This window comes from Chanos chanos, chromosome 13, assembly GCF_902362185.1.
Source record: "Chanos chanos chromosome 13, fChaCha1.1, whole genome shotgun sequence".
NCBI lineage: Eukaryota > Metazoa > Chordata > Actinopteri > Gonorynchiformes > Chanidae > Chanos > Chanos chanos.
Window position 1 is genome coordinate 17,354,087 of NC_044507.1, and position 70,112 is coordinate 17,424,198.

Below are 70,112 nucleotides of genomic sequence, written 5' to 3' on the forward strand. Positions count from 1 at the left end.
GAGAGAGAGAGAGAGAAAATCTGGGTTATTGTTGGTGTTTGGGAAAAAACTCAAAAATCAGAATTGCTTGTGCAGAGACACTATTCACCTTGACGAACACGCAATATACCTATACAGTGATGACGCACTGATCTAAACAGATACCCAAACACACATTTATTCTGAAAAGCCACCACAGTTCGTGCTGGCGAGGACATCATTACACGTATCAACTAAGTTTAAATCTTTCAGTTGATCTTAATTACAGCCTGGACGCTTGGACATACTGGGACGCCCAAAAGTGCAGCCGCTCAGGCAAGTAATAGTCATGCAGTCGTCATCGCAGGGAGACAGTAGGAGGTAACTGGGCTAAGAATGTCCCATTTCTAAGAATGCCCCCCCCCCCCCCTAAACACTGTAAAATTTATAACTGTGGCATTGCTGTTGTTAACTGCCCATATGTTCAGAATGCAATGTTCGCACATCTCTCAACTGCCTGAACGATAAATAAACTGTCAGAACATAAAGCCTAACGATATAAAGTGTATTCTGTTACTCAGCAAACTATTTAGTTATCTGCCGATTAAACGACGAAGGAACAATGCCAAGTATAGTGATTACTTTTGATAAGAACTTCAGGAGGGTAGAGTAACTGGGTAGAGTAAGGCATTGTAATCTAGCACAATGCCCCAAATGTGGGGGAAAAAAACTTCAGAAGCAGAGGGAGGTTTTTGTTAGCTAACTTAGCTAACTGATCTTCAACCACACGCACTTAACTTGACCTAGGACGGTGCGTTCATATGAAGAATCCACAAGTCGCAATTTGACCGTAAATCTTACATAAACACTTCTGGAAACTTTGCTAAAGTAAGAACATTCCGAGGGTACAGTAATTACAAATATGTTGGCCGTTTAACCATAAGGAGGTACATTTACAAAATATAGGCCAGCGTAAAGCGCTCAAACAACTCAGTGAACAATTCTGCATTATGAAAAAAATATATATGCGTGCTTAAAAATGCAGCCCGCTTCAGCCGGCTGTATTTGCATCACTGATGATATCTGTACCCTTCACTACCAGCTCTGAGAGCTGCTGGTTAGCGATGTAGCAAGTGAACATTTAGCTTTTGCTACGCTCTGCTATATGGCAGTGATGATGGAGACAGTAACGAAGAGTCAGCTAAGTGGTTGGATAACTACGAAAGTTGTGTTAACCCCCCTCCTTTTGAAGTGACACCGAACTAGCTTACAAATTTAAGTAGCCAACGTCAAATATCCTTAGGGTTCATATTTAAAACCAACCATGTTTTAGAAGAATCGACATCTTTCAGAAAATTTTCAGGAATAACAAACATCCCAATGGAATGCGATTGTCCCCAAGTTAACATATCAGATGACTTTGAGGATCAACTTTATTCAGCTCAGCATTTTCTCCTTAGAATCACAGATACTGACAAACGTAACTCTCCAAAAGCAGGATGACAAATATCGGATGTAACTTCAGCCGTTTTTTCTTCTAACTGCACAACTCAGAGAGCAAACTCACCCAAAGATCTGTCCCCCAGTCCATGTTCAACCGCGGACTCCTTATCAACGTATTCCCGACTATATAATTTGCTTCTTGGTTATTCCAAAAGTAAACAAACTGTCGGATCACGCATAAAAGACAAGTGATTAAGTTGAGCTAGTCCTTAACTCTTTATTTACAATAAAATGGAAAGCACTCCGCCAAACCTGATTTCTAACTAACTTGTTAACATAATTTTCGTTGCAAAGAGGGATCAACTAGCTCTGATATCCGCGTCACTCCCAAATCCTAATTCTTAAAGGAGCCGTATCGAATTTCCACATCTTACTTTGGAATGTCGGATAGCTGGAAAGCTACAAAACCCACTTATTGAAGTGAACTGACACTGTATCAAAACATTTTACCAAAAGGGCAAACACACGTTTCATCTGATTGTTTTTATAAATTGCTTAAAAACGTACTTTCTTATTTGCAGATGAGTGTGCAAAAAATTACTTTGCCAGAGACAAAGTGCACTCTCACAGTTTCCAACCACCATTAATGTGTCACCATAAATTGCATATTAATAGCGTCCTGTTATGTAACCCTTATTATCCTTGTGATTGAAAAAAAAAAAAAATTAAAGGAAAAAAGCAAAAAAAAGAAAAGTGACTGAAATGCATTCTGCAGCCTTGGGTGAATCCTCAGTCTATGTGTCATCGTTTTCACACAAGTATTGCTCAGGGTCTACACTTTTGTTAGAAAGTGTTTTACTGTCAGATCATAGGAGATAGGACACAAAAGTCATATTTGCTGAGATAAAATTCATTGTGATTCAGTTATTAAGAATTCATAGACTGTGTTGATGGAGTCCTCCAGCTCAACTCGTTGCACCTAAAGAAATGGCATTTTATTTATTTTTCACATCCTCTTACAGAGCAGTGGTGAGAGAGTGGAATAGTATTGCTTTGTTCATAGAAAGTAACTGGAATATGAGGCAATACCCGCTATAATAGAAAAATGCTGAAATAAATGATAACAAAAATGCTAATTTCAAAAGTCATTGTCATTTTTTTCTGGTTACATGAGGAGCAACAGGAATTTGTGGAATAGACTCTAAGGTAATTACAAGTCAACATAAAAACATACAAAAATAACAATCATAAACCAACATTCATAAAGAGGTAAGTCAAAAAGACAAACTGTATAACTACGCTTGGAATAAAATAGAGAATTTAACACACAGGTCCCAAAAATTCATACTTTGGATCTGACCAGTTACTCATCCTGAACACATCCATTTTACCATGCAGGAGTTTTGGTAGGCGATCAAAGTTACAAAGGATTACATCACTTGATCAGATGTTAAACATTCTTTTTTTATTTCGTCCATTTATGATTCGATCTGATCCCTTGACAGCTGACTGAAATGTCCCACATGAAAATTCTCATGTGAAATATTAATGTAATCTTTCATCCACATGTTCTGTTTTAGACAATGGGGCCTGAAAAATGATATTTTGCATTTTTATGTGAAGTAATTCAGAATAATGCGTGTAAACCTTGCATTTTTTTAATGTTTAATGTTACACTACCTCAGATTGTTTTTGTTTTGAAGATGTTTGTTTACATAACAACATATGTTATCCAGATAAGATGTTAAAGTATAAACTGAGTGAAATAAAGCTTGAAAATGTAAAAGAGTGCTTATCAAATACAATAATTTTTTAATCTAGGTCTCCTCAAAATAACATTTTCACGTCCATATCTGTGTCTTACATCTCCAGTGAGGTCGTTCTCATCACACTTCCAAGTTTATTCGTGGCAGTACAGTTGTAAACATCAGCACTGGTAGACGTGGCTCTTAAAAGTGTCGGAATTCTCTGCTGCCCCCCAGTGGTAGCTCTTAAATTCCCTTTCGGGGGAACTTAGCTCCACCTCAAAGAAAGAGGAGGCTACCCCTACAACATTTCAACTAAGGGGCATATCACTCCTCTCTTCCTCTCTTGTTTCCACCTTCTTCTCCACTGGCAGAGAAGTAATCTTTTGGTTTAATCTTAATCTAAAATAATAGAGGAGAGTTGAACTTGGGCAAATTTCTGCAAGCATAGATTAATTTACAAAAAAACCCAAAAAAAACTTGTGTGCGATTTTCACTGATGGCAGCATTCTGATATTGCATACTTTATTGAGTCTTTTTAAAGATTCTGGCTGAAAGGTTTTCATCTTCGTGCCTAAATGGAACCAACTAAAGTAAAGGTACACACACACACATATATATATACACACAGTATATATCAAGTTTCAAGTTTCAAGTTTAAGTTTATTTGATGCCTAATATCACTGTTTACAGTCTCAAAGGGCTTTACCCACAGGTTTACAACGACCATAGCAGGATGGCACCCCCTGACTTTATCCTCATGGTAAGAAAAAACTCCCCAAAAAACCCAGATGAAAGGGAAAAATAGGAGAAATCTTGAGAAGTACCAAAGAGAGAGGAGACCCCTTCATGGTCAGACAGGTGTGCAATAGGTGCTGAACCAGTGGGCGAATTGCAAACAACACAGAAATAATGAAAATGAAAACATGCTAGTAGACAGTATATACACAGTATATATACATGGAGCGTCCATGCTTAGAACATGTATTTCTATGTAAACAGAAATACATGTTCTGAGCATGGATGAACAAACAAAGAGCAGCTATAGATATACTTTACATATTCTCAGCAGGGAAAACAGACTCACTACAGACAATGACTGAAAGAGTTTCATTGTGCTGTTCATCATCAGTCCCAGTGAATCAGCTCTGAAATGTTCCAGGTGATCTTGTAAATATCTTCCATCTTGTCTGTAGCTCCAACGAGGGCCTCCCAGCCCATGCCGTCATGTTCAGTGGCCGTGCTGCAGTTTGCTGACACAGAATCTCACTACCACTAAGGGTGATTGAAGCTCCTGGAGCCAGACAGCTATCACAACAGAAACTTACATTCAGCAAGCTGATACCATGTGTTTCCCTTTACTGGATCTGTGTTGTCTTCGGAATTGACAGATACGCCATCTGTGGTCTCTGTCAGAACAGAAACCGATCAAATAAATGTTCTCACCAAGGATGTTTTTAAAAAGTAACTGAACTCTGGACAGTTTCCTGTCTTTTGGGATGATGTAATACCAACTGGCAAGCACAGCTGAAAACCAAAGAATTAAACATTTCCCTTCACATCTGAACGAACAAAGGCTATCTTACATAGCACTGAAAACTATGTGTCAATGACACATGGGTAGCTAGAACACAGAGCTATATACCATTACCGATAATGCCTGAAGAAATTCCATTTTGGCAGGGATGTTTGGGCTTTGGTTGATTATCTGGTTATGGTTAAGTTGTGCTGCAGGTTTGTAGAAATGCACACGTTAGCAGAGATGCGTTGGAAGGAGAAAGCTGTGATGTTGACTAAACTCTCCTCCCACTCTGTGGACTCTCTCACATTTTCTGTTTGAGAATCATCGTAGCTTCACCTCAACACATGAGAGGTATTCCCCACAGCATGGTAAGTTAGACACACATTACTCCCCTCTGTTACCTCCACTTTCTCCTCCCTTCACAGTGGCCCTGGAGTATGTGTGAAAATGGTCCTCTTTTAACGAATTCTCATTTGGCCTGACTCTCACCATCATTTCTGAGCAGGACTATTGATTACCACTAAAGCTACAGTTGTTGAAATGCATAGAAATTGAGTCTCCAATGCTTCAGAAAAAAATAATGCCCTTATTTCTTACTAGCTTTCATTTGTTTTGGATTATGTATAGTTAATCTGATGTTTTTGTTTCATTTCAGGTTTAATTTAGTTTAGTTTTGTTTTATGTGAGTTTATGGAACTGTATTTTAGTTTATGTCCCTGAACATGCATTTTGACTTGCCATCCTGGCTTGACAGGGGCAATATGATTGTTGTTGTTTATCTACTTGTCTACCACTATTATAAATGTGATGGCTCAAATGTTCATGCGTCAAACTCTGCCAACTTGTAGTTCCAGCTCTCACCAGCAGCTGAGAGGGTGGCAGTGTTGCCCTATATGCACGATAGCAGCATTCCACATTCAGAATGGCTTTGGTTATTCCACTTTTGCCCCAGAGTGCCTTTGAGAACTAGCAGACTTCTGCTGTCCTTCTGTCCTTCTTGCAGGGCCGTCATAATATACATTGGGGGGGGGTGGACGACATCGGGGACACCGGGGAATGTGCTCACAATGCCCCCCCCCCCCCCCCCCCCCCCCCCCAGTAGTACCTTTCATTTATTGCATATTTGTATAGTATGCTGTATATCTGTACTTGCTTATGATAAATAGCATAATTAGTGTTTGTTTGATTAAAGTGCAAGCAGTCTTATTTCATTCAGCTTTCATTCACAGTGAGTCTCATCGTGAGCAAGAGGAAGGGTGGCAGTTGTCAGTTTTGTGGGCAGCCTCAGATAAGAAGAGAAGTAAGTTGAGAGCAGTGAGAAAGTGAGTTTCAGTCAGATGATAGAAGAATACAGTAGAACAAGAGATGTTTCTTGATGTAACAATCATTGCTATTCAGATCAAAAATGGTTTGTAATCCATTCCTAAACATTATGGCAAGAAACAGCACTTGCTTACTGGTAATATTTCTTTTATGTTTCATGTGGTACGTTTAGAGTAAAGAGAGAGAGTGAGAACACGAGGATGGTGACAGGGCAGGGAGAGTAGGTGACATGGAGGTGAGGGAGAAAAGGAGCAGATACTGATGGTTAAGACCGAATAACGACATCACAACAGTCTAATCCTAATAGACAGACTCCTGTTGGCTTCCAACATTCAACATTCTTTCTAGTCACTAGTTTACTGATAATGTTTCTTTCGTGCTCAGTCTGGTGCATTCAGAGTAAAGAGAGAGAGAGAGAGATGGAGAGAGAGAGCATGATGATGCCAACAGGACAGGGAGCGTAGGTGACATGGAGGTGAGTGTGAGAAAAAGAGCAAATATTGATGGTTAAAGAGATACTGCAAACAAAAATGGACTTTTTTCCCGTTAAAAATCAATGTTATGAGTTTAAATAGGACTATTTTAGCCTAAAAGTCTCATTTGTTATGTCAACACACAGGCTAGGGGGGTAGGGTGGGATTGGGTGTGGCCACAGCAAGGTCTCATAGCTTTGTCTGGGGTACTGTGCAGTTGTTTTGTTTTGTTTTGTTTTGAATTTTGAATTTCTCCTGTAATCTTGTGTGTGTATGGTAATCTTATACAGAAACTCTCTTCACCACTCTCGAGGGAGCCTTATCAGAAGCTTATTATTGCATCACATTGGAAGTGACACTCAACTGCTCATCACTCTTTGTGCACAATGTGATTTCATGCAGTAGCCTGCAGGAAACTGTTTTTGCGTGTTCACACGTGTGTGAGGGTATGTGTCTGTTTGCATAAATATTTGCATGCACGTTCAGCAAACTAAGCACGTAAAAAGAAAAAAAAGTTTTCTATATATGCATGACATGTGGTTTCCGTTGCAAAAGGGGAAGTATTTCGTGCTCGCATGACCGATCAAAATTGTTTGAATCGGGAATCAACAGCTTGGGCCGCTGAATGGCTCATTTTTTTTTCCAAATGTAAAATTGAAAACTAAACCATTAAACGGAAAGTGGCAGGTTTAGCAGCCAGTGGCACTTGTGACAATACGCGCTTGTACGTTTCTCCATTCTGACCCCGGCTGTCCGATCGCGGTGATTACTGTGATTCAAACAGCACTTGAATTTGAAACTACTCCGACACCTTCCCTAGAGAAAGGTCATTGTGTTTAACATCGCAGATCATGATACTGTCCCATCAAAAGCTACAGGCTAGAAATCATGTTTATTCAACTGGAAGCAGTAGTGCTTTGAGCTGTCTCTGGTTGTATTGTACTTCCCATGGTGTCGTGTAAAATTATGAGGCCCGTGTGTCGGGCCAAGGTTAGTGGTATTGTGCTTCACTTGTCATTCAACTTTGCACTTCTCTAGTATATTCGAATATATAAATATTTCCCAGGCGTGTAAACGTGCGATAAGTAGTACCAGACATGAGTTAGGAGAGTGATGCTATAGTTGGGATCTGATCTTGCTGTAATGTTTATCTAGTTTTATGAGCTAACGAATTATTAATCTTACATACATAACTTTGATAATTACCAAAGAGATGTGAGCTCTTGAGGAGGTAATGTCCACTGAGACACCTAACATATTTTTCCATTCTTTGAAACAACACACAAATGAAAGCATTTAAAAAAAACAAACAAACTTACTTTAGAGAGAATCTGTCACATAGCTTGTACTGTATTTATGTATTTACATTTTTTCTCTGTCAAGTGATGTACAATAGTTACCAGTAATCAATAGTTGCAGTGTTAGACAGCTTATGCTAACTTTTGTTCTACGACTGTGTGGTCTATATGAAAGCTTTTTCGTTCTGTGGCTTTCTAATTAGGGTGTGTGTGGACTTCTCCAGTTAAATAAATGAAAGTGAAAGAAAAAAGAAAGAAAGAAGAAAGTGAAAAGAGGAGAGACACAAAAAAGATAGATATTCCTTTCAGGACAGGTGGTGTAGGGGTTTAGAGATGCTGCTGAGATATAATTAAACATGAATTTTCCTAATCCTATGTACAAGAGATACCATAATGTCAGATCTTAGTTTTTGAGATACAAAACAACAGCAGCAGATAGAATTACGGTGAGTGTTTTAATCACACCTACAAGGGGACAAGAATGAATAAGATTTGTGATTGTAAAACACAGAAATTTTACAGTCACAAATCGACATTCAGGAAATGGTATATATGAGGTATATATACAATATAGTTAATAGTTTGTACACACAGATCTGATCCTGGATTGGAGCAGAAAATAGCTAACTGCACTCATTCAGATTCAAGTTCTACCAGGATTTTTAGGTATAAATCATAAAAAAACCTAAGTAAGAATAAATTACAGGTTGGCTATTTGTTTCACCATTTCTTCATCACTTAGACATAACATTTGATAATTTATTTTATATCAGCTATTCAAACACAAAATATGGAACTTGAAGTCAAATTTGGGCAGCAAGGTGGCACAGTGAGTAGCACTCTGGTCCCTGGTTTGATTGGCAGCCAGGGTCCTTTCTGTGTGGAGTTTGCATGTTCTCCCCGTGTCTACGTGGGTTTCCTCCAGGAGCTCAAGTTTCCTCCCACAGTCCAAAGCCATGCAGGTTAAGCGAATTGGAGACACTGAATTGTCCCGAGTATGAATGTGTGCGTGAATGTGTTTGTCTGTGTGTCTGCCCGGTGATGGACTGGCAACCTGTCCAGGGTGTTTCCCGACCTTTCGCCCACTGCATGCTGGGATGGGCTCCAGCACTCCCTGCGACCCAAATTAGGATAAGCGGCTTTGAAATTCAAAATGAGTGAGTTAAGTCAAATTCCATACACATGTTTTCTGAAGAGTGATGTGTGAAATGTGTAATTGTCTCTTTTTATGCAACAAATAAAAATTTCCTCTCAGATTTTCTCCCCTCTTGTATCTTGATATGTTCAAGTAATGGAACACTGAAAATCTTACATACAATATTCCTGTTTACATGTGTGTTTTTCCATTATTAACTGGTGCCATTGTTTAACAGTGGCCTCAGTTGGATTCCAGGCACACTAGAGACTTCATAACTTTTACATTTTTTTTGTTTGTAAAGAACAATAATAATAATTATTATTATCATTATTATTATTGTCACAGTAATTAACACAATGTAGAAAATCTTAATTGGTCCAGCTGCAAAAAAAAGGACAAAAAGATGAGATTAGATTTTGGTCATAAACAGTGAAATTCCATATTTCACATCCATATGCTACATTCATGCTATTTGTGAACAGCATGTTCACTTAGAGATGCAGATGCAGCTGTTAATCAAATATCATCTTATGTCATCTGAAAGTCACCACATGGTATTTACCTTTCCTACCAGTGCCAGTGACTCTAATGTGTAAAATTCAGAAATGTACAGTTCACAATGGATTTAAACTTTAAAAATAAACAAAAGCACATAGTAAAAGTGATTCATTTGTGTTGAATCACTTAACTATACTAAGTAGTGATGCACGGATCACAGTTATATCCAAATTATATCCAGATACATATATCCAAATTTTAAAATGGAAGGGCAGAAAAAAATTCTGTGTGGGAGTGATTTAGTGAAATATTTAGCCATGGCGAGTCAAGAGCTGGGTATTCATATGCAAAAGCTGCAAAACGCATATTGCTTTGATCTACAAATACAGACTGACATAACATCTGCAAATAAGGTACGTAGCCTACTACTCACAATACGCTGTATTTATCAACCTAAGACATTGGTACAGGGAAATACTACATACAGTAGTAAATGGGAATACTGCAAACAAGTACACTAGTTTGAAGGGATTAAAGATGTTAGCCTGTGTTCAGGCTATTGTGGAAATACCTCTTGCCATTTTCATTCTACCAAAAAAAGAACTTAAAATAAATGGCTATTTAAACCTGGCTATTTAAAACCAGCCTGCTTCAGTGTTATATGTTACCATATCATCGCGCTTACACATATCTCACTGAGAAATAATGGTAATGTGTGATTGGGTGCGGGACTCGAAATCTTGGTCTCAGGCTTGAGTTTTCAATGTTTCAGACACACACACACACACACACACATAGAGGAAATGTTACCGATTTGTATGCATTATTTCAAAATATAACACAGAAGCGTTGTAAGCGTCTTTATATGCATTTGTATGTTCCATAAAAAAAATTAATTATGTACTGAGGACGACTCACGGAGAATGATGATTTTTAGCACATGCTCCTTGGTTCCACATTTATTTGTTGCATTGACAGTGTAGAAGCCACCATCTTCTCTGGAGAAATGATTCGGGCGATCGACTCTCTTTCCATCTTTGGACCAGGAGATCTCAGGAGTTGGAGAACCCACTGCTGTGCAAGGAATATTCACCTCCTCCTGCTCCCTCACCTCATATTCTGAAGGGCAGTCAATCTCAGGAGCATCTTTACAATGAAGAAACACATGATTTTCATGAGAATGGGAATTATTCTAATGAGAAATACACAGGGATAGATTCATTACAACATTACATGGCAGAAACATACTCTCCACAGTGATGAATGTGTCACAACTCCTTTCACCCAATTCATTTCTGACAATTAACTGATACCGTCCGGAGTCATTTGTGTTGAGGGGCACAGATGCCCTGGAGTGTGTGTGAAAATGGTCCTGTTTTAACAAATTCTCATCCCGCTTGACTTTCACCATCAGTACTGAGCAAGACTATCGAGTTCTACTACAGCTAAAATTGTTGACATACATGGACCCTGAGTTTTCAATGTTTCAAACACACACACACACACACACACACACAGAGGAAATGTTACCGATTTGTGCACATTATTTCAAAATGTAATGCAGGTCGGCATACACATTCTGTAACACCCCCCCCCCCCCCGCTTCATTTATATCCAATGGGAAGTGCACAAATGGAAGCATTCCTACAAGCATTTGTATGTTCCATAAAAAATTAATCATGTACTGAGGACGACTCACAGAGAACGCTGATTTTTAGCACATGCTCCTTGGTTCCATGTTTATTTGTGGCACTGATAGTGAAGAAGCCACCGTCTTCTCTGGAGAGATGTTTCGGGTGATCGACTCTCTTTCCATCTTTGGACCAGGAGATCTCAGGAGGTGGAGAACCCACTGCTGTGCAAGAAATATTCACCTCCTCCTGCTCCCTCACCTCATATTTTGAAGGGCAGTCAATCTCAGAAGCATCTTTACAATGAAGAAACACATGATTTTCATGAGAATGGGAATTATTCTGATGATAAATACACAGGGATAGATTCATTACAACATTACATGGCAGAAACATACACTCCACAGTGATGAATGTGTCACAACTCCTTTCACCCAATGCATTTTTGGCAATTAACTGATACCATCCAGAGTCATTTTTGTTGAGGGGCACAGATGCTTCAACCTCTTCTCCTCTATGGAGCCAGGTAAGGTTTGGATGTGGGTTCCCCAAAACATCGATATGCGATTTATCCACAGTGGCCAAGGTGGAATTCCACATCCGAGAGAAGTTCAAACATGTTTCTATTATCGGCTTGTCTGAAAAGAGACATTGACACCCATATAAAACGTAACAATTAGAACATTGTGAGTTAGAGAGGAAAATATTTGGCACTTCTGGCTGTAGAGACCTTCATTGTTTAATTACATATACCAGCATAGTGTACTTACAATGCACAGTCATGTGAAGAGTCTCTGACATCTCTACAGGAGGAGGTTGAGGTCCCTCTGCTCCCAGGTCCAGCTCTGCCTCACACCTGTACTGAGCTCCATCATCAGCTCTACTGGGAGTGATCAGGAGTGGAACAGAAACACTCACTGGAGTCCTGGAGTCATCAGTAAATGCTTGACTGTCCACTAGAGTCTGTCCTTTGTACCACCTCACAGTGAGATACTGAACAGGAGCAATGTTCTTAATGTCACACTGGAGCTCATACTGTGTCTTCTCCATCACTGGGCCTGTGTGATTTACATAACTGATGGACACACTGTCTGGAGTCTCTGTGTTAATACAAATACATGTTCTGAGCATGGATGAACAAACATATAAGTTATGGATACTTTACGTATTCTCAATGGGGAAAACAGACTCACTATAGACAATGACTGGGAGAGTTATGGAGTGCTGTCCATCATCAATGTTGATGAAGCATATTGCCTCCATGTCCCAGTCAGTCAGCGCTGGAACTGTCCAGGTGATCACATTAACATCGTCCCTCATGTCTACAGCTCCCACAGGGGCCTCCCAGCCCATGCCGATATGTTCAATGGAGGTACTGCAGTTCACTGTCACAGGATCCCCAAATCTCACCACAACTTTAAGTGGGTCAAGCTCCAGGGGATGAAGAACTACCACAACAGAAACATCCCACACTTAATTACAATTTCACTTGCTGTGCATAATGCATTTCAAGGGTTTAATTCATAAAAAAATGTTCTTCTACTTATAAACATTGGTCACCATAACAACATAATCTTCGAAGTTTTAGAACATGGTTTTGCTTTCATATGAGACTATGCTCTATCTCTATGGTCCTCTCAATATTGAAAAAGTTGACTGAAATATGAAGCACATCAGCAAAATTGATGACACATTTTCATTCGACCTGAGTCTTGACTTATGCTGTAATTTATATGGTACAGGTTTTAATTTTTATTCAGATCTACCAATGTGGATTACTCACTAGAGACACTGATGTTAAGAGTCTCTGACTCTGCTTTAGGAGGAGGTTGAGGTCCTTCTGCTCCCAGGCCCAGCTCTGCCTCACACCTGTACTGAGCTCCATCATCAGCTCTACTGGGAGTGATCAAGAGTGGAACAGAAACATTCACTGGAATCCTGGAGTCATCAGTAAATGTTTGATTGTCCACTAGAGTCTGTCCTTTGTACCACCTCACAGTGAGATACTGAACAGGAGCGATGTTCTTAATGTCACATTGGAGCTCATACTGTGTCTTCTCCATCACTGGGCCTGTGTGATTTACATAACTGATGGACACACTGTCTGGAGTCTCTGTGTAAATAGAAAGACATGTTCTGAGCATGGATAAAGAAACAAACAACAGCTGTAGATATACTTAACATATTCTCAACAGGGAAAATAGACTCACTATAGACAATGACTGAAAGAGCTTCGTTGTGCTGTCCATCTTCAGTGTTGATGAAGCATTTTGGCTCTATGTCCCAGTCAGTCAGCTCTGGAACTGTCCAGGTGATCACATTAACATCGTCCCTCATGTCTACAGCTCCCACAGTGGACTCCCAGCCCATGCCGATATGTTCAATGGAGGTGCTGCAGTTCACTGTCACAGGATCCCCATATCTTACCACAGCCTTGGGTGGGTGAAGCTCCAGGACATCTATCACAACAGAAATAACTCACATTTAGCTGCACTTTGACTTTTAGCCATACTGTGTTTTAAAGGATCAGTTCATAAAAATGAAATTCTCTCAATAAATTGTGGCCACCGTAAGAACAATTTTCTTGTTTTAGTCTGAGATGTTATTTTTCTTTCATAATAAATGACATTCTCTTCATGTTCTTCTCAATACTGAGAGAGCTGAATGAAATCTGAAACACATCAGCATGATTAATGACATATCATTTTCATTCCAACGGAGTCTTAGATGACTTGGGTAGAAATATCAGCTGCTGCTAACGTTGACTTAAATCCCAGAGAACACAGCAGCACCTTTCACAATGCGTTTGGGTAACCCAGGACCTACTGGCTACCTGACATAGCACTGCAAGATGTGGGGGTCAGACAGAAGCAGTCTGAGTTTAAAAACAAACAAACAAAAAAAACTATCGTTGTCTATGATGGTGAATGTGACTGGCCCTCTGACTCTGATGCTTTGAGAGTTGTTGAATTCTCTGGTGAGGTCACAATGACCACTCATTTGATCTGCGGGGGAAGGAGAAAGCTGTGATGTTGGCTAAGCTCTGCTGTCACTCTGTGGACTCTCTCACAGTCTTTGTTTGAGAATCATCGTAGCTGCACCTCAACACAGGAGGAGTATTCCTCACAGCATGGTAAATTAGACACACATTACTCCCCTCTGTTACCTCTGCTTTCTCCTCCCTTCACAGAGGCCCTGGGGCATGTGTGAAAACGGTCATCTTTTAACAAATTCTCATTCAGCCTGACTTTCTCCATCATTTCTGAGTAGGACTATTGAGTTCTACTAAAGCTTAAATTGTTGAAATGCACGGGGCTTGAGTTTTCAATGTTTCAGACACACACACACACACACACAGAGGAAATGTTACCGATTTGCATGCATTATTTCAAAATATAACACAGAAGCGTTGTAAGCGTTTTTATAAGCATTTGTATGTTCCATAAAAAAAATTAATTATGTACTGAGGACGACTCACGGAGAACGGTGATTTTTAGCACATGCTCCTTAGTTCCATGTTTATTTGAGGCACTGATAGTGAAGGAGCCACCGTCTTCTCTGGAGAGATGATTCGGACGATCGACTCTCTTTCCATCTTTGGACCAGGAGATCTCAGGAGGTGGAGAACCCACTGCTGTGCAAGAAATGTTCACCTCCTCCTGCTCCCTCACCTCATATTCTGAAGGGCAGTCAATCTCAGGAGCATCTTTACAATGAAGAAACACATGATTTTCATGAGAATGGGAATTATTCTAATGAGAAATACACAGGGATAGATTCATTACAACATTACATGGCAGAAACATACTCTCCACAGTGATGAATGTGTCACAACTCCTTTCACCCAATTCATTTCTGACAATTAACTGATACCGTCCGGAGTCATTTGTGTTGAGGGGCACAGATGCCCTGGAGTGTGTGTGAAAATGGTCCTGTTTTAACAAATTCTCATCCAGCTTGACTTTCACCATCAGTACTGAGCAAGACTATCGAGTTCTACTACAGCTAAAATTGTTGACATACATGGACCCTGAGTTTTCAATGTTTCAAACACACACACACACACACACACACACACACAGAGGAAATGTTACTGATTTGTACACATTATTTCAAAATGTAATGTAGGTCTGCATTCACATTCTGTACCCCCCCCCTCTTCATTTATATCCAATGGGAAGTGCACAAATGTAAGTGTTTTTATAAGCATTTGTATATTCCATAAAAAAATTAATTATGTACTGAGGACGACTCACAGAGAACGTTGATTTTTAGCACATGCTCCTTGGTTCCATGTTTATTTGAGGCACTGATAGTGAAGGAGCCACCGTCTTCTCTGGAGAGATGTTTCGGGCGATCGACTCTCTTTCCATCTTTGGACCAGGAGATCTCAGGAGTTGGAGAACCCACTGCTGTGCAAGAAATATTCACCTCCTCCTGCTCCCTCACCTCATATTCTGAAGGGCAGTCAATCTCAGGAGCATCTTTACAATGAAGAAACACATGATTTTCATGAGAATGGGAATTATTCTGATGAGAAATACACAGGGATAGATTCATTACAACACTACACAGCAGAAACATACACTCCACAGTGATGAATGTGTCACAACTCCTTTCACCCAATTCATTTCTGGCAATTAACTTGTACCATCCAGAGTCATTTGTGTTGAGGGGCACAGATGCTCTGGAGTGTGTGTGAAAATGGTCCTGTTTTAACACATTTTCATCCAGCTTGACTTTCATCATCAGTGCTGAGCAAGACTATTGAGTTCTACCACAGCTAAAATTGCTGAAATACATGGACCCTGAGTTTTCAATGTTTCAAACACACACACACACACACACACACACACACACTTACACACACACAGAGAGGAAATGTTACCGATTTGTATGCATTATTTCAAAATATAACACAGATTACAGATACATTCTGTAATAACCTCCTTCTTAACCCCCCTTCATTTATATCCAATGGGAAGTGCACAAATGTAAGTGTTTTTATGAGCATTTGTATATTCCATAAAAAAAATTAATCATGTACTGAGGACAACTCACAGAGAACGATGATTTTTAGCACATGCTCCTTGGTTCCACATTTATTTGTGGCATTGATAGTGAAGAAGCCACCATCTTCTCTGGAGAGATGTTTCGGACGATCGACTCTCTTTCCATCTTTGGACCAGGAGATCTCAGGAGTTGGAGAACCCACTGCTGTGCAAGAAATATTCACCTCCTCCTGCTCCCTCACCTCATATTCTGAAGGGCAGTCAATCTCAGGAGCATCTTTACAATGAAGAAACACATGATTTTCATGAGAATGGGAATTATTCTGATGAGAAATACACAAGGATAGATTTATTACAACACTACATGGCAGAAACATACTCTCCACAGTGATGAATGTGTCACAACTCCTTTCACCCAATTCATTTCTGGCAATTAACTGGTACCATCCAGAGTCATTTTTGTTGAGGGGCACAGATGCCCTGGAGTGTGTGTGAAAATGGTCCTGTTTTAACAAATTTTCATCCCGCTTGACTGTCACCATCAGTGCTGAGCAAGACTATCGAGTTCTACTACAGCTAAAATTGTTGACATACATGGACCCTGAGTTTTCAATGTTTCAAACACACACACACACACACACACACACAAACAGAGGAAATGTTACCGATTTGTGCACATTATTTCAAAATGTAATGTAGGTCTGCATACACATTCTGTAGCCCCCCCCCCCCAACCTTCATTTATATCCAAAGGGAAGTGCACAAATGTAAGTGTTTTTATGAGCATTTGTATATTCCATAAAAAAATTAATTATGCACTGAGGACGACTCACAGAGAACGTTGATTTTTAGCACATGCTCCTTGGTTCCATGTTTATTTGTGGCATTGATAGTGAAGGAGCCACCGTCTTCTCTGGAGAGATGATTCGGGCGATCGACTCTCTTTCCATCTTTGGACCAGGAGATCTCAGGAGTTGGAGAACCCACTGCTGTGCAAGAAATATTCACCTCCTCCTGCTCCCTCACCTCATATTCTGAAGGGCAGTCAATCTCAGGAGCATCTTTACAATGAAGAAACACATGATTTTCATGAGAATGGGAATTATGCTGATGAGAAATACACAGGGATAGATTCATTACAACACTACACAGCAGAAACATACACTCCACAGTGATGAATGTGTCACATCTCCTTTCACCCAGTTTATTTCTGGCAATTAACTTGTACCATCCAGAGTCATTTTTGTTGAAGGGCACAGATGCTTCAACCTCTTCTCCTCTATGGAACCAGGTAAGGTCTGGATATGGGTTCCCCAAAACATTGATATGCAATTTATCCAAGGTGGAATTCCACATCCGAGAGAAGTTCAAACATGTTTCTATTATCGGCTTGTCTAAAAAGAGACATTGACACCCATATGAAACGTAACAATTAGAACACTGTGAGTTAGAAAGGAAAATATTTGGCACTTCTGGCTGTAGAGACCTTCATTGTTTAATTACATATACCAGCGTAGTGTACTTACAATGCACAGTCATGTTAAGAGTCTCTGACATCTCTACAGGAGGAGGTTGAGGTCCCTCTGCTCCCAGGTCCAGCTCTGCCTCACACCTGTACTGAGCTCCATCATCAGCTCTACTGGGAGTGATCAGGAGTGGAGCAGAAACACTCGCTGGAGTCCTGGAGTCATTAGTAAATGTTTGACTGTCCACTAGAGTCTGTCCTTTGTACCACCTCACAGTGAGATACTGAACAGGAGCGATGTTCTTAATGTCACACTGGAGCTGATACTGTGTCTCCTCCATCACTGGGCCTGTGTGATTCACATAACTGATGGACACACTGTCTGGAGTCTCTGTGTAAATAGAAAGACATGTTCTGAGCATGGATGAGCAAACAAACAATAGCTATAGATATACTTAACATATTCTCAACACGGAAAACAGACTCACTATAGACAATGACGGAAAGAGTTTTGTTGTCCTGTCCATCATCAGTGTTGATGAAGCATATTGGCTCTGTGACCCAGTCAGTCAGCGCTGGAACTGTCCAGGTGATCACATTAACATCATCCCTCATGTCTACAGCTCCCACAGTGGCCTCCCAGCCCATGCCGATATGTTCAATGGAGGTGCTGCAGTTCACTGTCACAGGATCCCCATATCTTACCACAACCTTGGGTGGACTTAGTTCCAGGCAACTACAGAACACTATCAAATCATAATTAAATAGTTAAATGAGAAACATTCAGCTTTGATAAATATAACATTGTTCAGTCAAAACTAGCTTAAACAGGAATTTCTGATGTCCAGGAACCTTTTAAATCTGCGTTAAGTTCAAGGAGGTTATTCACATTTGTACCTACAACAGTATGTCAGAGAAATGTTTCAGTAAATTACAAGGTAACATCTTTTTTCTCTTTTTTTATATTTACTCGTCACCCACAGAACAATACTACTTGCTACTAGTATGGTGTTATGTTAGTGTTAATGTTAAGCATAAGCTAGCTCTGTTTTATAGTCTGCATTCCTCAACAGTCATAAATCTTAGTTTATTCAGACGGCTCTTCCAAATATAATCCGCTGGCATCAACATGAAGTGCTGAATGTAGTGTAACTAGCCTATAAAATGTGGGATGCAACAAGCGGTGGGGTTAGATGCTGGTCTAAAAACAGTGATGATTTGAGGTTTTTGTGATAAATGGATAATAATAAGTCATGCACCTAAACACTGAAAAGGAGAAAATAATAATAAAACTACGTAGCCTACGCCTCCCAGCGTATGCCGTAATGTTCAGTGGACATGCCGCACTTCACTGACACAGGATCCCCAAATCTCACCACAACTTTAAGTGGGTGAGGCTCCAGGGGATGAAGAACTACCACAACAGAAACATCCCACACTTAATTACAGTTTCACTCGCTGTGCATAAAGCATTTCAAGGGCCTAATTCATTATTTCAGAAGTTTCAGAACCTGGTCTGAGCAGCCCTTTAAATTTTCAGAAGGTCTAATAATTAATTAATTAATTAATATCCTCATAATATCTGATTATTATTAGCTGATTGTTATTTGCTTTGCTCATACGTTTCCAGTAGCTATGGTGTTGATGTTGCTTTGTGTTCAACTGGGAGGACTCTGTCCTGTTTTTACCTCTAGTCTTTAGTCATAAACATGTAAACAGTCTTTACTGCCCTTCTTGTAAATTTCATCAAGATGTAATCGCCAAAGTGAGTATGCTAATCTTGAGATTGCGGATGGGTGGAGTATACAGTATCATGCTAAAAGATGCTAAAACAGCAACCAGCTAGTTCACATGTGGCCATCTCGTAATAAACCACACATGCACGACACAGCTTTGTGACATGACTAGGGTGGGTCAAGCCTGAAACTAACATTCACCACACCCTGGCAAACACAATGGTATTTCATGTCATACTGTGGATTTTATCTATGCATGATCACACTTATGTTTATGTTCACAAATTTATGCAAATCTGCTTTATTATTGTGATTTGTATGTTTTTTTCACATATAAAATACACGAGTTAAAAATAAACAGTAATTGTTCCTGGGATAAATGTATTTCTGATCACAGTTCTCACTAGCCAGAAAGAAGGAAGTGTTTTCTAGTTGCATGAGAAATCAGAGAATCGTACGCCTTAAGTGAAGTCAAGCATCAGTGGCTAAAACCTCAATGTGTCGCAGACACCTAACAGCAGAGACAATGAATGCTAGACGGTTTAGCTCGTGGAACCAAATGACGATGGATTACTATACCATGAAAGCCGCTTTGAGGCAGATGTGGGAGAAGCATTCATCACTTAAGGAGGCCTCACTTCACTACTTTGAAAACCTGCATGAAGTCAGTTGCGCCTCTCTCTCTCTCTCTCTCTCTCTCTTTTAATAACAGGAAAGAAGGAAGCATTCTAGCTAAAACATTCAAACCCACAATTTAGGAAACTGAAACCAAAAAAACCCCCCAAAAAAACGAATACCTCACCATGTGAGAGCACCATCAGCAGTACAAGAAGAGGTAACATGGTCCAACCTAAGCAAGAGAAAAATGAAAAAGGTCCCCAAAACTTTAAAAAAACTGTGCTCCTCAGTGTCTGGGTGGCAGCTGGGTGGTCCTGTTCTGTCCGTGCTGATTTCTGGATTCAAAAATACATTCGGGCTGAGGACATGAGACAGCAGTTGCTACTGTTCTGAAGAAAAGATGACACAGGAAGTTTCCTGCCGCAACGTCTTCAGTAAAGAGAACCAATTTACAGGAAGTCAGTGTGTGAGCTAGCATCTTATTATATTGTAACCATACCTCCATCCATCCACCAGATAGGTAGCCTGGCAAACAGACAAGCAGATGTAAGAATGGACAGATAGCTGGATGGACAGAAACAAGGAGAGATGGATGGATGGATGGATGGATGGATTGATAGGTGTGCAGTTTTGAGTTTTGTATAATGGTTTATATGTTGAATTTACCTCAGTGAAGTGTGTCAGTTCAACAATTCGTCTATGACGTATGCAAATAATCCAATGTGTTTAAACAAATCACGTAATGTGTTTAAAACACACACACACACACACACACACACACACACACATATTCATTGTATTTGACTGCTTGAATATTAGAGCATCTGTAAAATATAGTGATGTTAGTGCTAATAATGATGGTATTTCACAATCTTTATTTATAGTCTACCATAGGCTTATTATCAGTAGCCTTTTTTTTTTTTTCAAAATAAGTAAATCAGTACAAAAGGACCCAGCACCTCCTAAAGTGTGTACTCTGCCTCTCAGAACCAGAAAATCATAATTAAAATGTCTCAGAAAGCATTATATATACATGAAATTCTCATTTAGCCTGTGAATTTTCAGATACTAATCTTACTAACTGTAGCAACCAATGGCTTTTCAGCAGAAAGCAGAAACCAGGGAGGTGGAGCTATCAAACGTGCTTATGAATTAAGCATCATCGTTGAATGTACATGTTCATTGTCCAAATGCATGTGCAGTCCATGAGGAAATACAATGGCCTTGTAACATGTAAATAGTCTGTTTGCACTGACAGGTAGCAGTTTTACCCATATCAGCCTAAATGGGTTTGATCATCATTGTAACTTTCTTCAGGGAGTAGGAACCTCCATGAAACTCAGCCCAGTAGACTCCGTCTTGGTAGCGGCTACGGTAGTGTCCCCCTCTGTACCACACACCGTTCAGGTTAGAGTGGGCACACATATGGTACCACCAGCCGCCTTTCTGGTAGTGTGCACAGTTACCTGAGCACAGGAAAAGGAAACAGTTCTGTGTCATCATTCAGAATATACACAGTGTGGAGAGAGACAGAGAGAGAGAGAAATAATACAGACAGACATAGAGAGAGAGAGAGAGAGAGAGAGAGAGAGAGGGAGAGAGAAAGATACCTGAATAAGCATCCTTGTCACGGTCTAGAGTAGTAAAAGCTTTATTGTTGTGCCAGGAAAGAGAGTCTCCAGCGTTACCGTGGTAATTACCCAACCGCAAACGGTACCAGTCGCTTTCGGGCTCCAGGTGAAAGCTGTCGTACTCAGCAAACACCTGCCGTCCTTGCCAGTCCTCCATGGACACTCTCAGCTTGTACTGGGCCTGTGCAGTGAGCCAGTAAAGATGCTCCAAACCCAGCCAGTACTCACCATCCAGGTTCCCAAAGCCTTGCTATGAACAGGCCACACAGATGCTCTTTCAGAATGGCTTTTGCATCACAAACAAAACTCAACACGCACTTATTTTTTTACATCATAGAGTAAAGAGAGAGGAGAAGAAATCTATCAACTTGTTTTGACAACTGCAGCTAACAAGATAAGTTAACAAGATAAAATGACTTCCCCTCTACATGACACAATGCTGTGATGTACCAATGAAACATTTCACTGAACAAAGCATTTGTTGACACATACACACTCAGTGCAGGCCCCAGTGAAGCAGACAGATTGTATCAGATTTTTTGACACAAGTCAGATTGCCACAGATTAATGAAGTTATATTCTTTACTTCTGGACTGTGTAAGATTATTTTATTCAAAAAGCATGTGTAAGGATATTAGCTTTAACCACTCTGTTTTTAAACTGAGCTCAAAAGGTGGAATGGAGATGACCTTGTACTGATCCCAGGTTCTGAAGAAGTTGACAGAACCGTCCTGTCTTCTCTGAATGACGGTCCAACCGCCCTGTGCCTGGCTCTGTTCACACCAGGCCTGGAGCAAGCGGTTGGCATTCTGCGGGCGCAGCAGATAGATGCCACTAGTGCTCTCGCCAGAATCTAGTACGTGCTGGCAGTCCCTCCACGGTCCTGTAGGGGGAGACATTTCACCAGATTTTCCATGACCTTCAGTTTTATGCGACCTTCAGTGCGATGCGGAATGCTGGTCTTTTTATGCCTCTATATTGAGATAAGATCAGTCCCCTGAGTAAGATGTTGTTGACTGATTAGAACCGGCTGAGTGTGTATATGGTTTAGGTGATAAAACTGTGGTTTAAGGCATTGCTCCCCAGTGCTCCATCTCACTGGGCTGAACAGCAACCGTCTGAGAGCAGGGTTACATTCTCACTCCTCATACTGGTTCACCAGAGCTCCATAATGAGTAGATGGAGGAGGAGGAGGAGAGGGAGGAGTATGGGGAGGCAGAGAGGAGGAGAAGGTCACACAGTCAGAAAGGAGCTGGAATGTCTGAGATCCAGCAAGGTCAAATCCTCCAAACACACAATCTGTTTTTCAGCTTCTGCTTATCTGTTTACTCCAGAGGAATTCACACAGGCATTCTCCCACAAGGCTTTAACGAAACATGCTGAGTGTCACATCACATCTCTCTCTCGCTCTCTCTCTCTCTCACACACACACACACACACACACAGACACACACAGACACACACACACATACACACAATCATCAGAAATCAGAATAAATGGTAACAACTCACATGGGTTAGTCCAGAACATGATTTGAGGACTTTGATGGGACACACCTGTATCATGGCTATAAGTTCTCTGCTCTCACTGACTGCTCACTCCTTCTGATTCCTGTCTCCTCTCTTGTCTCCACAGCGGTGAAAAACACTGTACTGTTTGTTTGTTGTTTTTAATGTGCTGTTCTAATTTGTGATTAGATTACTTTATTCTTAGTGTTCCTGTGTTAGGCCTGTCATGACCTGATATTTTTGTGTTTGGAAAACTTTGATTGATAGAGCAGAAAGGTTAGTATGGAGCAGACTTCATTTTATGGTTATCACTTCTTCTTTGGCAAACGGGTTTAGGTAGAACAGCAATCAAGACAATACAGAATTAAAAAGAATCCCTTATTTTTCATTCCACAAGGTAAGCTTCTTTTCTGTCTTGCTTTTTTTAAAAAAAAAAAAAAATTTCTTTTAATTCTTAATTTTTCACTTCATATTCTTTCCTGATTTGCACAGTAAATATTTTTGTGCAGCTCTCCTTTGGTTTAGCTGTTATTGTTTTTGTTGTTTTTTTTTTTGGTTTCCTGTGTTGTTTCCTCGGTGGTTCACCAAGTTTTTATCAAAATTTAATGCAAACAAATGTGATAACTCACTAAAGGGTGAGTAAGTGTGTTTGGACACTTGAATGAGATGTCGTTCGTCACCAACTCCTTCTCAGTCGTCTGTTTATTTGTTTGTATGTGTGTGTGTGTGTGTGTGTGTGTGTGTGTGTGTGTTGTGGGCATTTTAAAGCTGATGGGAGGACGAGGCAATGATTAGACGCTGTCTAGGCATTATCAAGGACAGAAAGAGCCTCTCCGCTGCACATCACTGACTCTCTTAGCTTTTGCTGCTTATCTGAAAGTCTAAATAACACGCTGAAATTGGAGAGAGAGTTTCACTTCCCTTAAATGTGAGGTCTTGTAACACTGACTCATGCATACTCCACTATAATAATACTTTTCATTCACACTTTTTCACGCTGCACTTTCCGGTCGCTGTCGTAAAGCACGGAGAAGCTAAATGTACCTGGGGTCTTTGTGACAGGATAGCTGATGAATGGTGTGTCTGTAGCGGAGTTGTGGGAGGCTGTGAAGGGCTCCGGGATCTCCTCTGTGGCTTTCTCCTGAGGCAGAGGAGCACTCTGGTCCCTTTGCACATCATTGACCACGCTCTTCGGTTCTGCGCTCTCGTTATGGGATCCATTAGCCTGGAAAGAGGACAGCAGCATGGTCTCCAGTCAGGTCATTAGAGGCACTGCATTGTAAAAGTAAGAAATCCCATTTGGAAGCATTAAAATGTCCTGTACCCTAGCAGTAACCAAGCCAGTGAGCTGACACTGTTTCTCCAGCTGGGTAATTAGCTGACTTTGGTTATTCATCAGAGATGTAAGCACCTCATACTTCTTCTCTAGCTCCCTGTAACTGCTTGACACCTGCAACACCTGGAGGCAAAGCAGAGGGACTGATTAATGTGTGGTCAAGTGATAGCTCTGATGAAGACAATCATTAATCTTCATACGACAGAATACCATCGATTTGTTCTGTTTTCTCATACACTGTAAACGTTGCCTATACTTTTCAGTTTTGGTTACTCTATGAAACTTAAACTGACATACACTGTGTGTGGCAGATTCATCACCTGTTGGGTTGCGTTTAGTAGGAGACCATCAAGTCTCCGTTGTTCCAGTGCCTGATCTTTCTTCTGAATGATTTCGTTTAGTAGCTGAGCGTAGAGCTGAGTGATACGTGCGTTCATACTGCTACTTTCCCGTCGCAGCACGCGCACCTCACTAACCAGCGACCCCTCATGCTCCAGTTTTCCCCGCAGCCTCTCCAATAGCTCCTGCTGACGGCTCAACTCTGCCCGCAACCCTGCTATCTCTGAGTGATTGGCACGTGCCGTCTCAGTGCTCACACACAGCGCGCCCTTCAGCTTCTGCTGTGGCACAATGAACGTGTACGAGCAACGACCGCTCTTTGGTTCTGACGAGCGAGACGCGCGTTTCTGAGCGGCGTCGCTCTGAGAGCCTTCTGCGCGATACCCTTCTCGGCGGCCTTTGACACCCGTCATGAGCAAAGCGAGGATCATCAACAGTGCAAAGACCTTAGTCTTTTGGGTTATCATCGCGGATGACAAACGAGCCACTGTGGAAAGAATGTTTTCAAAATTACATGAATGCAAAATATGAACTGTCAAGTAAATTTTCTTTCCTAGCAAACAAAGCAAACCATTCACAGTTTAGAAAAGAATGAGCTAAAACACAACCGATTTTGTAAAATACAGTGCAATAGAATAAAATAAAATAATATAGGCCTAAAATAAAAATAATGATAAATCAGAAGAGGTGGCTTTACAGCTCGTGAGACTTGCCAGATGTTCCAACTTGAGGTTAAACTAGTCGGGTTTTCTTGATTTTTACTGAGGTTAATTAGCAGGTCAACATAAGCAAAACCATGGTCAACAAACGACAGGCAAAGTCAACGCACTCCCTACTCGACAGTAAACAGAAACAGTCAGAGTCAACATACACTTAAAATAAATGACGGGCATGGACCTCGTCCTAAACTTAACTGAAAAATAAAGCGGTAACGGCTACTTCATTCGATACCGAATCCAGCATTTAACCATCCAAATTAACTTTAATGACTATTTCCGCACGGAATCAAGCACTTAACCAACCAAATTAACTAACGGCTATTCAACACCAAATCCAACACTTTAACAAATAACCTGATGTTCTAAGGTTCCAGTATTCACGGATAACTACGGATAACTATCATCTGTTTTCAAGGCTCACTGTACTCTTACCACAAGACTTTTCTTGGTCCCAATGGCACGGTTCTCTTTAATAATGTAAAGCATCCGTAAAAATGACTATATAGGAGCAAAAATCATCAAATATAGCAGCAAAGAAAAAAAATCCAGAGAAATATTGCATAGATTTGCAAACATTTCAGCTTTAAAGCGTTTTTTAGTAAAATCAATATAAAGTCAAGAAATATTTTACCTTTGAAATCAGAGATGAATGAGCCGTATGACTGAATCTCCAGGTTCCTCTTTCACGCCTGTCTGCGCAGCACAACTTCGAACACCACCAAAGCTCTGGTTCTCTCTCGCCAGGTCTTGGGCCCTTTCTGTTCCAATCAGATGCCAGTAAACACTGTTTTCCAAATAAGAATAGATAAATAGTCTGCTAACTTTAAACATCCAAGTTCAGTGAAGAGGGTAGAATTCATCAGAAGAACAAAGAATCTGACACAGCATTCAGCCAAAACTCTAAAAACACTTGAACATCTGAAAACATGGAGCACTAGATGGTTAAAGACCCATACACAAACATCCAGCTTTCCAAAATCAGCCCCTGTCATTGCATCTCTAAACAAAGAGTCTAGTAATTACAAACCATTTTAATGACACCACCTCCCTCTCAAACCGGCCTCCAAACTGGGTGTCCCCCACTCATCAGCACACTCTTTCTCCACCCTCAGTCTCAGTCTTGTCATTCTACTGCAAGCCTGAACATCCCCACCCCACCACCACTCCGACCCCCACTACAGACACAGACGGACAGACAGACAGACAGACACACACACACACACACACACACACACACACATTATGGTCCATAGTGGGACATTTGACAAACAGTTTTTGTGCAAGGAATTTTTTTTTTCTATGTATAGAAAAAAAAGCATTTCTGGGCTTAACGGAAAGTTTCAGAAGTAAATATTTACTTTCCTAGAGAGGGATGTTCATGGGCTAAGAAAGATGCAACTAATAAAACCAAGGCAAAATTGAGAAAATATAAAACCCTCTACAACAGCTGAGTGACATGAACCAGTAATATACGTAAAACAAAAGTGTGTGTGTGTGTGTGTGTGTGTGTGTGTGTGAGCGCAGTAGGGGGCGTTAGTGTAGTAGTTCTCAGAGAGGAACTTTGTCTTACTGCCCAGGTTTACACGGACGTTTTTTAATGTAACCAAACCAATCCACGTGCTCTATAAAGAGAAGGCGCTTGTAACTCCCTTGTAGAACCATGAGGGTTGAGGCACATGGTTCCACTGCGGGGTCTTTTTTTCTTTCTACCCTTATACTGCAGCAAAAATCGTTAATAACCGCTGACATTCATATTTCCGAGCTGAGGTGAATTTCTGTGTCAGAAACATGGGGAAAGAAAAGGTAAAGATGTGGATTTCCTTTATGGAGTTATGTAACATTTCTGCTCCTAAGCGCTCATGTGAATAGTTCAATCCAGCTAAGAATCGTAAACTCTTTATCTTAAAGTTAGTTACACAAATGCGTTCCACAGTTAACTGAGTGACCCTACAGGTAATTTATTTATACTGACGAGTCCTCCAGTGAAGGTGAAGTGCCGGATAACAGATTTTGGTGTAAAATGTATACTAACGATCAGCTAACAAAGTCCGATAGCTAACGATTAGCTAACAAATATGCTAGTCGGTTTGACACCGGTCTCAGTAACTTTGATTAAAATGTATTAATTGTAGAAATATTGAGTGCTTGCCAACAAGAATGCAAATGATGATTTTATGAGAATATCTGATTTCTGATTTAACATGCAGTCCGATGTGTTCTTGTGAGCAATAGGTTATACTCTTAAGTGCTGAAGCTTTGTTGTTACCATATTTACAGTTAAAGATATGTAGATTTACTGTGTAAGGAAGAACTGTTTCCTTAACTTTATACAACTTCGTTTACAAATACCTGACTAGTTATGTTCTGTGACTGAACCTAAGGGTTTGTACAATTCCTGTACCCTCAGACGAAAAACCAAAAGAAGGCCCGTCAAAATGCCATTCATTTGGCACAAGAGACATACACGACAGTACCACACACATTCGTGTTTCAACGTGGTCAAGTCGGAAAGAACGTCGGTCAGCTTCTACTGGATATGCGTCGTGTTATGGAGCCCTATACAGCTGAGTCCTTAAAAGTAAGTCTCGCATTATTTGTATCTTCAGCCCTTATTACTGTTGACTTAGGATTTTTATGAGACTTTAATTGTCCGGGTTTTCGCAGGTACGGAAGAAAAACGTTTTAAAGGACTTTGTGACGGTTGCCGGGCCACTGGGAGTCACGCACTTTCTCATATTTACCAAAACAACCAACAGTATAAATTTGGTAGGTTCAGAAAACGTAATATTTTCGGAGTGTTTCTGACCTTGTCATAAATTCAGATTTAAGCAAATGATGATTCTTGAGAATATCTGAATGTTTCAAGATTACAAAATCCAATTACTGATGCATCAGATTCAGATGTCAGGACTTAGTTGCAAAATCATCTGTGCATTTGACCTGAAATTAGTCTTCTCCTCCCAGAGGCTAGCCCGATTGCCCAGGGGGCCAACGCTCCACTTCAACGTGACAAAAGTAAGTCTTGTTTAAGTACTTTTTCATTGGTTAGTTTTACCCAATGGGAAGACTTCCAGATTTAGATACAGATGAAGACATTTTAGTATTTTGATGTCACAGTGATGTAATCAAAGTAAACGCACTGATGTATCTACTGGTTTAGTTGAATTTCCCCCTCAATTAACTGTCTCTAATCAGATGTCTCTTTTTTTTCAGTACTCACTCATCAAAGATGTTGTTTCATCTTTGAAAAGACACAGAATGCACTCGCAGCAGTTCACACACCACCCTCTCCTCGTGCTGAATAATTTCGGCATGGAAGGCATGCAGATCAAACTCATGGCCACCATGTTCCAGAACATGTTTCCCTCCATCAACGTACACAAGGTAAACAGCCAGAACCAGTCCGGAATTGCCCGTATTTTCCTAACGTGTGTGTGAAGTGGATGGTTTGAGACACTTGTGTAATGATGAGAGTATAGTCTGCTGAGATTCATCTGTGATCTAAAAAAAAAAAAGTACTGGACACTGATCTCTCGACCCTCAAACGGCCACATGACCAGAGTTTCATTAACATTGGTCTTTGCAAAAGTTTGCTTGGTCTCCAGGGATTTTTCTTCTTTCAGGTAAACCTCAATGCCATAAAAAGATGCGTGCTTTTCAACTACGATCCAGTGTCACAAGAAGTGGAGTTCCGTCATTAGTAAGTACCACTTTCCGTTACAGAGCATTATTGCAGAAATACGACACATACATGACTAGCAGAACACAGGATGCACGTGAGGATAGTTTGGAACATGACTGTTCAGTGATTGGTTCAAAGTAAACGCACTGATGCATCCTCATCTTGGAGCTGGAAAGGTCTAGTTTTCCGCGTTCCCTTTCTCACGCGTGCCCGTTCGCTCTGCAGTAGTCTGAAGGTAGTGCCGGTCGGGATGAGTCGGGGGGTGAAGAAGCTCATGCAGGAAAAGTTCCCCAACATGAGCAGACTGGAAGACATCAGCGAGCTTCTCATGAAGTGAGTCAGGCACTTGCTTTTTGTTGTTTCTTGTTGTTTACATTTGTTGTAAACAGGTTGATGGTTTTTGGAATTGATGCAGATGATGAAAGCTAATATCTCTTTTGATTTAACTCATGATTTTTCAAAGTAAACGCACTGATGCCTCCTGAGTCAAGCCAGGGAATGCAACAAGCTTTCCAGCCAATTAATCTCACTGTCTGTCTCTCTCTCTCTCTCTCTCTCTCTCTCTCTCTCTCTCTCTCTCTCTCTCTCTCTCTCTCTCTCTCCCTCTCTCTCTCTCTCTCTCTCTCTCTCCCTCTCTCTCTCTCTCTCTCTCTCTCTCTCTCTCTCTCTCTCTCTCTCTCTCTCTCTCTCTCTCTCTCTCTCTCTCTCTCTCACAGGGGCGGTAACCTGTCAGAGAGTGAGGCAGACCTGGATGGAGAACACAACATCACCGAACTGCCTCAGGTGTACTCGGGGCGTGGCAACATGACATCACAGCAGAGTGCTGTCCGTCTCACTGAGGTAAGCCACGAAGGCCCCCGATAGCTTCTATTCTCTTATATTGTCAACATGGAATTTTCCACTTCTCTCAGTATGGCAAAACAAAAAAGCCCAAGACATTCTGTATTTTCACTCTCATCTTAGATTGGCCCCAGGATGACTCTGCAGCTGGTTAAGATTGTGGAGGGGATGGGAGAAGGAAATGTGCTATATCATTCTCTCAGTAAGTAGGCCATGCCCCGTCGTGGGAGGAAAACGTGCTGCTACTTGAACGGAGAAAGATCATAATTTATGTGAATAAAAGGCATTCAGTATATCCAGAACAGTTCTCATAATTGATCTTCCTCTACAGCAGGCATGGGTTGCAACATAAGATATGATGCAGCCTGTAGACTTTCTGGACAGGTTGTTCAATGGACGATTGCTGATTGTGTTAACCACTTCTGTCTCACAGTCTCAAAGACGGAGGAGGAACTACAGGAGATCCTTAAAAGGAAGGAGGCGAGGTTAAAGGAGAAAGAGGAGAGGAGGAAGAAGCAGGAACAAAACATTGCCCTAAAGAAGGAAAAGCGGGAAGAAAACAAGTGAGCCCTCTTAAAAAAACAACAACAAAAACAAAACACATGCTATATTCCATGATAGTTTATCCTTTGAGGGCTGTGGTAAACTCAAATGGGAGTTATAGATCCCTCTTGTAAATTCCATTTTGAGAACACATTAAGTCAACCTGTAAGCATGCATAGGCCCTTCTAGAAAGGTCCAGATGTTGCTTTTGGATGAAATTTGTCTGAAACGCTTTTTATTGTCGCAGGAAAAAGAGTCTGGAGGGCATCAAAAAGAAACGGCAGCAGGAAGGTGCCGGAAGCGACGACAGCGAAGTGGAGGATCCTGGGATGCAGGAGGACCAGGCCGCGGCCGAGGAATCTGAAGATGAGGCAGAATACTACAGACAGGCTGTCGGGGAAGAGCCAGATGAAGGTATTGTGTAACGGTTTCATGACAAAATGGATGATGTGTCGGTAATACATCACAGTAGGATGTGCTCATCTTTTAGTTTTTTTCTTTTTTTTTTTTTTTTCCCCCTCTCCATCAGATATGTTCCCCACAGCAAAGAGGAAGCGCGGTCCAACCAAATCTCCCACACCTTTTAAGAAGAGAAAGATGTCTGGGGGAAAAGAGCCTGATAAGAACAGTGGCTTTAAAGAAAGAATAAAAAATCAGGGTTCAAAATCACCAGGTAAAAAAGGATCAGTAGCGAGAAGCGTTGGTGGTAAGAAGTTTGGAGGGAGGAAAACGGGAGGCGGAAGGTTTGGGGAGGAGAAGATCGGAGATGGGAGGAAGAGGTTCGGGAAAGGCGACGGCGGAAAGAAGTTTGGAGGGAGGAAAAGCAACGATGGCAAAAAATTTGGAAATAAAATGGGACATGGCTCCAAATTTAGACAGGGAGCGAAACCTCACTCAACGTCTAAGAAAGGACAGAAAGGGGGAGGGAACAAAAACTTCAGACAGAAGAAGGGGCGGAGCTGATGCTTGGTTGACGGCGACAATCAGGATCTTTAGAGAATGATGGTGGCGGTGGCAGTGTGCTGTTGGTGGCACTGTTGCTTTATAAGTTTATTAAATGAAGACCATGGACTTCTCTACAGGGAGCAGGGGGACTTGATGGAATCTCATTGTTTTCATGTGCTTTGTAAAAAAAAGAAATTCATAGTGTTTATAACACACTTTTTTTTTTTTCACCAATAAAAAAACTGATTTCAAATGAGAGCTGTTGGATTTTTGAATTGTATTTAAATTCAGTTTCGTACTCATTAACCACAGTGGTAAATTGCAGAAATGTGTTGTGAGGCGAGTGCAAATTCGAGGTTTGTTCTAATGTTTGTTCTAAGTGTGAACACGCATCGGTTCTCAAACAGTTTGCCGACTGATGGCGTGAGCAAGTAGACTATCTGGCCCGCTGAAGCTCAGTTCAGATTTTGCGACCTACTTCCGAAATTTCATTAAATTACTTGATGTGCGTTTTAGTAGCTTAGGGGTTCTGTTACAAATATTGTGAAAGCAACATTAAACACGGGTGTCTGGTTTTACCACTGCTATTTCTCTTTGGTTTTGTAGTAGCTGTGAAACTTACGGAGTCCCGAAAGGTGTTATATTTTTTTTTATCTTGTGCGCACAAGTTAATTGTCTTGCGTGAACAATTTTGTGCGCACAAGATAATTACATTGTGGGAACAAGTTAATATCTGCATAGTAAAGACAATGAGAGGCCTATGCTTTGAAGACCACGGGGTAAGTTGCGTTATAGCCTTTAAGAGTTATCTCTTAAATTTCTTGTCTCTTTCTCAAGTTTGTCTGAAATATGGCGGCGTTCATTGCTTTATTTCAACAGTCAATTTGCTATGTTTTTGATTGGTGAGCTGGTTGAAGACCCATATCTTGTGCTCACAAAAAATATCAACCTTAGGTAGGAAAGTGATGTTGGAGCAGAGTTTTTTTTTGTTGTTATTATTACCAGCAGCACCCTCTACAAATTTAGTGAGCTGTAAACGTCGATACCCAAGAGCCGAGGTTTGCTCAGTTCGATTTGCCACACATTCGATAACGTTCTTTGGCAAGACTCGACTACACTTGTGCCCACATATTAAGGGAACGCGGCTGATATGTCTATACTCACAGGAGCAGATGTATTTTCTTAAATGAAGAAGGACAGCGACCTTTCTGTATCGAACAGCGTTTCGTGGGTATGAGGCGTTGGTGTGGTTAATCGATAACAGCCTTAGCCTTAATTTATATTATTTTATAATATGTTAGTTCTTTTGTTTTTCCGTCAGTAATGCCGCTTAACAAAAATTGCTCTTATACTGAAGCTTAATTTTTCCTTAATTTTTAATTTTAAGTTAAACTAAATTTAAGTTTAATTTTTGCTAAGATTACGTGGTTTCTCCCAAAGACCCACCAACTCCTCTCACTGCAATTAGACATTTAAGGCGTTTGAGAGTTTCCTGACCTTAAATGCGGAAATGAAACGAGAGCATTTTGTGTCATTACACAGTATAACAGGGAGTACTGACGGAATGTCGCAGTCGGTCTATGATAGCTCCAACCACAACAGTTTCCCCCCTCTTTTTATTTTAATTGCAGCTGAGTAGACTAGACGAACTTTAAACAACGCTAAAAAGTGCATGGTTGGGGTAAGTGTACCTATTAGTCCAACATTCCTGTGAACACTGTCAATCCTAGGACTAATATTTGGCTTGGTTGAAAAGTACAAAGCAATGGTCAGCTTTCTATTCTTGATAATGAATGTAATTGTATGTGTATGTGCTTATTCAAATCAGTATAGCATGAATGGCAGGTGAGCTCAAGTTAGTCGTCTTCTTAAAGTATATATGTGTTTATTTCTATTCATTTATTTTGTGCGGCATTGTTTGTTCAAATCAATATGTCTTACTTATTCTATGACTTGTGCTTTATTATCATCTTTAGTGAGTGTGAACAAAATATTTAACAACCAAAGCAGGCAAACTTGTAATCTTAACATCCAACAGATAATCAGATTGTTTGGGTAAAGATTGTTTATTTAAAGAGGAATGTGGCTTAGAAATTACATTACATTTGTGACTAAATTGTGAATGCTGTGGACACAGGTGCATCTGTGACTCAAATGTTGTTGGGGAGAGAAAAATGGACCTCTTATACCTACACTTCTTTTAAATACCTGTGAACTATAGCTAACATAGTCCTAAAATCATGATAAACTTCCAGAATGTAGAATGGTGGTGTGAATGAAATAATGCTGGATTTTAACGATGCATAGAGATGTAGACAGACATGAATCTACAAACTGTGCATATTTTGATGATTTTTGCTTCATCACAATACTATAATATAAAATAACATTCTCTGCTGCTTTCAAAGCAGTAAATGTTTCATGTAAATGACTGCATGCACATTTATTAGACCTGTGAATAAAATAAAGAGGAGCTATATTAGCATTCAGTAAAGATTTTTTTACTTATAAATATTAAAAAGGTAAATAAGATATCTTAAGCTTTCTTAAATCTCTCTCTCTCTCTCACAATTTTTTTCTTCAGAGAGACAGAGACATATACAAATTTAAAAACTTGTTGCTATCTTGTTCTCTCTCTCTCTCTCCCATCTCTCACTATTTGTTTCTTTAGAGAGACAGAGACACATGCATATACAAATTTAAAAACTCGTCATCTTCTTCTTTTCCTCACTTGCTTGATCACTTCTCTGGCTTGCTCTTCACCAGCTTATTCCTTCCCCTTTGCACTAGGTGTCACTTGCAGAAGAGAAGAGAAATGTTTAACACATCAAAGCAGTGTGATTTCCACTTTCAAAAGCAGCTGCTGCCTCCTTTATATGGTGTTGAATTCTGCGTGGCATTTGTCGGCAATGCCTTCGCTCTAGTGCTGCTACTGACAAAAGAACGGCAGAACTGGCACACCGGAGTGGTTTTCTCCTGTAACCTGGTCATCAGCGATCTCCTCTATGTTCTAACGTTGCCTCTCCTCATCATTTACTATTCAAAGGACAAAAACTGGACCTTTGGCGTTGCTGCGTGCAAAATCGAACGTTTCCTTTTCACCTGTAACCTCTACGTGAGCATTTTCTTCATCATGTGCATCAGCGTAAACAGATACGTGGCTATCGTTCATCCTTTTTTCGCGCGGAGCCACGTGTGCCCTAAACACGCCAAGATTACCAGTCTGATCATCTGGATCATAGTGGCAATCATCTCTATGCCGGTCTTCAAATACGCCAGCACGCAACGAGCAGACAGCAAGAACGTCACCCTCTGCGTCTCCTCCAGCCACGGAACGGAGATTGGGTTCTCCCACTTTAGTTACAGACTTTCTCTGGCTGTGATTGGGTTTTTGATACCGTTGGTGGTGACTTTTGCATCATATTTAGGTGTGATAAGGGTTGTTTTCAGAAATGCCAACATCTCATCACAGGAGAAGAGAAAAGTGGCTTTGTTGGTAGGCTCAGTGTGCACTCTCTATGCCCTGTCCTTTGTGCCCTTCCACATTTTGCAGATTTATCACTATTATCCAAGGAATAAAAGCTGTTTGAAGTACAATGCATATCAAATATCGAAGGGGCTTGCCACACTGAATATGTGCATCCACCCCCTACTCTACATGGCTGTCTTTGACAGTATCAGAATGGTTTGTTGTGGTAAGAGCTCAGAGAGATGAGACTTTAATGGGGGGGGGGGGGGGGGGGGGGGTTCTTTTTTTTTTTTCTATCACTTGGTTTTGATTACTTTCATTGCAATTCTTTTTCATTTCAGAAACATCAAACAAACAAATGAACAAACAAGTGCCTGTAAATAAAGAGCTGCTTACACCTGACACAGAAAAGAAGGTTGAACAAGATAATAATATGTGTGCATATATCCCTGTATGTTAGCTCTTCTAAAATGGCTTAGTTTGTTTGTCCACCAATAGATCTAACATTTAGCACCATGCTGATGAAATACATACACCTGTCATTTAGTCCTTCAAAACAATTAACTTGAAATAATTTACATTTTAGAATGCTCACAAAACATGAAACATATACACGTGGTTGTAAAGGGCTCTTTCACCAAATTTTCAGATTGTTTTCCAGGTCACCATAGCGGATACTGTCATAGCGTTACTTTGCAGTTGGGAGCTATTTGGTGTATGATGCACAGCTGGAGGTATAAGTGAGGGGGTCAGCCTCATGTCACGGCCTAATGCAGAAACTGAAGACAATTGTGCAGACAGCTGTCGTGCATTGTGGTGTTCTTCCTATTCTTCTCATTTTGACAGTGTGTGTTTTGAATGAATTTCCTAATGGTACTGTACTCACCACACTGTGGTATATGGCTGTGCATCCACACCCATACAATACACAAAACAGCCGTGACAAGAAAAAGTATTTGGCTCTGAAATGTGTATATGGGAATGCTTGTGTTTCTTCTGAAATAAAAGAATAAATGAATCCCTGTCAAAGTGTTCATTGACCATTATATGCTTATTTTGAAATTTAAAAAAAAATGTTTGAAACATCATACCCATAATATCCCAAGTCAAAAAAGATATAAATAGATAGTGGGTTATATATTGCCTGAAATGACACCCCTGTGCGCAGACAACGGATGTTACAAACCACCATTTTGTGCCTTTGAGCATTTGCCGCAGTAACCGATGACATTTAACCGCCGTGCCTGGCGATGTCAGTATAGAGAAAACCTCTTTATCTCAACCCCGTTTCCCGGGAAATATCAGCCTCTCTCTGGTCTTTCCGGGCAGACAGCCTGCAACTGGAGAAAATGCCGTCGATTGAGTACGATGAGTAAGTATTTACATATGAAACAAAATGTTGCACTCAAGTCGTACATCCAGATATCAACATTTATCTTATTATATCTCTCTACAGTTCAAAGCCTAGCTGGGCAGACCAAGTCGAAGAGGAAGGAGATGAGGGTATGTATGTGTGTACTAGCGCAACGGCTAATGTTACTCGTAAGACTACAAGGAAAAGCGATTTCCACGTGTCCCCATATAGTACCGATATATTGAAAGCTCATACTTATCAATATCATTATCAACAATAAACTTGCACTTTCCCACTTATTTACTGGTAGATGATCAATTGATAAAGGCCTTAAGCCTAGAGCATGGTGGGAGACCACCACGTCAGCTAAGCTAACTAGTGAACCTAGCCAGACAGATCATATGTATGCTAACCAAAGGTAGCTTTCCGATGTGTGCGTGACATGTTTTACATACTACTCATTCTTCGTGCTATCAGATTCAATAAGGGAGAAATTTCAGATTATTTTTGTTGACTACTTGATTTGACTACTGCGGAGAAAGGGTGTTAGCACATCTGAATATGACCGTTCTTTACTAATCCTGCGATAGCGTCAGTAGACTTTGTATTTTAAATGTGTGCGCCGGTTTAAGGAGTTCATATGAACTTTTTAAAATGGTGTTTTCTTTGGGTGTTAATTTGACAGCCAGTTGGATGACGTAAGAAATCAGAAAGTCTAACACGACACGTCTTGCTTTTACAGGTACACTTCCATCACCCAAAGAAACTATCAAGGGTAATATCAAAACTGTTACAGAATACAAGATAGATGAGGATGGGAAGAAGTTTAAGGTGAGTTCAATTTTTAACTTTTAATCAATAGGAAGTATATTTGGTAGAGTTTAGTTTGGGTAGATCACAAATCTCTCCGTTCTCAGATCGTTCGGACCTTCAAGATTGAAACCAGGAAGGCCTCCAAGGCTGTGGCCCGAAGGAAGGTATGGATGATTTTGTATCTGGATAGCTGGTGTATTTCTTAACACAAAGCATTATCATGGGAACACATCTGTGGTTGTCAATTTGATGTGTTTTTACCTGACCTTGCGCTCACAGAACTGGAAAAAATTTGGCAACTCCGAGTACGACCCTCCTGGTCCCAACGTGGCCACCACAACCGTGAGTGACGACGTCTTCATGACGTTCATTTCCAGCAAAGAGGTGAGGAAATCTTTCTCTTTGGACCTTATTCTGGTGTCTCAAGTCTTTGGAGACAGAATGAAGTGGTTTAAAAGCTGTTGACTCTTGATACGCATCGAATAGTCATGGACTTGTTAGACTGTAAAGCATACGCAAACCCTGGAATCTGAAGAGTTAAAATGTTCCTCAAGAAATTGTGCTTGCATTTGCGGTAATGTAATTGTACATGCACATGCTGTGAAGCCTGGCTATTGTTGACATTTATTGGTGCACCATGGAGAACATGACATGGAGGATTTTACCTCCTCGCTGGCACCTGATGCTTAGAATCAGCACAACACATTTAGGTCCTTCTTAAACTATAATCAACCTCAGTGTAGATAAAACAGCAAATACAGAGTTGACAACGATTAAAAGTGATTAGTCTGAAAGAGTTGTTTTCTTTGTTGTTTACATGGACAGTTTATCTGAGTTTTCAGTACTGCGATTTTTATTTATTTATTTATTTATTTATTTATTTTGAAACCATTGTTTTCCAGGACCTGAATGCACAGGACCAGGAAGATGACCCATTGAGCAAGCTGAAGCAGAAGATCGTGTCCTGCCGAATCTGCAAAGGGGATCACTGGACCACCCGCTGTCCTTACAAGGACACTCTGGGCCCCATGCAGAAGGAGCTGGCCGAGCAGCTGGGTCTGTCCACAGGAGAGAAGGAGAAGGCTGCAGGTAGGTTCACGCTGTCTCTGCACTGCAGTGGACGAAGAGGGTGACGTTTTCATTCCTATATGTAGCGTGTTATCCCTGCTGTTTCTAATGTGTGTGTGTGTGTGTGTGTGTGTGTGTTTGTTGTGTGTCATTTTGTGATCAGAACCTGAGCCTGCTCAGCCAGTCCAGAGCAAAACCGGGAAGTATGTTCCCCCCAGCCTCCGGGACGGAGGCACGCGGAGAGGAGAGTCCATGCAGCCCAACCGCAGAGGTGCGTGTCTGTGCTGAGAGAAGTCTTTACGCAAACATAACATACGCGTGACATCATCAGCGTTTCCTTAACATCGTTTAACCTGTCTCTTCCCTTCAGCCGACGACAACGCCACCATCCGTGTCACTAACCTGTCTGAGGACACCAGAGAAACAGACCTGCAGGAGCTCTTCAGACCTTTTGGCTCCATTTCTAGGATCTACTTGGCCAAGGACAAGAACACAGGCCAGTCTAAGGTACAGATCTTTCACTGACACTCATTTCAGGTCGACTCAGAGAAGTTGAATGTGACCCATTCTGACATAGAATACCATAGGAAAGCCTTCCCAGAGAAGTTGGTTCAGCTGTTTTGTTTTTTTTTTTTCTTTAGTTTTTTTTTTTTGTATCCCGCCCTGTTGTTGCACGTGATTAATATTGGGAAATGCGTTGTCTTGACTGCAAGCGTGTGTCTGTCTCTAGGGCTTTGCGTTCATTAGTTTCCACCGCCGTGAGGATGCCGCCAGAGCCATCGCAGGAGTGTCTGGATTTGGTTACGACCATCTTATTCTCAATGTGGAATGGGCCAAGTAAGTATCGCTCATCTCAGCAGGTCTGTGTCATGTTAAGTTTATGTTTTTGCTAATGTTATGCCAAACTTGCTAATGTTTCTCTTTCTTTCTTTTTTTTTTTTTTTTCAGACCATCTAACAACTGAGACGGGCATGTTCGTGAATATTCCAGGAGGACAATTGCAACAGTTGCATTTTCCTCTGTTATTGTGTGGTTGTTACCTTAAATGCAATAAAAGAGAACCCCATTTAACTCGTAAAAGCCGTCTACATCTCCCACCACCACCATTCTTAGGTGTTTGTACTGGGAGTGTGGAGTTTTCACCTCAAGCAAGCAGTGTGATACCATATTATCTTGCTTTTCGGTCATAAATTGTAGTCTGCTATTATAATACTCAGACATGTCAGCAAATCAATTTGTAATCCTACAGGGTCACCACACATGACTATAGTTATTAAAAAATAATGAAACAAAAAACAGTAAATAAACATTTTGATTTCTAACAAACATCTAACTTTGCGACCCTTGGTTTTGATGCGTGGACGCTGAGAAGGAGTTGCGGAATCGAAAACGTAGAAGGGAAGTCGGCAGGCAGTGGTGCAAGCAAAATGTCCAAACAGTCTCAAAACATTCTATTTTAAGACGGAAAAGGGCACGAAATCGCTTGAGCGCAGCGTTTAGGACACGACAGACGCTTGGCACCGGCTCGTTGCGCCTTAAAGGGGAAACCACAACTTTTTTTTGCACTCGGGTTCATTTTTTTTAGGTTGACTTCAAGGGCTGTGTCCACGTCCTAATAGTCGATTTAATAACAAAATGTAGAGATCACCGACCTGAAATTATGGCCCTGTATCATCCAAATGCCTCAGATTTAAGGAATCGTCATCTCAGCACCATGGAAACGGGGGGGGTTGCATAACAGTTTGTGAAATGCATGAGTTGTACAGGGTCTCCCACGTGGCACTGACACAGTTAAAGGCCACCCTCTCTGAGCTGTTGGGCAATGTGAGATGTGACTGCAGACAGAGGTGTAAAATGGCCTTGGAATGAACTTGGAGGAGTGGCGTTTCCCTGTCGTCAGTACATGTTAATCAGTGTGTGAGTCAAGCGCTGGCAAAATCTAACACTGAAATTTAAGTTAGACTGGGTCCACCTTAACCCATGAATGCTGGACCTTAATTTTTTTTTTTTAACAGCCCATGTCAAATCAGTGCAGCCAGTCATAAGGTTTTTCTGTTTTTCTTTTTTTTTTTTTTTTTGTTGGTTGGGTGGATCGGGAGGTTGTTTTGGTCAAGGGGAACAGTAAATAATGCATTAAACCCCAAATTGAACTTGTGACCGTTAAAGAAGCTCTGTACGGAATATGACGTATGTTATGAAGATGAAAGAGCCGCCCAAGGCTCTGCTGAGCAATGGGAAAAAATCGTTTTTGACGCACAGACTGATGTAATCAACCTCAGGTTATTAAAAATAGTATGAAATGAATTGCAGCAGCTCTTCCTGGTTGCTCTGTGAGAACATGGATGTGGAGTTTAGTGCTGCTGTAGCACATTTTTTCATGCAGATATACGTGGATGAAAAAGGGCTGTAAGGCCCACAGCAGCAGGATTCGTGAAACAGCAAATCATACAATATTTAATCCAGTATGAAAGGGTTTGTGCTTGATAGAAATTGCATTTAAGATGGACAGATGAGATGATGCATTATTTATTTACTACTAAGAATTTGACTGATGTGTAACAACCATGTGGTTTTAAAGTTTTTTTTGGTTTTTTTTTGTACAACCAAAGGAAAAAAGCAGTGCTATAAGAACATTTGAGCACCTGCCCAGAGAAGTTCATGAGAACTTTTAATTTCAATGGAAAAAAGAAAGCAGAGATTATGTGGTAATATACTGTTGTTCTGTGAACAGTCTTGGAAAATGCTAATAGACTCATAACACCAAAAAAATTCAACGTGCTCAACAATTTAAAGCACACGGCGCTGTGGTTCCTTGGCCATAAAAAAAAAGAGATCTCACTGTGCCAGTTTTCATTAAACACTGCCAGGTGCTTCAGTGGAAAACTACAAAGGAGGAAACAAAACACAAAATGGAACAGAAACAGGATGTCCTCAGTGCTTTGTCCTAAACAAGACTAGAGGCAAAGCATGTTGTGTTTGTTTTGAAATGAATAATTTTGCAGTATAGTATATTGGAGCGTATGTTCTGTTATAAAGCTGGTGGCGTTCTGCTCCATGACTAATTCTCTGTCTAAACTAGACACACTGAAAGCCTTGCTCTGACACAGTTAACAGGATGTGAAGAAGCACCATTAACTGGTTGTGTGGCCTGGACACAAAAGGCATGGATGTTCAGAACAGGCTGATTGAAGTTCATTTTATTTAAAATTAATATCTGTAAAGTCACACTCCCGTGAGAACAACTGATGTATGGTAGCGTGGCCGAGCGGTCTAAGGCGCTGGATTAAGGCTCCAGTCTCTTCGGGGGCGTGGGTTCGAATCCCACCGCTGCCAAATGCTTTACCCTCTTGTCATGAAAGTCACTTTCAAAGCATCCACCAAATGAATAAATGTATATTGGATCTTCATAAAAGGTAAACAGCCAGTTCTCCAATTGAACCCCGCTTTTCATTTACACATATAGCACTTTGTTACTTTTCAACTGTGAAAATGATCTAAGTACATGATTACACAATGACCAAATTTCATGTATCAGTTCCGTTACGCAAAGAACTTTGGCTGCCTTAGTAGTCAGGACCCTGACGTCTGGATGACAAAGATCTTTGCTTTTGAAAACAATTCCTAGTGCAAGCACTGTATTATGGCAAATAAAGGTGATTCTGATTCAGGAAAGTGAAACATTCACTCACATATTCATTTGATAAGAGCTTTATTTGAGATATTACAACATATAAAAAACTACATAGAATTCATTCCACTGTCTTCGAGTGGATATTGCAAAGACATGGTTAAAATCACATTAGAAAAAAAAAAAAAAAAAAAAAAAAATCATACACATCAAATAATGGCACTGCACAGACTGTCCGTAGAAATGCCACCGCAGTGGCCGGGCTCCAGACCAGCTTATGGACTATGGAATGATTACAAATATGCTGAGGCGTTCCTGTGTGGAAATTCAACGCTCTGAGGAAGAAGGATGGCTCTAGTCACAAATTTCCATCTTCTCCTGTTTCACAGGTTCTGCACAGAGACAGACAGAGAGAGAGAGAGAGAGAGAGAGAGAGGGGGGGGGGGGGGGGTTTAATTTAGAAGTTCAGATAGGACAGAACCCTACCTCCGTTCCCTCTTTCAATTACAGTCAGAAGAGCTCACCTGTCGCGTTCTCCCTCATCCTGGACTGGATGCACTTTTTGACCTCAAGTCCAATGGCTTTAGACAGAGGAGGGGGTACTGCATTTCCCACCTACAAAGCCGTTCACAAAATGATCAAGATTCAATAAACAAGTTTCTCCTCTCAGAGATAAAAAAAAAAAAAAAAAAAAAAAAAAAAAAAAGAAACACCACGTTACCAGACCTGGGGTGCAGAACTGACCTGTCTGTGTTTATCGAGGATGTTGCCAAAGAAGCGGTAGGTATCGGGGAACCCCTGTGAGCGAGCGCATTCCCTCACACTGACCACACGGTGCTGTTCTGGGTGCAGGACACGGCCCTGAAGGAGACAGCAGTGAAATGACGGTTACAGCGCTGTGCCACATGGAGCAAACACATAATGTGCAATAAACTTGTTTAATATTGCAATGAGATACCATCAAACACAAATGAGAGTTTAGAATTTCAATGTGTCTCTGTGCTGCAATACAGACCCTGAGAATGAATACATTGTACTTGCGGTGTAATGACACCGAAACAGTGTCAAACCATTTCTCAACTTCATTGAAACACCAGATAACCATAATTCCCCCTTTCAGTAGTAACCACTGCTCAACACATTTTGTATAAAACTTGCCACTCAACCACATGACTGATATACTTCCCCTTTTTTTGATACATAACATACCGCTGACATTCTGTAGAATTACTCATCTATTGTACTCTGTTGCTCATCTATTTCATGTGGCTTGTGTTTCCCCTTTAACTGCTCTCTACTCAACCCACTCTGATTACATCACCAAACACACAAGTCCACACGTCATCCGTTCCTCCGCCCTATGCCTCCTCTCTCCGGCTTTATCCATCCCAGCCGTATTAGCGGCCCAGCACTTCGCCGTGTATTTATTGTGAAAATTCATGTCGGGGCAACAATAAAAATAAAAAAACAAAACAAAAAAACCCCACAATACTCCATGCAGCCCTACACTGTTCTGGTCTCAACTGTTATAGTGACAATACTGTCTCAGGTTATCAAACGGTCCTGAGAAAAAGGATAAGACTGCTGAGCGTACACACAGGCTCAGCAGTCTTCACACGTCTGAGTACATCAACATCCCACGCCTCTGCACGGCCAGGTCACGTGCATACCTGCTTGCCCATTGGCTCAGGATTAGTGACGGTAGTGCTGAAGAAGCCGTCCCACTCCAGCCTGCCGTACAGCCCGGCCCAGTGGTTGTGGCGGTTTCCAGTGTGGGGCAGACACCATGGGATCAGTGTGTTGAACTGCCTGTCTGCTGGGTCACAAGGCTTCCCTGGACATAAAGAGGAGACATGATGAATGGTAGACCATTCCAAACCCAGACTGCGCGGTGGCAAATCAATTTCCAGCGTCAATGTTTGGAATGGCGGTTGGGCTAGGACTTGAAGATTATTCCTAATCATTCTGGTGCACACTGAGACGGACACTAAACACAATGTGACCTTAGAGAAAGCCTACCTCCAGCACAAGCACACACTCCTCTCAGAGCACCGGTGCTGCTGCGGCCGTTCTTTTTGTCCGAGTGGGTGTACCGTAGCTTCTTCGTGGTGGTCCCGTCTGGCAGTCGTACCTCGATGTTGGGCAGATCCCTCCAATCAGATCCTGGCGCGAGAGGTATGTGCCGCATGCGGGCCGCCACAAGGGCACTCATGTCCTGTGAACAGACAGATCGTGGAACTTTCTAGAAACTCTTGCGTCACCATCACATACCATCTAAGGAGAAAGCAAAAGAAAAAGAAAGAAAAGACTTCTGAAGAACTTACTTTACAGATGTGGTCCCTGAGGATAGGCTGGTACTGAGAGCCACGGATCTGTCTCTGGAACCAGGACTGGGGCTCTCCGTTGTAAGAGATCTCCAGAGCAGTTGCTCCGTTGCGGATCTCGGGCAGGTCTGACATGGTGTCCCGAACAGTGATGGTGCGATAGATGCCTCCATTACCCCTGTAAATGTAACAGGTGCTTTAATGCCCCCTTCACTCTCAGAATGTTCTGCCATTGTTGTAACCTTAAGTCACGTGCGGTGAGCTTAACTAAAATCAGCCTTGCATGATCAGATACTGTGTGGTGCCATTAACCACACTTTGCAGAATTTGCTCAAATCTCTCCCATCAATCAGCTCTGAGGACTGATCCTATGTGTAAACATGAAATAATGTTATGCTCACTTAAACGTATTTCTGTGACATAGTACTGGCCTCTTTAGAAACGTTCTATTGATCACAAGCCACGACATGTGTATGACCTCATGCACAGAGAACAATGTGTTTAAGGTGTTACCGGGTAACGTTGGTGATGTATTTCTTGTCATCAACGACCACGTTGAGGGAGCACGCACGTGGGGCAAACACATGCAGAGGTTCTGGGTAACGGGGAAGTTTCTCCCCAGGAGCAGCAGCCAGAATAATTGCCCTGCGCCGTGTCTGAGCCACACCATACTGCCCTGCCTATGGGTGGAACACACACACACACACACACAGTTACCAGACACAATGACTTTCAGCAGATACAGGCTGGAGCATGTCAGGATGACCAATGTGATTCATGTTTTATTTTACAACTGACAAAGACATGACTCACCTGTAGTACACCAAATGTGCACTGATAGCCCATTCGAACTAGACAGCGTAGAGTCAGCTTTAGGACCATGGAGCGCTTGAACGACACAAAGTTCCTCACATTCTCCAGCAGGAAGAACTTGGGTCTGTAGTAGTCACAGTAACTGAGACGAGGAGAGACAGAGAGAGAGAGCGCCCACTAGTCAGATACAAGGTTCCAGCTGCAGTCTCAGCTGATCTTAATTACACAGAGGAGGAGAAGAGCCAAATACCACGCCGGGCTTGTGAAATAAGAGGGCGTACCTTAGATAAGAGACAACCAGAGAGTTCTTGAACTTTGAGTAAGTGCGCGAGTTGAAACGGTTCATTCCGCTGAAGCCTTGGCAAGGCGGGCCGCCACACAGCATCTCCACGTCCCCCTTCTGTGGCAGCTTCTGCCCCAGAGAGTTGGTCTTCTCCCCAGACATGACCAGTTTGAGCAGCACGTTACAGTCCTCGGTAAAGACGGTGCTGCCGGGGTTGTTCAGCCTGAAGGCCTGAGCAGCTGGGTCCCACATCTCTATGGCCCATAGTGTTTCAGAGATTCCTGACAGCAAAGAGAGACACGAGTTCAAAGTGTGGGAAAAAAAAAAAAAGTGAGTGGAGATTCATCAGTAACAGTAACTGTGTTCTGAATCTGACTGGAGGTGGTGTGACGGGACATTGGGAGAGGTAGGGGGCTGGGTGAACTCACCTGCCTGGTGGAAGCCCTCAGACAGTCCACCGCAGCCAGAGAAAACATCCAGCGTGCGAAGCTTACGGATTTTGGGTTCCTGAGGCTCCTGCTCCTGTGTGTCCTGCTGTGACGCGGCTTTTCCCTTTCCTTTCCCTGCGCACACACACACACACACAAATACAACAGCTGCATACACACATAAATACAACAGCTGACTAAATGCTCCAGATGCTCTACTTCTGTAAGCAGCGGCAGATGAAGGGGGAGTGTGTGTTACCTTTTCCCTTGCCTTTTCCTTTGCCCTTGTTCATCACTGAGCGAGCGTGGTTGGGTGGGTCCTCAAAGCTCTTGGACTTGGCGTTATAGGCCTACAGGGAAAAAATGTGAATTACAAACTTTAAACCACTATTGGACAAAGCCAACCTGTGGTCAAGCTGATACATTCCTTTATGAGCAGTTAAGTTTTTGGTTCTAACTGTAAGATCCTGCGGATCAGCTTTACCTCTATAAAGTAGAACCGATCTGGGCCGCCAGTAGAGTACTCCTGCAAGGCCTCCACCAGGTCCTCTCCGTACTCCACACGACAGCGGCCCTGTACGTCCGCCATGTTCACAGTCACCTCCTCATCACTCCAGTACAGCTGGTTTATATCTGCATGGTATCCAGCCTTCACACCCTTATGGGTGTTCTCTGGCCTGAGGGGAGCCCACAAAAATGCTTCAACTAATGCAACTAAAGACTACAAGCTTTTGCGGCACAAAACAACCCACCAAAAGACTGTTATAACTAGCATACTGCCCATCTGAGCGTGCTGAGACTACACTGCTTTCCTTTGCCACCAGCATTTTCGCCCTCACCTGTAGAATTTATAGAGGCGTAATTTGACCTCTGATGTGTCAGCTTTGCCGTTGCTGCGTTTGGTACAGAAGATCTCTTTGATGCGGCCAATGCGGAAAGGCTCTGGAGCATCCAGGTTTGAGCCCTTGATGTAATCCGATGACTTCCTGTAGTACTCCGGATACAAATCCTCATCCACAACTTCCTTCCTGTGGGAGCGTTTGACTGGGCTGGCTGGCTTTACCCTGAGCAGACAGAGACAACAGGTCACACACCGACAGGAGGCAGGCATTTAAAAAAAAAAAAAAAAGTATAAAAACTGGGGGGAAAAAAGAAAAAGGGGATTCATGCACAGAGGCCCTTTAATATAATAACAGATAAAATACTTACCCAAAAGTGAAAGCCTCAGGCAACAGGTAAACGCCATCTCCCACTCTGTACTGCTCTCCTCTGAGACAGGCAAGAGCGTAGAACACTTTGGAGTCATTTTCCTCCTCCTCCAGAGGCTCGAGAGCACAAGGCGTCTCCTGCTCCTCCTGCTCCTTTATCCTGACGCAGCTGGCACAGAACCTACACACACACACAGACACAGACACACACACACACACAGAGTCAGTCATCCACATAACACACTGGCAACTCTTATACAGGCGAGTGGTGTTTTAAACATATACAAGCCTCACTTGAACTTGCAGTCCTCTGATGACGTGACTTCGGGAGGAGTTTCAAAACGAGCAAACTCTGGGTCATACCATAGCTGATAGAAGAAACTTTTACCGTCGTCCTCAATCACCTTAATGTCATCGTCCATTCCACCCTGAACGCACAGAGTCAAACCACAAACCCATCATCTGATGCCGAGGACAAAAAAAAAAGAAATTCCAAAGGCAACGGAAATGAAGTGCAACGGCCCACAAAAACACAAGGCCAGACAGGGCTCCTACCTCCATGAACCAGTTGTTGGACGGGGCTTTGTAGAGCACGTTGACCTTGCCATGCACGTAGCTCAGAGGCATGTCTTCACACTCATCCACCAGGAAGAGCTCCAGAGGATCCGATGACTCTCCCAGCACCGTATCGGTCCCGCGGCAGAACCAGTGGGCGTGGAACAACATCTCCCCGTCTTCCCACAATGCTGTGATTCTGGGATTTCAGAGACAAAGAAAGAATATGGATCCAATCCAGCTCACATCAGTCATTGCAGAGCTACCGTTCACCCCCCAAAAAAAGTGACCTCTCCCACAGACACTATGGTTAGAAGATTAATTGGAGGATGACCTCCAATGTCATTATTACCTCGCCAAATAGAGAGGTTTAGAGGGGTCATCTGGACTGACAGACACACAGTCTCCAACTGTCAACACCTCGTCATCCACGCACACCTCCATATAATACTCCTTCTTCCCTTCAGTCTAAAAAAAAGGACACGAGTCAAACTAGTAGATAAGTCTACTGGTTGCAGTAAAAGGATTTTTTTTTGGCTGCCCCTTTCAGGAGAGCGGGGGGAGAAAAGTTAGAACAGTGGACATACCTTGATGGGCTCTCCCACCCAGGACATTTTATTCTTGCTCTGTTTCTTCTTCTTGGCCTGAGACATCTTCTTAGACGGCGCTTTGACGGCAGGCAAAACATCTTCCTCGTCCATGTTCTCGTCATCCTCGGCCTCCTTCACTGCCAGGTTGGGGCACCTGAGTAAAGGACAGGCACGCGTTTGCGTTTGGTCAAGCACAGGCAGTGAGGTACGGTTATTTGTTAGGGGGGAGCTGCGAGTGCCAAAAACACGTCGGACACAACACCTGACAGGCCTGGGAGGCTTCACATTAGTTTAATGAAGTAAACGGACCCTCCTTGCTCTTCAACAGACGGAAGCATGTTCACACACACACAAAAAAAATACTAACAGCACCACGAGAGTCTGGATCTCATTACCATTACTCACTCAGTAAACATGCTTAATGTTCGGGGCGAACTCATAAGAACACAGTGTACAGAATTAAAAGACAAAGGCCTAATAAAAACAGCTACAGCAGAGAGGGAGTGGACCAGGGCAGTCTTATACTGAAAACTGTTTGCAGATGCTTTGTTGAGCAATGGCAGAAGGGGGAGGGGCTTTTAAAAATAGAAATTCTATTTAAAAGCCAACCAATTTCATTATCTGATATTGTTATTCACCATAAATGTATCAAATGCTGACAATTTTAAGTCAATTAAGCGCCTTTCTTTATGGTTTGTATGAGTGTTCAAGCTCCACAACAAAGTAAATGGCACCTGACGACCCACTGCAAAAAGCTAATTTTACAGCTTGTGTGTTCAGACACATCAAAGTCTGGTGATCCCAGAGAGAGAGAGAGAGAGAGAGAGAGAGAGAGAGAGAGAGAGAGAGAGAGAGAGAGAGAGAGTGTGTCACCTTCTCTTATGACAGGCCTGTTTGCTGCGGCCAGTGCCACCAAATTTAATCATGTCCTTACAGGCAGAGCACTTGCCACAGTCTGGTGCCTGGCACACCTAAAAAGGACAAACAAAAACACAAACATCTGTTAAAAGCCTGACAACAGAACCTGCACCATCATTAATCAGCGTCTTACTGATAAAACAAGTCTTGTTCTGTATACCAGCAATCTTAGCTCAGATTTGTTCAATCCTACAGATACAAGGCCATCATTTAAGTCCTACATTAGCTGAAACGATTCTAAACTTTTCCGAAACTGCTGCGTAGGAACACTCACAAAAACACGATGAAATAACTGTGTGGAGAGAGAGGGCTTGTCCGTCACCGGTTGGAAACTCACCTCACAGACTCCGCAGCGCTGTCTCTTCATCCCACCGCCCTCTTTGTTATTCTGGTCGATCTGGTCCGAGAAAAAGGTGTCAAAGATCTGATAGACCAGCTTGGTGGTGGTGGCTTTTGTTGGGCCCTTGTTGTCCTTCTCGATCTTTGTGGGGTGGCGAATGGCCTGTCTCCGGGCTGCTCTCCTGGAGAAGGGGGACGGGACGGAGAGGGAGAGGGGGGGGGGGGTGGTCAGTGAGACGCTTTGAGATTCCTCTCTCGGAGACACACTGAGACCAAACCGAGCTTCAGACAGAGCCATGCAGCTTATCAAACGTGGAGGCAAAACAGAAAATGAGTGAACAGCCATTTGAGGGACAGGGTGATGCACTCTACAGGGACAAAAAAAAAAAATTGAACTTCACAGCGTTTGTGTTCAGTGTATTTTTGAACTGTCCCCCCCCCCCCCCCCCCCCACCACTGTACTGCTTAGCCTTGGCAAACCTGGATTACAGACCATAAAAAGATCAAAACACGGCCCAATCCAGGTAACCAGCTCAACCATCTTAGGCAGTGCTCCACTGTATTAGTGACATTACTGCACAAAGAAATAGGAGAGAGTCTGAGTAAAGCTAGCATATTAATATTCTGGATGAATTTGGCATGCACCTCTTGCATGTGAGATGAGAAGCACAACGCTCCACTTCTTAGAACAGAGAACATTATGCTCTAAGTTCTCAGGTCCAATACCGACTTAAAAGTAAAATGACTAATGTTAAACAGCCAAGGCCAAAATGAAATATAAATATAAATATTTAAATATTTAAAAAAAAAAAAAAAAAAGCTGACTGTGACCTGTATCACCCATCCCACGCAGCGATTGATGACGTACAAAATTTCACTTCAGTTTCATAAGTCACAATGAATCCACAAGCACTGCAGAAATGCATTCAGGTTTTACCTACCAGTGCACCAGCATGCTGCAGAGGGGAATGTTAGAGGACTGTTAGAGACATGAGGATAAACAGGGCACAAGCAGCAAGAACCAACATATACCACACAAGCACCAGTCTAATCATAGTCTCAGTGTTAACGCAGCAACCACCAGATCTGATTAAGAATCAAACTTCAGCAAATCAGATTGGGTAGAAGGAAGGGAAAGGATGTCCAGATTACAAATGGTGTTTCTTGTTCGTTAATTTTCAAGAAAGGAAAGAACATGTTTAATTCATAATGTTTGATGGCAAAGAAAACCCTGAAATACAAGATTTTCTGATCGATATTAAAACCCCTCTAAACTATAACCACGACCCTCTTCCAAAGAGACACCAGTTAAAAAGTTAGGGCAAAGTTTAACAAAACGTAAGAATTAGGACCAGAGTATGTGCTGCAGCTCTAAAGATTGCAACTTCAAGCACACAACACAGAGCAGTGATGCACAATAATAAAAAACAAAACCCCCCCCCCCAAACACCTCCATCCATTAATATTAAGATGCACTGACTCGGATCCCTTCCACTCACACCTCAGCCAGAGACAGACGGTTAGTACAGGTCTGCTAGGGATGGGGGACTGCGCTCGAAAACAAATCAAACTGGGACTAGACTGGGCCCCCTCATATCCAGCACTATCCCACCCTCTTCTCACCTCTTGCCCAGTGTGACTCCTGCCAGTTTGATCAGGTCCCTCATGCAGGGAGTCACGATGATGGGTTGCTCGTCCGGGTCGCCCGCCTCGTCGTAGCTCTCCACCTGCTCCACCACGAACTGGGCGTGTCGCAGCAACGTGTCCTCCGTGAAACGGTTGAAGTTGAGCCCTGCGGGGGGTACTGTGGTCTGAATGGGGAGGGGGGGGAAAAAAAAAAACAAAAAGACAGTGTGGAGGAGAAGATGATGTCAGAGCTGGGAGGAGGCAGTTTGGGGGGGGGCGGCGCAAACAGCACTGGAGGTAAAGGAAGAGTGCCTCTCACCTCGATTTTATTTAACAGGTCTTCGTAAGTGGCGTCGGGATTCTTCTGAAGAAACTCCACCACGATTTTGCTCATGTAGATCTTCTCCTGCATCAGTGCAAAGATAGGAGAGTACTCCTCACTGGGGTCCATGAGGATGTAGTCAGCAAAAGCTGAGGAGCGAAAAAATGAAGGGGGGGGGGGGACAACAAAAAAACAAACGAGCATCAGTCACCTCTCTAAAAGCATTACGGCCTCTGCAGCACTGCGGTCATAATTATACCCCAGCGTTACCTGTAGTGAAGCCAATAAGAGCTTTCTCTCCTCCATCAAAACCAGTTATCCACCAGGCATTAATGGGGCCAAGCTTTTTAGCAGGGACACCGCCTGAAAGGGAAAAAAAAAAAGAAAAAAAAAAAAAAGACTGTTTATGTTGCCAATATCATGTTATGTACAAGAAGAAAGAATACAAAGAATGTGATGATCTGGGTTCTTGCTCTTCAGTCTGGGACAAATTCCTGACTTTCAATATTTTTGCTCGTCGTCATGTGTGAGGGACATGAACCGTACTCAATTTAATTTGATTTGTATGATGCCTTTCACAATGTATTGTAGGGAGATCATGTTTGAGGAGTGTCATTTCATGTCTTGTATTTTATGAAAGCTGTTACATTGCATCTTGGCATAAATGTGTGCCTCTTGCATTGTCAGATTGCACACACACACACACACACACACACTTTTCCTCAAAACATTTTCTGAATTTCCATACCATCCATCTCTGGAAATAAAGATTTTTAAATTCCATACTTTTCCCCGCCAGAGCGAGAACCCAGAATGCTCGCACAGTGTGGACATACCATCCATGCAAGGGTTATCATCATAAATGGGCTTAACGGCACAGCTGAAGTAGAGCTCCACGTTCTTCTCAATCAGGCCGGAGTCAAACGGACACAGGTGGCCGCGCTTGTCATACACACTGTGCGGAGGAGGACACCAAGGTTACTGACGTCGTCGCAAAAAGACAAAGAGCAGAGAGACTGTAAAAGAATACAGCCACAGGTCTTAGGCACTGAGAGCATCAAAACAAACCTGAAATTGGTAATCTTGTGCTGGGGAAGATCTTCATAGCTTTCAAATCCATCCTCATTTGAGTCAAAGAGCGAGAGGCGTTCATCTGTCAACATCTCTGGCTCATCAAGCTGTCAGGATGGGAGCAAAACAGCTCAAAACACGAGGTTTTGCCACAAAGACTCCGACATGAAACTTTGTTAGGGGAGAAACATATTAACTTCATACTAAGCATAAAAACACACAGGCTGTTGGCTGGCAGTATTAGCAAAAAAACCCCATTCACCTTCTCTACAAACATCTACTATACAAGCACTTAATAGATAGGAGGAAAGAGAGGGATCACACATGTACATATTCGGAGTAGGCAGCACTGTCACAAAGGTCTCATTTTTTTTTTCCCTCTCACCGCATCATCAGGGTCTCCCTGAAAGAACTTGAGGTCTGAGTCATCCAGATACTGCCTGCAGTCAGGGCATTTGGGAGGTGGGGTCTGAGAAGAGAAAACAAAGGTCAGTTACCCTGGCACAAAAGCAATACTACAAGTTTCAAGTTGTAATGATAGTGCAGAGCATCACCTTAGCTGGAGCCACAAGTTTTGGCTTTTCAGTGGTGGCGTCCTCTGCAACAGGTCTGTGGAGAGGGGGAAGAAAATGAAGACTGACAGCTTTTGTGATCACTTAAATTAAAAAAAACACCACACACACACACACACACACAGTTAAATGTGTGATGCTGAGACACTTACACTGCATCTGATTCCGTTTTCAGTCGCTTCTCTTCTCGTGACTTTGGGAAAACACACACACAAAGTATTGCTTTCAGACAAAATAAATAAATAGATATTAATTAAAAATTGCTGCCAAATGTGAACATGCTGAAGCCCAGAACGCCCAGTAAAGGCCTTACCTCCTCAGAGTCACCTTCATCGTTTCTATCTGCAGCGTCTCCATTTGTGGCCTCACCGTTCACCTCATCAGACTTGCGCTTTGGCCTGTAGATAAATGAGAGCTGATTAAAGGAGGCGGCAAGCTCACAGGCCCATTTTTACAACTACCATTAAAATCAACCACACGCAAGAGAAATGCTTTCACAAAGTGTTTTGAGCACTGTGTGAAACCCCTACGAGTCCCTATAATGAGAAAGATGCTGATATGCACTGATTTCATGAGTACTGCCTGGAAGATTAAAAGCTGAAATTTCAGCCAAAGTGCTAATAAGGATTGAATCTTGGAATCACGCCAAGTGAAATGCCAATGTACATTACTCTATCAATTTCACACGTGGCTGAAGAGACATGAAATTGCATTCTGCAGACTGGCAGTTGAAAAGAATATGGTTACTTACACTCTGGAAAACATTGATAGGATCGTTGGCTGCTTTCCAGAATTTCGTGTGACCCTGGAACTGACAGGAGATTCTGAGGGGAGACATATTTTGGGTGAAAAGAAAGTACGACATCTTGCGTGCTTTGAGGGTAGAGCCCAAGGGGAAAAAAAAAAAGAGATAAAACGACAAAATAACTGATAAGGTTACAGCGACTAACAACATTTGCAGGCAGGAAGTAAAAGCCTCTAAATCCATTCTGTTACTCACTCTTGGGTTCAGAGTCAGCTTTGCTCCGCCGTCCACCCCTGGGCTTTGGGGCACTGGGAGACGTAATTGTCTCTCCCTCCTCCTGAGCGTCCGCGGCTCTCTCCAATTCACCCTTGTGGGATCCGTTCTCGGCAAAACCGTTCGATCGCCCATTTTGCTCCACCCTGTCACCATTCCCGCCCTTTTCCAAACACAAAGCCTTTTTCAACACAGCCTTCACTTCTGATGTGTAAACCTCCTACAAGAAACAGAAACATTGTTTTTAGTCAAACACATCGGAGAGAAAATTAACACACTGCTGGTGGGTATCTGTGTCCGTGAGGGAAAGTCACTCACTACTGAGAGCTCTGAGTTCTTCAACTTGGCTTCAAGGCCTTTGAGCTGGTCCTGAGTATCAGCCAGCAGGAACTCCTGCAATAACCTGAGCTTCTCCTTTACACACTCCTAAAGGGGAAAAAAGACAGACAGAAAGAAAGGGGAAAAAGCATGAATTCAGGCAATACCACTATGACACAAAATACTAGAGGGGTACATTTTGTTGCAAACACACATTAGGCAACAACTGACTTCCGACTACTCGGGATACAACTGCTGCCTAAATCTGAGGACTATTTTGACAAGAGAAAGATAAGACTAAAACTATAGATACAAACAGAAACTAGACGTTACATTTAAACTTTTAGTATTTACAAACTACAGTGCAACAATGATCACAGCTGGAGAAACAGAACTTTAGTTACAGTCTCCGTCGCGTGCATTAAGAGCATATTTACAAACTACAGTACAACAACGATCACAGCTGGAGAAACAGAACTTTAGTTACAGTCTCCGTCGCGTGCATTAAGAGCATATTTACAAACTACAGTACAACAACGATCACAGCTGGAGAAACAGAACTTTAGTTACAGTCTCCGTCGCGAGCATTACGAGCAGGACACTCACCTCATCTGATAAACTGCCTCCATCCTTGTCCAACACTTGCAGCCTGAAAGTACAATAGCAGCAGTCAGTACGAAGTACACAGAGACACAAGACAAGACAAACGCTTAATAGGAATAACTGGCTCGAGCATTAGATATTGTTAGTGTGACAATGTGCCTGACAAATTTGATGCCATCTAACGCAATCAAAGCTGACTGATAAGTTACTCACCTAGTGTTTAGACTTGCTTACACGAGCCGTTACAATGGAAGCCGTGAATGATACTAAAGTACAAAACGACTCGAAGCTCGGACGATAGCTAGTCAACTCAATGCCATCAAACCCATGCTTCTGTTAGCTTCTATGATTAGCTAACCAAATCATCTAAATCACTCCGCTAGCTAACATTAGCCAAACAGTTGACTATTAGGATGCTAAAGCGCAAATAAACATATATAAATACGGTTGGTAACATTCTATCACTGCTTATTTTCACCATCAGTTTACGATGTCTTGCTAAATATTGCTAACGCGTTATTAAGGAGTCAGAAAAAAGGGTCACACAAAAACATAGCTTCCCAAGTTCAACGGTGAAACGGCGCTGATCTGACATGAAGGGAAACCTTCACATATTTGGCGCGAAATTCAGTAAGCCAGCTAGCATGTCAGATATCAAAACAGCTCGTGCTACATTAGCTCACAGGATAATATACTGAGATTTCCTATTTAGCCAAAAGGCTGACGCGTCCAATGTAAATTTGAAATGATTTAGTATGCGTGTGTTCTGTTAAGGTTAAATAACAACCGTAACTGTATATACACATCTTGTGTGCATGGAGTTCAGTGCATATACTTGGCTAACTGTGCCTACTATATCCATATTCACATTTCACTGGAAATAAACTGCTACAGAGCTAGCTAGCAATCAAGACAAACGTAAACTACCATACCGTTCCCTGACATCTTCTGGCAGAGACAATGAGGTCCTGGTAGGCATTTCAAGTTTGAATACAATCTACTAAAATGACAAGTAAGAGTATGCTAAAAACAGCAAATAAAAGTGATTGTTAAAAGCTGAGCAGTGCCAACAGCAGTATCGCTGTACGAACACAGCGGGCTTATTACGGCTTCTTCAAGCAGCTGTGAGTGCGCGCGGGCCGTCTTTTCGCGCGGAAACGCTGGTGTGCTGGACTTAACCACTTGCGTGACGTATAGGTTAAACATGTATCATATATGGTATAATGTGTAGTTTGAATAAGGTTTATGGGAGAGTCATAGTGAAAATATAGTTTTTAAATTAATGTAATACCATAATGAAGCATAATGAGTTGAGGCAGACATTTGTATTGATGTCTGTTTTCAAATTATCAGAATATACTTCCCCCTCCTTAGGAGACATAGCTTCAACCATAATGTTTATAGTAGGATTTTACCAAGTTTAATTGTAACGACGGGGAATTGTGTGGATTGCCAAATGAGCATATATTCATCAGGGAATGATGTCAATTCAGATTATAAAATATTATCAAACGGTGAAAGAAGTTCTACCACAACTTCCGCTATTTGTCTCATACCTTCTTGGATATATATTTGTAAACGTAATCGAAATGGGCTTGTATGAGTGAGGTTAGTGTAGTTTATATTTGATACATTAGTTTCCTTAATTTTTTGCAGCGTTTGATTAACATACAGACTGTGGCACATTACTAACTAACTAACAGTGCTAGTAAGGGGATATGCCCTTCTGTTTTAATAGTACGTTTATACTCTACACAGCTCGGTCTTTTTCCGTTTTACAGGGAGGTAACTCGTACTGCTTCACAGTCGTATGCGAAACATAGTGTGTGTAACTACTGGCTCGCTTCTTTTGAACTTCAAGAGCGCTTGTATATCACTTGGAGTGTGCTGCGTGACAGTTCGGCTTAAACTCCTGCATGAAAACAGAATTAATAAAACGGTCATGAATTAAAATAGTTACTCGGACCTTCTGCTGCGATTTATCTCATTCTTTGAAACCTGTTGCATATACTATATCATGATGGTTTGGGTGGGAGAGATTTTAACGTGGTTAGTGTTGTCCTTGAATGTTTATGTTGTCTGACATTTAACTGACAAGGAGTTGTGTGGCACAAATTTGCGGATACGCTATGTGCCTGAACACGTTAAAATACATAGTAGTGTGTAACCTTGTCTGTAGATGGCAGTAGTAGTCAGTAATTAAGGGGTCTCTCTCCGCCTCAGAACGTGAGTAATGTAACTTTGTACCACTTTTATTCTGTGGGTCCAAATTTCATCTGTTGATTTGATTTGTTTTAATGTTATATTGTCAAGGTGAGCTTCTTTTTTTGTGATATGTAACTCAGTTTTAATCAAAAATATTGCCTGGAAATGCAGTTAGCCAGTGGAAATACACACTGCTAAGTAGTGGAGTTACTTGAGTAATCACATTATCCAAACATTATTCAGACACAAGGAATGTCTTAATTTGTTGACAACAACCAAAAAAAAAGTTTTGTTTACACAACTTATGCCGTGTATATATTATTTTGTCAAAGTGATTATTTTTCTCCGTGAAAAAGAAGAAAAGAGGGAGATAAGGATGCGTTGAAGAAATACATTGCATTGGTAATTTGACCTGCGCTCAAACACAAGGACATGTATCAGAGGAATTGTACCTCTTTAGTGGTGGAAGGAACGATGCTAAGACTTAGAGATATGTTGAAACTTCTGCTTCAACCAGAGACAGTGTGCATCTGGAAATTCAGAGCGTTGGACTTTCCAGGACTAAACAATGATTTTTTTTTAGACCATACCAGTGAATCGAACCTTTCTTATGGAAATTACATTCTTCCGTTTTATTATTTATTTTAACTAAAAAGAACCTTGTAATATTTTCTGGGATGAACAGTTCCTCATCTTAACTACCTTTCTTGACTGAGAACTAATCTGGTAGTGATTCTAAAGGGCATCATACTTGGAGTGATTTTATTGTGCTTCCTCTCCAAAAAGAACATAGCCCTCCTTTTTTTCTACTTGAGTCATCTGACCACAAGATGGTGATCTTTGAGAGCTGCAGAAGTAACTGAGCATCAAGGGTGTGGACACCATATGAGGGAAAACTAGGCTTGGCTCAGTACGCCTTTGTGAGTGCACAGCTGTTTATACATGTCTTAAATTTGTTTCAGATTTCTGGATTTGATGTCACTTCCTGCTAAATGTTGATAGTACTCCCAGCAGCGGTTTGTCTCTGAGGGCAGACTTCGGTCTGCTTTCCCACTCAACAAATCCTGGATGTCTGACAACAACTGGTCCAGACTGTCCTGAAGCCCACTCTGCCATTGCCTCTCTTGACCTAGGGTCTCCTTCAGAGCCAAGAATTCTTCTCCAGGCTTGCGTTCATGCTATACAGGAACCCAGTCTTCCAAACACCCTCTCCCTACCCCACTGCTCCCATTCATCTCCAGTCATTTTTCTGCTCCACCGCCCATGCCGCTGCCCCACACTTGTGTCCTCCCACACAACAATCTGGAAACAGTTGGACAACTTGGCAGGAGTCAGGACAAACTGTTCCAAACTGGCATGACATTATTTGCGTGTAGGTTTTCATGTCTTGGCGAGTCACCTTGTTACCCTAGATATGTTACTGCATGCTTAAATTAAAGCCTCAAAGGTTAATTCCCTCTCGTAATAGCTTGTGCAATGGTGGAGACGTGCTCTTTTCTATGCACAGCTTCAATTATGTGACCAATTTAGAGACACTTCTAAAGAACAGCACAGCTTTCTTCTCATAAATTTCATTTATTTATTAAAAAAAAGGAACAAACAAAATGGTATGTACCTATATTAGTGTTTAAAATTGTACCAAATTAACAAAGGTAGCTTGCTACACGACACACAATGCTATTGCACACAAGACATTCCATAAAAATACACATTTCATACATACACAATGTACACAGATACATACATACATACATACATACATACTGAATTATATATTTATAATAAAAAAAACATACATTGTTCCACAGGGTTAGGCAACATCTCACGTTGAATGGAAGTGATAGGTCTGTTTGCACAGGCTTAGACAATTCTCAAGAGGAAAAAAAGCAATACATAGGACAGGTTTTGGAGGAGCTGCCAAAGTGCTTTCTCATTCCAAAATGATTTTTCTTAGAGGAATACCAAACTGGGGCCAGTGGTTGATCTGAATGTGTCTGTGCTTAATCTCACCTACAATATGTGAGATTATTTAAACACAGAAATAATATCAGGAGTAGACAGGAACAGCAGGAATCATTATAGGAAAAGCATAACTTCCCATGGCTGAAGGAAGTTGGGAAGTTTTAGGTGACGGCAATTAACCTGAAACAAGACCCTGGAGCCCTGTGACCTCAGAAGCCGGATGTGTACTCTTTAGCGGTCCAACGGACTAGAGGAGAGGGCATGTTTTTTCTGACCCGATCCTAAGGCTTTCTGTGTTTCAAGGTTTGTATTCTATCCATTCGGATGTTTCTTTTTTTTCTTTTCTTTTCTTTTTTTTTTAAGACTTCACAGTGAGAGTTCTTGCTCCTGAAGCTGCATGTTCAAATGATAGCACAATACTCAACAAGGGAAGATCATAGTTAACTAATACTGCCAACCGACGAAGCTTTTGCTTCAAACACTTCATGCATACATTCAGCTCCATGCACCTGGATGGCACGAAACAAACCAACACGAAACAGAAAGTACGTCGCTGCTGCAGCCAGACTACAGCATTGTCATGACATCTTTTCAGTGGTTAATGGGCTTGTCACCTACTTAGGTATCACTCCCAGCTTATATAGGAAATGTACTTTCTGATTGTGCCTTCCTCTCAGGAAACATTTCTGTCTGAGGAATAACAGGGCAAGACAAGAAAGGAACGTAGAGCAAGAGCAGAGGCCACGAGAATCGCACACAGTGTGTGTTAATGGTGAAATTTTACATGAATATGCAATACACATTAATTTGTACTCAAGTTAGAACATCATGCAATACATCGAAGCAGAATACTTTTGTTTTTGTAGTAAAATCAAAGGGCAATATGTATATGTATATAAGTGGATATATATTAGCAAGGTCTTGTGAGCACTCAAGGTGGCTTGGCTTGTCTGGAGTGCAATGCTAATTATCATCTGTCACCCTGCTCCCATGTCTCTGTGAGCTCGAACGGCGATTGGCTCAAACCGAGAACACCTGTCGATGTGACTGTCGACAGACTGACACGCACGTTGGTATCATACAATCACACAATGCACACTAATTCACAAAGTGCAATATCTCAAGCTTTAGTTTTAAAACGTGTACATAATCTGTGGTTCTAGATTAGACCAACAGGTTATGGATGACAGCAACAAAAAAAAATCTTCGGAAGTTTAACGGTCACTGTTAAACAGCTGCAACAGCTTGGAAAAACTTGGTGGTGTATAACAATTCATTACAATCAGTTACATCTGGACTTCAATAACTTTGTTCATAGGTGAAAGTACAAATGAAACACTATGTTACTGTAATAAAATATGAACGGTGAACAACGTGCCATAAGCGAAGAGCACTAATTCATTTCATGAGTCCTTAAACAAAAGACTGTAAAAATGAAAAAAGCCATCAACCTTGAATCCAAGCTGAGACCACTGAACTAACTGTGATATAACGTTCTACATGCACAGATGGATTCACAGAACAATGACTGTATATTCAAACAGGTGTGACTGTTTCCACTAACAGTGAAAACCGTTGAGGTGCCGTAAAAAAACAAAACACTTAACAGTCTGTTGTGCTCCATGAGTACGTTTTGTGGTGGTCCCCAGGTGTGCGATTCCTCTCTGGTCTCTTCTGCGGGGCGCACGATCACGTCTGCTTCCTACCTCCCTCCCGAATGAACACATACATTCAACACAGAAGAGATCCGAAGTCAGACACAGGTGGTACAGTCCTGCATGATAGGTGTACTCTGGTGTTCATGTTTGTTGGTGCAGTGTTCCATGGAACTTGAACTCTTGAGAGGAACCATACATCGTTCAGAGGGCCGACCACTCTGAAGCAATCCCCAGCAGCAAAGCACACGCAAGAACTCCTTTCTCATGTCCTTACTGCGAAGTGTGTATATTAACGGGTTGAGCATAGAGTTGAGCGTTGCAACACCAAAGAAGATATTGGCCTTGCCGAGGATAGGGCATGATTTCATTGGGCAGGAGGTGTCCAAGAGAAGGATGGTGAAGGCTGGAAGCCAGCACACGATGAAGACACCCAGCACAATAGTGACCGTTTTCAGGAGGGCGTAGGCGGGAGAATTGGTGGCCTCTTGGTGGCTGGAACGAACAATTAGGTAGATTCGCACATAGAGAATAACAATGGACAGCAGGATGATGCTGAAGATGGTGACCACAAAAAGGATATAACGTCTGGAGTTAAGAGGCAGGACCGCAGAACACTCTTCCAAGTCGTTGATGCAGTTCCAACCAATGATGGGTAGGCCTCCAAGAAAAATGGAGGTCACCCAGCATGCTCCAATGAGGAGGAACATCCGGCAAGTTTTGTTAGAGCCGTACACCTTAACCTTGGTGATAGCGATATATCGTTCAATTGCAATGGCAAGCAAGCTAAAAACGGAGGCGGCCAACGCAATGAAAGCAGTTCCTTCTCTTATGAACCACTGCACAGGCACCAGTTCAAATGTCCTAGGTCCTGACAGGCAGATGTTTGCTATGTAGGCAGAACCGGCCAGCAGATCTGAAAACGCTAAGTTCCCAATGAAGAAAAACATGGCCGAGTGGAACTTCTTGTTACGGAACACGGCGATGAGAACCAGCAGGTTCTCCAGTATGATGATACTGCAGATGATAACAAACAGGATGCTGAGGGGGTTTAGCCCAGTGCCACTATGTCGGTCCTGCAATTGTGACCGGGTCATTGCCTTGGCATAGAGATAGTGGACCTCAATGAGGGACCGGTTGTAGTACTGGGAGTATTTACTCTTCATGGTGACAGAGCGGTAAAGCAGTGCAGCTTTTTGGTGAGTTGTCTTTCAAATGTCAGTCTGATTCAGTCTGTCTAGGTCAACGGTCATCATTTGACAGGGAAGACAGGTGAAGAGGGAAGCACAGGCTGAAAAGGTAGACCACACCAGCCCCAGAGTCACGTCTCAGTGGACCAGGACACCCCCTCTGGGTCACCTGTAAAACAGACACATGATAACATGGTTAGTGACAAGGCAGGAAATCACATTCACTTTCATCTGAACCTTCGGCTTATACTCACTGACTCTATGACATGGCTCTGTAAGACATTTCATACTGAACTTAAAGCTCTCTTTCTCTAGGCTGTAAGCACATGACCAAACACAATGTCAGGGATGATACGTGTTTACTCTCAGTCACAGTAGACTTCTGTGGATCAGACACATGTTGGGGGATCAAAAATAGCTCAAGTGGAGTTGTGGAATTTCCCTTGTGTGCAAATCTTCCTTGAGCTAACGCAGAACCACAGCAATGGCTGATCTTGTACTTTCACGATGTTTCACGAGTCTACATTGTACAGTTGTGCCCGCTTCACCAACCAACCCACACCATGACACCACATTCACTCACACTTACACACACGCACAGAAGTGGGGGAAGCAGTGATGGAAGGATTATGACTCATATTTAGATATATTGCTAGTTGAACACTCAAATAAGAAAAACAGAGAGGAAAGTAAGTCTGACTTGGGGAGTGTTACTTTGATGCTATTTCTTGTAAGAGTGAGTAAGAGATCCTAGTCATTAATGACAGACCGCTCTCCTGACAAGAACAGTCAACATGTGAAAAATCTCTGTCGGTATCTTGTTAATGTGTGCACTGAATTTCGGCAAAGAAGATAAGCCAAACTTTCAGTGTCAGCTCGGTAAATCTGTGTGGGTAAAAAAAACTGTCTTACACCTTTGCCTAGTTTTGCAGACATGACGCTAAAGCATGGCCACATGAAAGGAACATGTTGAAGATAAAGAATTACGAGGAAAAATGATCAAAATGTAAATCAGTGGGGTAAAGCACAGAGATGAGGTCCCATGCTAAAGGTCAACGGCTACAGGGCAACAGCTACAGGGCAACAGTTCTGAAGCTACAAGGCCCTAAACTACAGGACAACGGCTGTGAAGCTACGGTATCCCAAGTGACGGGGCAACAGCTTTGAACCTCCGGCGGTAACAGTACGCAGTAAGAAAACAGAAGTTATTCCTAGCAGCGTTGAGTAAGCTGACCACAAGATTTGAATACATACGTTGTAATTTGAATGACTACATTTGAAATCAGGAGAATATAAACATATGCAAATTGGGGAAAAATTAATATAATGAAAAAAAAAAAAAAGCACAGGCTTGGCCATCAGACTAAAAAATGAACACAACAATTTGGTATTGGCATACTATGTGAAGGATTAAATGAGTGTATACTCAGAAATTTGGCATCATTTTACATCACGGTTCAAAATTTAAAGTGGGTTAGAAGAAAAATCTTTAGGGGTTTTGATAGCACCCTCTTAATATTTCCTGACTGGCTTAAACATGCGTCAGTCACACCAAGAGGCCTCGTTAAACATGATTATGCCTCCTCTTTCCAGTACTGCTTTGCTGTTCAGCATTTCCAAGTGCGGTCAGCCACCCAACAACAGTAAAATCTGTCAAAAAAAAAAAAAAAAAAAACCTCTCATTGGTTGCAGCAAAACTAAGCCAAGGTCAAAGTGACTGCGAACACTGCGCAACCATGCACACTGGCATCTGCAGACAAAGGCAGGAATCTCAGACATCTGCATGACGCACACGCGGCCTTCGCTCACCGACACCAGAGCTAACACAATTAGCCTCGCACATACCGGTAAACCATCAAGGGCACACATAGGCTCTGAGACAAACAGACAGGCATTTAAATAAACATACCGAGACACATATCTCAGCCACCTTTTAATGCACTGAGAGGTGCAGCTGTAAGCAGTCACGTCTAACACACAGCTGCGTTTCACTTCTAAGAATAAGCAGCAACCCGTTTCCTTATGCAGGAACAAAGAACAATGGAGTCCTTCTTCACCTTAGCCTGAATACATTACTATAGGAGAGAGAGAGAGAGGGCGAGAGAGACAGAGAGGGAGAAAGAGAGAGGAGAGTGTGAATGCGTCACCATCACGAAGTTATGAAATTATAGTCACCAAATGCACCCAAAAGTCCATGATCATTCCCGTGACAAAAAGGCAAACTCTCTAGGGATTTTTGGTGGGCCATTTCCACGTGTATTAGCAGTTCTTGTTCACTAAACCATGTCGTGGCCAAGTTGTTCCACTACTACAACAACTGGAACTATCAAAACTGAGACCAACTGTGGTTAGAGCATGATTCATTTCTATGTCCTCTTTGGTTCCTGAATTTTAGTTCTCTGAAAATGGTTTGGCGAATTCATTTTTTTGGAGACGCACCTTTCTAGACGTTGTTTCGCTGTCTCTCAGGAGCCTTCATACTTCGAGGGGCCCCGAGTGTAATCTCAGAGACCTAACAAAATTTCATCAAAGGATTTTGACAGCATGCAAAACCTGACGGTCCGGTTTGCCAGCACCGCTGTCTCGACACAGCCCTACTTGACATCCCGCTAATTCCCTGGCCTGCCGCAGACAGAAGACGGAGTGGGGGGGGGTTTAGCACAAACACACTCCTTGCATATTTCCACTCCTACAGGACAAAGCATATTCAACGCTTTAGATAAACAGAATGACAAACGCGTCCATGCAAGGTTGCCCGTGTTCAGTTCAAGTGTTACAGCTGAATTCTTGTCAGTGGGTGCATGATAGTCTTGTAATGTTTGTAGCTTTTACAGTGTCTAGGCTGAGCTAAAATAAGGCCAGGAAGTGTCTGTTGGCAAAACCAACATCCTGTGCTGATTTCACTGTTGATCAAAGGTGTAAGAATGATGGTAGAGTAACGTGAGAAAGAAAATCATCTATAGCGGGAAATTAAGAGAAGCAAAAAATTTTAATGGCCCTCATGTCGTGGAAAATACAGGGGACAATTTGTAGCTTTGCAGTACGCTGTATCTTGCGATATTATGAGTTTGGTGCAGACTTGTGTTTTTAGGGTCTCACCACACAATGTGAATAACGGTGCATTGAATTAATCAGGTCCACGAGCACAAAAAAACAGCAACCTAATGCAGAGCTGTGGTCTTTTTGGATCTGGCCTGTTACACATCAAAGTACAATCTGTTCCCTCAACAATCTCCAACATATAATATGACAGTGTCCATTCAACGTGTTCGGTCCCAAAGTTTGGAAACCCGAACCGCAGACGCCGGTTGAGCCTACAGCTCCGCCCTCAGACCTGTGACTGACGGGTATACAAAAGCCCCAGGTGTTGTTTGCATTTCCCACCAACACCTGATAAGTCCCAATTAGCACTGTTCAGACTGTTGCTAGGCAACCGCTGGACCCAACCACGCACCTGTTCCTCGACGCGGGTCTTTAGCGCGACATCTCAGGGGCTCCTGAGAGACAGAGGAATTACCCAGACGTATGAACAAAAGAGCGTACGAACAATAAACCGACAGAAACCCCACAAGCAGGCTACTCAAACCACAACTTGTCTTCAGTCACTACTGATCCAACCCACGATATCTTTCAATCTGCCGGCGTGTGCCCTCGACTTACTGTGTAGCATCGCGGACAATAAAATGTACGATTTATTCTAATTTAAAACATTGATGCATTAATAAATCAATTACGGCTAAAACCCACACACTGAATCTTTTATCAGTGTTTATGTACTGTACTTATCTGGACTCTGTGTATTTACATTGTATGTCTACAGATATGACTCTTAATCAGGAACATTATATGATAAAGTGGTTTTTCTCTGCCCCCTCAGCCCCTGCCCTTCAATCAGATTACAGTCTCAGTGTGCGCTGGCATAACATTATCAAGCTCGTTTTCCTCTGTGCAGACTGCTGTCTCTCAGGCTATTAGAGCCCTGTGGCACTTAGTGATCTTTAGCTGCACTCCCTCATATCTGGGTTGGCACTGCTCCATTTCTACACTAATGGTATTATTAGCAGTCTCTCTGAGTGCTTGCTGCGCTGTCTGAAAGTCACTCTGCACATCATCAACATCCTTTGTTTCCCCCACCCCCACCTCCCTCCATTCCACCTTGTCCCCCCCCCCCCCCCCCAAAACCAAGCATCACTTGCCTTGACTGGAAACTCCCAGCTTACCATCTGTCATCTATGATTTTGATGTGGTGACTGTGTGAGGAGATAAAGGTATATGACATATAGCTTGTTCATCAAAATGAACACACAAACAGTTTGTATCTTATCATCTCTATGAAGCAAAGATAACTCTACTATCTCATCTTCACCGCACTTCAGGTTCACACACACACACACACAATGCATACATACATATATGTAATATATATAAAATGTATATATCTCTATGTACGTATATAGGCATACTCACTCACATATACACACGTACAGAGCACAGTTTTATTAACTGGCAGACAGATACAACCTATTGTTATGCCTCTCTCTTATGTATAGACGGGAGGAGGCAAAGGTGTGGGTTCTTCTGAGGTACGGGCAGGGAGTGTGAGGACAGGTGTAGGAATTTCCATATGGTGGCAAAATGGAAAACCATTATTCAACGTTATTCACCTCGGAAGGGGGCGAACCACAGAAACATCAAGGGCATTGACTATCCCCCGTAACCAAGTCAGAGCACAAAATGGAAATGAAGGTGGAAAGGAACTGAGGGAAAGGCCAGGTTGGAACTTAAATGTTTCCACATACATCAAAGAAACAAAATCCAGAGAGAGAGAGGAGACGAAAAATCCAGACATGAGAAACAAGAAAAGTTGAAACAACTGGGAGGAAATCCGCTGAGCCATTGCACGTACGCATGCATGAGTACACACTCCCACACACACAAGCACACACACGCACACACATGCACACACGCGCACACACGCGCACACACACACACTCTCACACACTCACACACACACACACACACACATGGCAAAAGGCCAGCAGCCATGTGCAGATTTCCTGTACTCCTACAGGTGTTTAGCTAGGCATACACAGGTTTGAACATGCTCAACACACACACACACACACACACACACACAGATGCAACATCCACCCTGTGCTCAACAGCCCGCCGAGACTACTGTGGAACTGTGCGCCTGCCCCCGCCCGTTTCACAGAGCCCCTGGCCTGCCTGCACACACACACACACACACACACACACACACACACACACACGCACACAAACACACTCGCGCGCACGGACTTTATTACAGTTGGAGATCGATCCGCCGTGTGGAAACCCATCTGTTCCTAGAACTAAAACACATCATGGAAGTGTATAGTTGCTGTGAGCACTGGGCCATGCAGGGCTCTTCAGAAACCTCTGTCCCAGAGCCAGAAGAGTACAATCTAAATAAGATTCATTTCATAGGGGAACAGGATTGCATAAAACGTAAAGTAAGGATTCCTTTGCAGAGCATGTAGCGAAACACGGTGCAAAATCAGTTCGCAAAGAGCCTTTCCAACAAACAAGCACTAGGTCAAAATATAAACAAACACACATGCAAACACAAATAGCAACGCTCATGCGTGCGCACGCACACACAAACACACACACGCAAAAATGCAGAAAGTGTTGCATACACACCTATCTGTGCACACCACAACAACCCTGATGGTCGCCCAATTTCAGATCAGTGTCTTTGAAATGCCAAACAAGAATAGTTCAGTAACGCGTGACAGAAAAGACAAGGAAGCCAGAAAGTTAAGCATATGCTTGCGGTCTTTGTGGACCCGGTGCAATGGAAAGCAAGCTAGAGGCATAAAAAAAAATTTTCTGAGATTTGTGCAGACTGCTGTATAGGAACCAAAAAAAAAGAGGAGCCGTGAGTCGAGAGACGTGAAAAAAAAGCTTGTTTTCTGTTAGAACCGGAAATAACCACATCCTAGGACATGATCATTTGTGAAATCCCTAGACTTTGATCTTGAAGAATTTCAGAGAATATATAATACACACACATATATATAAAAAAGCAGCACAGTACATTTGTAGCTTTGTATAAATTGCGAAAACCAAAACAGACACCGTAAGACTCCGTGAGCTTGAGACTCTATAAGATTCTGTGGATCATTTTTACTACAGACTTGAACATTTCTGACAGAAATGTCATCAGTCATTGTAATAATCCTCAATGCTCACACGCCATGCCGGATTAAAAAAAAAAAAAAAAAAAAAAAAAAAAATCAAGTTCAAGGGCAAAGCAAAGAACATCCCCCACACTACCCATTAAAACAGGTCTTCTTATCTCCTACACAATGTGTCTAATTAAGCATTTGTTAGAGAGTTTATGCAAAGCACTCTTCCACAGTAGAACTGTTACTGGCAGGGTTCCATCACTTTATTCCTGTGGTCACTATTCCGTTATGGTAGTTGAAATTTGTTTAAAAAAAATTGTTATTCTGGCTATTTCTCGAAGAGGAGAGGGGGTGGGGAAGTCTCTTCCTCCTTTTTTCTCCACATATCGGTCAAAGGAACTTGACACTTTTACCAGTGCACAGAGACTAAAGTTGACTCTCAAACACATGCCGACTACTGTTTTATTTTGTTTCTTCTTTTTTGTATATTTATGGTAGCAATTGACATGTTAGTGACAGAGGGAGTGTGAGAGGAGAGAGGAATAAAGAGAGGTATGGGAGGGGCCAACAGAGAACCGGAGATGCTGTAGCCCAAATGACTGATGGTCCCCATCTCTGGAAGGAGTTGTGGGGTTTTTTTTGGGGGGGCTCAAGATTATTCCTGTCAAATCCTGGGCACACCAATTCTAATTATCCATGTTTTTACACTGTTCCCACTCAATGTACTCTATCCTTTATTCTCTTTCATCATGTATTGTGACACACATGACCACATCCACCATCTCTCTAACACTTAAGACTCACCACAGAGAAAAAAAGTCTAAAGCCACAGAGAAGTGATTAAAAGCACATAACACAAGACAACTTTGGAACATTCTCGGTCAAACAGTTCCTCGCTGGTTTGTATCAAACCAGCATCAGATTGTGAAATGCCGTTATCTCGTTAAATGACGTTTTGTTTTATTTTTTTAATTCAAACCCCACAGTACGTTTTCTTTGGCGTTCTAAAATAAAACACAAACAAACGACACAGCAGCGACAAAGCTTCAGATTTATTCAGGTTACATTTGAATACGCACTCAAATTCAGAGAATATAAAACAACAAACGCATACACCCACTGACACAAACAGAAAGACAGACAGACAGACAGGCAGACACACACACACACATACTGCAGCACTCTCTACTGGACTGACTAGTCATTAGACAGAAGAACTGGTTGCCTGACGCCAGTTCTGACACTTGTATGTGAGTAAGTCACTGCTAGCTCTCTGCATCAAATGAAAAATCAGGCAGAAAGATCTTGGTTAAGCCACTATCTCTAAGCTTAGGTCAAGTTTCAACTCAATACAAACACTTTTCTCACACTTCTCTGCTCTGTTGTCAACACCCACATACAGGGATAGCTTTTGATGAATGGCTGTGAAGGAGGATCACATTGTCTTTGTCCAAGCTTGCTGCTCCTGTTCCATTCTATCATGGTAACAAAGACCACGCCCTTGCTCAAATTCTCCTGCTTTATCACGATATTACTGTGTGTGTGTATGTGTGTGTGTGTGTGTGTGTGTGTGTGTGTGTGTGTGTTTCATAATGGAACAAATGAGAACTGTACAATATCAAGCACAAATCAGGGCACTGCCCTGATGGTCATGTGATCCTCCTGCTCTCAATGATGTTTCTGGACGTGAAGAGAAAGAGACAGTCACAGGATAGAGAGATAAGGAGTGGATGATAGAAGGGGGAGAACACAAGAGAGGTGAGGGGTAGAAGTAAATTTAAAAAAAAAAAAGGGATGGAGAAAACAAAAGAAAAGAAAAAAAATAAAATCCACACGGACTCTAACATACACTGACAAACCAGCTGTGATTACCAGCAGACACAGATAAGACCCAACAATGCAGGAATACTGTCTTTCACCAGTGATAGACAATAAAGCGCAAACAGGACTGAAACACCTTGAAGCTTCAATGGAAGGAAAAAAAAGGTCAGCCAGGCTCCACAATGTTCTTTCTCATAGTTTAGAAATACATACATTCTTTATATTAAAAAAATCAATATACACAAATAGGAACCAAAGTCATGCCCTAAAAAAAAAAAAACGAAAAAAACAAAAACAAAACAGTGATGTCCCCATGGTTCCCAGACCTCTGTGACATACGAGAATGTCCAAAGCCCCAGAGAGAGGGGACAGACACTGTTCA

The 70,112-nt window shown here is 42.0% G+C and overlaps 8 protein-coding genes and 1 non-coding gene across 12 annotated transcripts in view; 4 read left to right on the plus strand and 5 right to left on the minus strand.

Annotated features, from left to right (window-relative positions):
• The window catches only part of trip10a (thyroid hormone receptor interactor 10a), a 14,939-nt gene extending 13,338 nt beyond the window's left edge, over positions 1-1,601 (minus strand). Inside the window, exon 1 of the mRNA XM_030789851.1 lies at positions 1,526-1,601. Within this exon, the coding sequence (XP_030645711.1) occupies positions 1,526-1,549 (24 nt within the window). The 5' untranslated portion in view covers positions 1,550-1,601. The remainder of the gene's footprint in view (positions 1-1,525) is intronic.
• Positions 1,602-16,848: 15,247 nt separating this feature from the next.
• On the minus strand, positions 16,849-19,367 carry LOC115826051 (vascular cell adhesion protein 1-like). The gene is made up of 5 exons (XM_030789731.1): positions 19,358-19,367; positions 18,812-18,920; positions 17,995-18,242; positions 17,568-17,897; positions 16,849-17,102 (listed from the first exon to the last, which is right to left on the minus strand). Exons 1-5 carry the CDS (start codon positions 19,365-19,367, stop codon positions 16,849-16,851), a joined length of 951 nt encoding a protein of 316 aa, XP_030645591.1.
• A 1,348-nt stretch (positions 19,368-20,715) lies between these two features.
• On the minus strand, positions 20,716-26,355 carry angptl6 (angiopoietin-like 6). 2 transcript variants are annotated; one of them, XM_030790020.1, is made up of 7 exons: positions 26,026-26,355; positions 24,657-25,162; positions 24,412-24,459; positions 24,045-24,225; positions 22,181-22,374; positions 21,471-21,741; positions 20,716-21,326 (listed from the first exon to the last, which is right to left on the minus strand). In XM_030790020.1, the coding sequence occupies exons 2-7, from the start codon at positions 25,140-25,142 to the stop codon at positions 21,142-21,144; spliced, it is 1,365 nt and encodes a 454-aa protein (XP_030645880.1). In that variant the 5' UTR covers positions 25,143-25,162; positions 26,026-26,355; the 3' UTR covers positions 20,716-21,141. The 2 variants fall into 2 exon arrangements, with proteins under 2 accessions (XP_030645880.1, XP_030645879.1); XM_030790019.1 differs by having other exon boundaries at positions 24,325-24,459.
• A 705-nt stretch (positions 26,356-27,060) lies between these two features.
• ppan (peter pan homolog) lies at positions 27,061-31,601 on the plus strand. Its single transcript, XM_030790344.1, has 12 exons — positions 27,061-27,197; positions 27,802-27,972; positions 28,059-28,160; positions 28,359-28,409; positions 28,608-28,778; positions 29,018-29,094; positions 29,302-29,409; positions 29,793-29,916; positions 30,040-30,118; positions 30,350-30,479; positions 30,707-30,873; positions 30,989-31,601. Exons 1-12 carry the CDS (start codon positions 27,183-27,185, stop codon positions 31,420-31,422), a joined length of 1,629 nt encoding a protein of 542 aa, XP_030646204.1. The 5' UTR covers positions 27,061-27,182; the 3' UTR covers positions 31,423-31,601.
• A 2,618-nt stretch (positions 31,602-34,219) lies between these two features.
• Positions 34,220-35,119, plus strand: p2ry11 (purinergic receptor P2Y11). Its single transcript, XM_030789732.1, has one exon. It carries the CDS (start codon positions 34,220-34,222, stop codon positions 35,117-35,119), a length of 900 nt encoding a protein of 299 aa, XP_030645592.1.
• Positions 35,120-36,162: 1,043 nt separating this feature from the next.
• Positions 36,163-39,163, plus strand: eif3g (eukaryotic translation initiation factor 3, subunit G). The gene is made up of 10 exons (XM_030789992.1): positions 36,163-36,245; positions 36,330-36,376; positions 36,970-37,058; positions 37,145-37,204; positions 37,320-37,424; positions 37,943-38,129; positions 38,272-38,379; positions 38,479-38,615; positions 38,839-38,945; positions 39,057-39,163. Exons 1-10 carry the CDS (start codon positions 36,223-36,225, stop codon positions 39,070-39,072), a joined length of 879 nt encoding a protein of 292 aa, XP_030645852.1. The 5' UTR covers positions 36,163-36,222; the 3' UTR covers positions 39,073-39,163.
• Positions 39,164-41,359: 2,196 nt separating this feature from the next.
• Positions 41,360-41,441, plus strand: trnal-aag (transfer RNA leucine (anticodon AAG)). Its single transcript has one exon. It is a non-coding gene; the product is annotated as a tRNA-Leu (tRNA).
• Positions 41,442-42,042: 601 nt separating this feature from the next.
• Positions 42,043-55,747, minus strand: dnmt1 (DNA (cytosine-5-)-methyltransferase 1). Its single transcript, XM_030789975.1, has 34 exons — positions 55,657-55,747; positions 54,728-54,770; positions 54,122-54,229; positions 53,786-54,023; positions 53,537-53,609; positions 53,099-53,183; positions 52,938-52,978; positions 52,768-52,822; positions 52,599-52,682; positions 52,211-52,320; positions 51,979-52,097; positions 51,413-51,505; positions 51,140-51,291; positions 50,818-51,005; positions 49,193-49,376; positions 48,811-48,908; positions 47,935-48,091; positions 47,700-47,815; positions 47,348-47,546; positions 47,087-47,220; positions 46,794-46,973; positions 46,424-46,648; positions 46,069-46,261; positions 45,844-45,934; positions 45,585-45,719; positions 45,155-45,437; positions 44,874-45,015; positions 44,574-44,740; positions 44,061-44,238; positions 43,756-43,951; positions 43,407-43,570; positions 42,481-42,597; positions 42,261-42,351; positions 42,043-42,128 (listed from the first exon to the last, which is right to left on the minus strand). Exons 1-34 carry the CDS (start codon positions 55,701-55,703, stop codon positions 42,091-42,093), a joined length of 4,524 nt encoding a protein of 1,507 aa, XP_030645835.1. The 5' UTR covers positions 55,704-55,747; the 3' UTR covers positions 42,043-42,090.
• A 2,979-nt stretch (positions 55,748-58,726) lies between these two features.
• Positions 58,727-70,112, minus strand: part of s1pr2 (sphingosine-1-phosphate receptor 2) — a 16,978-nt gene continuing 5,592 nt past the window's right edge. For 2 of the 3 annotated variants that reach the window (XM_030789865.1, XM_030789866.1), the window contains one exon: positions 58,727-61,905. In XM_030789865.1, coding sequence (XP_030645725.1) covers positions 60,645-61,712 — 1,068 coding nt within the window. In that variant the 5' untranslated portion in view covers positions 61,713-61,905 and the 3' untranslated portion in view covers positions 58,727-60,644. Of the gene's footprint in view, positions 61,906-63,666; positions 63,681-70,112 lie in introns of those variants that run through there. The other variant, XM_030789867.1, reaches the window with a different exon arrangement.

Coding starts and splice junctions, on each gene's coding strand:
- LOC115826051 (XM_030789731.1), bottom strand. Junction 17,898..17,994: donor TCTTTCCGTCATTGTCTATA/GTGAGTCTGTTT, acceptor CTATTTACACAG/AGACTCCAGACAGTGTGTCC. Junction 17,103..17,567: donor TCTTAACATGACTGTGCATT/GTAAGTACACTA, acceptor TTCATTGTAAAG/ATGCTCCTGAGATTGACTGC.
- angptl6 (XM_030790019.1), bottom strand. CDS start 25,142: ATGATAACCCAAAAGACTAAGGTCTTTGCACTGTTGATGATCCTCGCT. Junction 21,742..22,180: donor GAACCTGGGATCAGTACAAG/GTCATCTCCATT, acceptor GCCTGTTCATAG/CAAGGCTTTGGGAACCTGGA. Junction 21,327..21,470: donor TGACAAGGATGCTTATTCAG/GTATCTTTCTCT, acceptor TCCTGTGCTCAG/GTAACTGTGCACACTACCAG.
- ppan (XM_030790344.1), top strand. Junction 27,973..28,058: donor ATACAGCTGAGTCCTTAAAA/GTAAGTCTCGCA, acceptor GGGTTTTCGCAG/GTACGGAAGAAAAACGTTTT. Junction 29,917..30,039: donor GTGCTGTCCGTCTCACTGAG/GTAAGCCACGAA, acceptor CTCTCATCTTAG/ATTGGCCCCAGGATGACTCT.
- p2ry11 (XM_030789732.1), top strand. CDS start 34,220: ATGTTTAACACATCAAAGCAGTGTGATTTCCACTTTCAAAAGCAGCTG.
- eif3g (XM_030789992.1), top strand. CDS start 36,223: ATGCCGTCGATTGAGTACGATGA. Junction 37,059..37,144: donor AGGATGGGAAGAAGTTTAAG/GTGAGTTCAATT, acceptor CTCCGTTCTCAG/ATCGTTCGGACCTTCAAGAT. Junction 37,205..37,319: donor AGGCTGTGGCCCGAAGGAAG/GTATGGATGATT, acceptor TTGCGCTCACAG/AACTGGAAAAAATTTGGCAA.
- dnmt1 (XM_030789975.1), bottom strand. CDS start 55,703: ATGCCTACCAGGACCTCATTGTCTCTGCCAGAAGATGTCAGGGAACG. Junction 54,024..54,121: donor AGAACTCAGAGCTCTCAGTA/GTGAGTGACTTT, acceptor TGTTTCTTGTAG/GAGGTTTACACATCAGAAGT. Junction 51,006..51,139: donor ACCTGTTAAATAAAATCGAG/GTGAGAGGCACT, acceptor CTCCCCATTCAG/ACCACAGTACCCCCCGCAGG.